General features: G+C 42.5%; 1 pseudogene; it reads right to left on the reverse strand.

Moving 5' to 3' along the window:
* Positions 1 to 19,652: 19,652 nt before the first annotated feature.
* On the reverse strand, positions 19,653 to 28,915 carry LOC100928271 (annotated as a pseudogene).
* Between the last annotated feature and the right edge of the window lie 43,174 nt (positions 28,916 to 72,089).

Below are 72,089 nucleotides of genomic sequence, written 5' to 3' on the forward strand. Positions count from 1 at the left end.
GTGGTTGTTTTGGGGCCAGGATCATGTATATCATAAAATCAAGAACACCATAAGTGTCTGAGGCAGGGTTTGAACCTGGTCCTCTGGGCCCTAGTGGAGACCCAGCATCTTCCTAGAGTCCTGGCTCCCTGAGGGAGAGGTGGCTCCCTACTGTGGCTCCTGCCTTGGGAGAGGGGTCCTGTCTCCCGCTGCCCGGTCTTCTTCACTGGCGCTGCCAGGTCTTCCTCTCGCCCACCCTGGTACAGGAGCCTGTGAAGCTTCTCAGGCAAGGATGCACTTCTAGTGGTCTCCAGCCTTCTTGTGCCCCCCTTCTCAGCTTCCCTCTTCTTCCTTCCTCCAGGTTGCTCTCACGGGGTGGTCTCCTCCCATCATTCCTCCAGGAGAGCGCCACTCGTTGGGAGGGAAAAGAGTCATTTCAGCCTCCCAAACATTTCTAATAAATATGGCGAGAGATGATTGAATTGACTCTGACTCCATGAAAAGTGCTGCATTTCCTTTTCCTAAGTTTAACCAGGACATCCCAAGCTACATTTAGATTTGGCAGAGTTATTTCTTAATTGCCCTGGATTTCAAGAAATGACAGAAGCTGCAGAGCAAAGCACAAAAGACTGGGAAAAGGAGATATTTCCTGACCCCAGTGATGTTACAAATACCAGAGCCAATTTTGGTTAAGAGAGAAGCAGGAAAGGTCATAGAGGATCATAATATACTCTAGCAGTGATCTCAAAAAAGAGTACGGGTCCAATAAAAATCAAGCAATCTAAACCTAAATCCAAATAAATAAATATAAAAATAAACAATATATAAATAAACAAGGGCCTTGACCTCACGAAAAAATAGCTATATACTAAGAGTGCATAAGGCAATATTCTTATAGAAAAGCCAGAATGAATTCAGGTGCCTGAGCTGGAAATAAAAAGTAGCATTCAGAACAGGGCAAGTCTGTCAGTCTCTGACTTTGCCTGTCTCTATCCCTCCCTCCCCTCTCCCTCAGTGTGTCTGCCTCTATCTGTCTCTGTCTCTCTCATTCTCAAGAAGTGGAAGGGGGAAGAAAGACTCCTGCGTTTGTAGGAAGATTAGGGTGGCCCGGTGGAGATGGCAGCCTCTGAAGTGCTCTGGAGAAATACAACCAACTTCACTAAGAATATCAGGAACATCGAAGCTTGTCTGATCTCTGAGAACAGACAGACCATGAAATGTGGAAGTCAACAGCATAAGCCCAGGGGCTGACCATCCAATATAAGAATGCAGGGGAGGGAAGAGCCGTTCCTTGCACAAAAATTCAAATCAAGGACAGAAGGCTTAAAAAGCGAAAACACCAAAAGAAATAGATACCAAACACTATAGAACTATTGTGGCTCAGGAGACATCTGGAAGATGAACCCCAAAGAAGAAAGGAACTCCAAAGCAACTCCAAGCAGAAAGTCAGAGGGGAAACCTGTCTTGGCCAAAGACTTCAGTAGTACTTGCGAGAAAAAACAAGAATGAAAAGGGAATCCTAAATGAAATAAGAGCTCTAGAGGAAAGTATTGGAAGAAGGATGCTCGGTTTGGAACTTGGTGTTGAAACATTTTACCTAAATAGCAGACTTGATGAAACTTAGAAATGATCAAATATAACTCAGCTATTATTTGAGAAAATGAGATATTAGAACAAAATCCAATGACTAAAAAATAAAGGAAAATATGAAATAGCAAAAAGAACCTCCCAAGAAAAAACATCAAGGAAAAACAGCTTAAGAATCATTGAATTTTCTGAAAACTGTAACTAAATGTCACTGTGGGTGCCATATTTCAAGGAAACATAAGTAGAAAGTACTCCCAATTTACTAGAAGCATAAGATAAGATGAAAAGAGAAAGAATCCACAAGGAACTTTCCAAAAGAAACCTCATAATGAGAGATCCAAAAAAAAAAATACAATAAGAAGCTTGAAGAAAAGAATTCAAGTTTCAAGAAATGACAATGAGGATAATGTAAGAACTGATAGCAAATATTATAAAAGGGAGAAAATCTTTGGATTAAATATTTCAAAAGGGAAGCAGACAAAGGCTTATAGTAAAGAAAGCTTTACCTTATAAGAACGAATGTAAGCATACACAAAAACAAAAATAGACTTTAGATAGAATGCTGCTTGTCTGCAAATACACCTGTGTCTCCTGCACTCTCCCAAAATTCCTTGATCTCAACATTCCTGTCAACTCTCCTGCCATATATTTTCTGAGTTTTGTGACTGGAGGTTTCGAGAAGACTTTCTACAATGGGTTCTTTCATTTTCTCTTGTCTTACTTTCCTCTTAACTCCTATGATCTCTTTTCTGATTATTTTCTTCACTAAAACTATTCTCTCCAAAGTTACCATTAATCTCTTAATTGTCAGATTCAATGGCTTTTTCTTAATCCTTGTTCTCTATGATGTTTCTAATTTTTGACACTGCTGATCACCTTTTCCTTGATAATCTTTTCTCTTAATGAGCAGACCCAAGAGAACATTGTCCACAATAACAAGAAGATTATGTAATGATTAACTGTGAAGGACTTGGCTTTTTTCAATAATGAGGTGATTCAAGGCAATTTCAATAGTCTTGTGATGCAAAGTGCCATTCACTTGCAGAGAGAGGATTATGGTGACTGAATGTCTCTCAAAGCATAGTGTTTTCATGTTGTTGTTGTTGTTGCTTATGTTTTTTTTTAAATTTATCTTGTTTTCCCCCTTTTAATGGGATTTTTCTTGTGCAGCATGACATTTATAGAAATATGTAGAAGAATTGCATATGTTTAACCTTTTTCAGATTGCTTTGCTGCCCTGGAAGGGGGGAGGAGAGAGAGGGAGAAAAATTTGTAATACAAGATTTTTCAAAGGTGAATATTGAAAACAATCTTTACATGTATCTGGACCAATGAAATACTACTAAAATGTTCAAAGATAATTTCTTCTATCCAGATTTTTGGGGCCCCTCTCTCCTGCTTTACCCCCTATAATCTGTTCTGTCTTCCTCAGTCCCTTTTGCTGGATTTTCATCCAATCATACCCACTAACCATGAGTGTCTCACAGGGCTTTATCTTCAGTCCTCTTCTCTTTTCAGTACGATTTCCCTTGGTGATATCAGATCCCATGTTTACCTTCCTATCCTGATGATTCTTGCTTGCTTAACTCTACTTGCCCAGACCCACGTTTTTTCTGACTTTCAATAATAAGCGTTTATTGGTTGGCTATATTGACTCCCCACTACCTCTTACTCTGCTTCCACGTCCAAGCTGGGCAGCTTGGTGACATGGTGGTCAGAGTGCCAAGCCCGGAGTCAGGAAGACCTGAATTCAAAGCTGACCTCAGAGACCTAAGTCACTTCATCCTGTTGGTCCTGGTTCCTCATCTGTGCAATGGGCTGGAGGAAGAAACGGGCGACCACTCCAGCATCTCTGCAGAGCCGGCCTGGGCTGTGACCAAGGACCATCCATTTCATGTTTGAAACATCTCTTAGGCATGTCCCCTTCTCTGCTTGGACCCTGTTGCCATCTTTCTTCAGAGACTACCTCTGATGCCCAGTCTGTTCTGGTGGACTCCCTGCCCTGAGGCTCTCCCCACTCCACGGCAGCCTTTATTCAGCTGCTAAAGGGATTTTCCCAAAACCCAGTCAAGCCACATCATCCCCTCCTCAATACACCCCAGTGACTGCCCCTCACCTTCAAGAGCCGCTGCAAAATGCTCTGCCATTCAGAGTCCTTCACAGGGTTCCCCTCTTCCACCTTTCCAGTTTTCTTTCGCCCCAAGATGTTCTCCTCCATCCAGTGACTGACTTCCTTGCCGTTACTCAAACAATGCAGCTTCTCACTCCAGGCACCTCCACTGGCTACCCCATTCATGGAGTGACCTTCCTCATCTTCACGCTGACTTCCTCCAAGTCCCACCTAAAATTCCGCCTTCAGTAGGACACCTCTCAGTCCCCAGGACTCCTCACACTTTCTCTATGTTGATTGTTTTCTATTCATCCTGTATATAGGCTGTTCATCCTTCATTGCTTGAATGTTTCCTCTTCCATTAGATTAGATCCTTGAGTGGGAACTGTCTTTTGCCTTTCTTTGTACCCCCACTGCTTGGTACTGTGTCTAGCACATAGTAGGTGTTTAATAAATGTTGGTTGACTTACCAGACTCACTGCCAAACATTTCTAAGGAAAAGGCCACATTTGAGTAAAAATTTTGAATTTCAAACAGAGAAGTCAAGAGAAAATTAGAAAGGTAATAACCTTGAGTAATTAGAAGGGATAAAGTTGCATATTATGAAACTACATAAATTCTAATAGATGGAGAAGATAAAAGTGTCCCTTCAAAATATGAGCAACTTCAAGGGTTCTGTGGAGGAGGGTGGGGATTACATAGTAGGAGAAGAAGAGAGAATAAAGAAAATTTGTTCTGTTTTGATGGTCTTAAGAGAGGTAAAACATGTGGGTGGAAGACATACACATCTCTTGGAGGTCATTATTGTTAATTATATTTTTTTCTTTTAACACCTTTTTTTTTTTTTTGCTAAAGAGAAGGTTGACAATATATATGCAGAATACATTAAATTTGATTTTGGAGGAAAGGAACTAACAACATGAGACACTGGGAAAGCGTCACTGTGGGAGTAAGATTTTGGCTAAGAACTGCAGAAAGTAGAGTTGAGGAGGTAGAACATTCTAAGATGTAGAGTAGACAATTAAAATGCATCTCATCAGGAAGTGGAGGACATGCAAGGAAGGCCCGGGAAGCCCTTGTCACTAGACTGAAAAGTGCTGTGGAGGAGAGTAAGATGTAAGAGGACTGGAAAGGTAGAAAACAATCAGGTTATAAAAAGGCTTTAAAAGCCAAACCATGAATTCTACATTTGATCCTGGAGATGATAGGGAGCCACTGGAGTTTATTTAGTAAGAAGCTGGAATGACACAGTCGGACTTGAACAATTTTTAAAAACCTAAAACAGACAAAATAAGAAAAAATACAGTAATAGAAACCCTAAAAATCAAAGATGATAACAACAATTCTTTTGTTTAAATGGACTCATATTAAAACTAGGTTTTTTAAATCAATAAAAGATAAAATGTTAGCTAATCTGAATAAGAAGTGAGGAAAACATAGTTATTAATGTCAAAATGAGTATTCACAACAAATAAAGAGGAAATGAAAGAATTCATTGGAAATGATTTGTCCAGTTATATGCCAATACAACTGATAACTTTTTATAGAAAGCTTTTTTATTTTCAAAGCACATGCATAGATCGATTTCAACATTTACCCTTGTAACCTTGTGTATAGTTTTTCTCCCTCCCTTCCCCTGACCCCCTCCCCAAGATGGCAAGTAATCCAATATATGTTAAATATGTGCAGTTTTCTGTACATATCTCCACAATTATCATGATGCACACACACACAAAAATCAGGTCTAAAAGGGAAAAAAATGAGAAAAAAAAAAACAAAATGCAAGCAAACAACAGTGACAACAACAAAGAATTGAAAATACTATATTGTGATCCACACTCAGTCTCTACAATCCATTCCCTGACTTCAGACTCAATCTCTACAATCCATTCCCTGCCTGCAAATGGCTCTCTCCATCACAACACCACTAGAATTCTCCTGAATCACCTCACTATTGAAACGAGTCAGGTCCATCGGAATTGATCAGTACATAATCTTGTTGCTGCTGTGTATAATGTTCTCTTGTTTCTATTCACTTCACTTAGAATTAGTTCCCATAAATATCTCCAGGCCTTTCTGAAATCATCCTGCTGATCATATAACTTAAATAAAATATATTTACAAATATACACAAAGATTATCAGAAAAAATAATAGAAATTCAAGTAGCTAAATCTCATACAAATAAAAAGTCATATTTGAATGCCCCCAAAAGGGGAAATACGAGGACTACAGAGATTTACAAATGAATTTTATTAATTTTTCAATTAATTATTTCCAAGAAAATTTATTCTAAAATCATATATACTACTAAAAATAGAAACAAAAGAAGGAAACCTACCAAATTTCTATAAAGCAAATGTGGTCTTGATATCTAATCCAGGGAGAGACAAAGTAGTGAAAGTAAATGGTAGAAAAATATCCTTAATAAATATTGATTTTAGAAATTGACTAAAATATGAGCCAAGATGTTATCTCAGCCTATAAAAATGCACTATTACCAGATTGCATATATATTAAGAATATAGGATCAGTTTGATATTAGGCAAGTAGAAACATAATAGGTCACATTAATAATAAAAACCGTAGAATCCCAAGATTATTTCAATAAATGTAGCAAAAGCTAGTGACCAAAAAACATACTTTTCTGTTAAAATATTAAAAGCCACAGTAATTTTTCCCTTTAACATGAAAAATAATATTTCCTTAAAACCAAGAGACAATGTTGCCTCTTAGCATAGTAGAGTTCTTTGCAGTAAGATTGAGGGTAAAAGAAATATGTCCAGTATTATCATTATTATTGATTTAGTTCCAGAAATAGTAGCTAGAGCATGAGGGCAAGGTAGGAGAATCTACAGAGATTTATTAGTTCCAGTTACTGACTTTAGCACTGAGGAGGAATGGCCCCTTTCCTCAAGAAACTTACCTTCAGATGGGGCAGATCACACATGAGATGGAGTTAAGCAGCAGGAGAGCCAGAAGATGGACATGTCTGGAGAGGCAGAAAGTCTATAAGAAAGATGGCGGGAAGAATAAGCATATAGAGAGTACCTACTGTGTGCAGGGCACTGTGCTAAGTACTTTGCATATATCATTTCATTTAATCCTTACAATAGCCCTATAAGGTAGATGCTTTTGTTTTTCTCATTTTGCAGTTGAGGAAACTGAGGCAGACTTGCCTGAGGTCACAAGACTAGAAAGTGTTCGAGTGCAGATTTGGATTCTGGCTTTCTCGATCCCGCTGTGTCCACTGCATCGCCTACCTGTCATAAGAAACGGCATGGGACACTGCTCCTCTTCCCAAAAGGAAGCTCCAGGAAGAACTCGCCACTGGGGAAAGGGGCTGGGCAGCTGAGGAGTCCTCCTGCTAGTAAGTACTTAAGACTAGATTTGCACTCAAGTTTTTCACTTAGCTGCCTCCTGATGCAAATACAGTTCCCATAAATCACCCTTCTTCCCAAATATCCAACAAAACACAGGAGGAAGAAATCGACGATTTCTGTTGGACATAACTACAGGATGGAGAATATTCTTGATGATTTCTGTTGGACATAACTACAGAATGGAGAATGTTCTTGAGAGTCTACCCACCAAACTACAAAGAGCAAGACCATGAATTGCCATCAAACATCCCATACAGAAATCAAAACAGACCTGAAGGGTTGGGGGTGCAGAGATTGCTCATGGCGAGAGCAGGGGGATGCAAGAAACCCGCCATTATCACCTGAGTGCATTTGCTTGTTCAGCTACCACAGAATTCTATTCTAGAACTCAGGAAAAGGCAAACTACTTTATGGGAAGGAAGTGAGCACTGAGAATGTCAATGGCTTTAAATCAATCAGGAGAGAAGGGGACTCAGCAGAAGCAGAGCTCCCAGGGGGCCACACAGCAGGGATGATCAGAATTAGGAAGCCCGAGTTCAAAAACGCCCACTTGGTGGGGAATGGATTAAGTAAGAGACCAGAAACAAGTGGGTCCCACCAGCCCCAAGACCCAGCTCCTGTGGTGAGGACTCAGCACTGAGAAGATCCCTCTGGTAATAATGTGGTTTAGAAAACCATCCCATACAGTAAACTCCCATTGGATAAATAATCTGGATGTTCAAGGTCCCATCAAAAGCAAGTCAAAAGAACAGAAAAGGCTCCATTGTTCATCATGATAGAGAAGGGAAGTATTCTCAAGCTTGCAGAAGACAGAAAGAAGCACAGAGAATCGGATGAACAGGTCTGAATACATAAACTAGAAGGGCTTTTGTACAAACAAGATAAATGCAGTTAAGATTAAAGAGGAAAATTGCTAACTGGGGAAAATATTTACTGCAAGCTTCTCTGATAAAGGTCTGATGTCCAAGATACAGAATAAATTAATGCAACTATAGAAGAACAAGGGTAATTCCCTAAAAAAAAGTCAGTTCTCAAGGGCAGAAGGGCAAGCTATCAATAATCATATGGAAGCAAATGTTTGAAACAACTAGTAATAATCACAGAAATGCTAATTAAAACAATTGTGGGGTTTTATTTCACATCTATCAAGTTGCCAAAGGTGATAAAAAAAAAAAGAAAATGCCAATTTAAAAGGGAATATTGGAGAACAGGCACAATCATGCATCATTGGTTGGGCTGTACGTTGGTGTGGCTATTCTGGAAAGCAGTTTGGAAGTACTCAAATGTTGAAATGAACCCATGGACCCACTAATGGCATTACTCGGCCTGTACACTACTGAGATCAAAAAAAGGGGGAAAGGCGTACATGTATAATAATTTTGTTGCAGCAAAGAGCTAGAAGCTCTGGGATTGCTTGTTGTTTGGATGTTGAGTGAAGAAATTGTGGCTTTTCCATGCAAAGGATCATTACCACAAGGTAAGAAATGATAGAAGGAATGGGTTAAAAAACCTGGAAAGGCTTATGTGAACCAAGGCAAAGTGAGGTGACCGTTACCTGGAGAGGGAGGTGATACAGAAAACCAGCATTATAAATAGGAATGCCTTGAGGGCCTGGAGGATCCTGGTCCATTCAATGATCATCCACAATTCCAGAGGCCCGAGGATGAATTTCCCTGCTCCCAGCTTCCCATCAGAGAGATGAGGGACTCAGGGTACAAAGTGAGATGCTCATTTCTGCAAGTGGACAATGTGAGGGTTTATATCCCTCGAATCTCCTAACTTGCTACAATGGAGAATTATTGATTTTTTTTTTTTGAAAAGGAGTGAAATGAAAATTTATGAGTTGGAGAGAGAAGGACTAGTTGCTAGATCTAGCACCAAAAAGGGAGGAAGAAAGGGACATCGGTGAAGCACTTAAAGAAAATGTCCACAGGAACAGGAAGAGGTCAGAGCACAAGATGGACAAAGGAGACCCATCCTTGGAGAGTGGCTGCATGGAGCATCGATGTTTAAGAGAAGCTGGAGGACTGAGATGCGCACTTTCAACATAGGAATGCTCATGTTGGAGGGTGTTTGGGAAGGCCAGAGCTACATTTCTTGTGACTGAAACAGTACAAGAAAGCCTGGGAGGTCTCCCTATTTGAGAATAGCATGGTTGCTAGCTCTTTTACGGCAGGAAGAGAGAGAAGATGACCTTTTGAGGTCTTCTCACAACACAGAATTTTACATACCCTCCGTTAAGAAGTCCCTTCCTCATAGCAAACCCTTGTCTGGTCCAAAATAAGCAGAAATCAGTACTTTCCCCTCCCCTTCTCTGACTCATTCACCCCTTTCCTGAATACTTCACGAATTTACACTTGCATTTAATTTGAAATATTAAAACAAATGCATCTGCCAGCCCCGAGGAGTCTATTTCCAAATGGAGTCGAATTGTCTTGTTTCCCTCAGATCTGGCACCTCCAAAACCTTGGCTCTCGATTTGATTTTATTATATTTTCCCTTATTGGTGGGGGCCGGGGGAGGGGAGTAGCAACAGCGGAAGGATTCTTCTTTTCCTGCCTGAGATGTCTTTGCTCTTGGGGAGGGTTTCTTTTGTGGCCCCATGCTGCCCATCGGTGAGATCTCCGTGCGTTTTCCCAGAGGATTGAATGTATTGGAATCAGCTCATTAGATTCCAGACTGGTGCTGAGCATAATGAGTCACTCCTAAATTAATATTGTCTGCCCCGAGCTGCTCCTGTCTAAATCACTGTAATCACGGGCACGGCTCGCACCCCTCCAAAGGCTTCAGCATTCCGAGGCATCCTGCCCCAGTTCGTTAGGTAATGATGTAATTTATGTGCCCTGGGTCAGCCAATGTTTTACTGCTTTAACTTGAAAGTTCCCTGACTGGGGCCGGCTAAGCAGGCACTTTGTATGCATTTACCATTCCTTAAGAGCCGGGGCAGAAGGAAAGGGACCATGAAGGCTGCACAGTGTGGAGGCTACGCTTGGAGCCTTAGCCTGCTTAATGATCTTCCCTCCAACCTCAATCCTTTGTTCCATCCACAGATCAGGTTGAACAAACATCTCTGTTTGTCGGAGAGAGCCAAGTGCCGAGCAGCTGTGTCCCAGACGGAGCCTCCAGCAGCAGGTTTTGGCCGAGGTGCTTTGGAGACGGACAAGTACCCAGATAAACCTCCTCAGAGTCCCCTGTGATGCTCTCTTTTTATCCCCAAAGCTTTTCTGGCAGGCCCTGAGGTTTGATGAGGACTCTGGGCTTTTAGGGACCCCAAGGGTTCCCAGCTGGACCAAGACCTCCCCAGCTGGGGAAGCTTCAGGGATGGTACATTCATGAACAGTGTACCTGTCCACCCAGGGCCCGCATGGCCTCCAAGTGTCCACTGTTCATCACCTAAGGTCTGGGGACCGTCTGAGAACTATCTCTGGCCAAAGCCTCTCATGGTGCCTTCAGCACTTATCCTGGTGGTCCCCATACTAATGAAAGTCCCAAAGTGTCCCTTGTCCTCTAAGCCACTGCAGTCTTTGAGCTCAGAGGAGCCTTCTCCAAATCCCAGGAGAGAACAAGATGATCCCGACCACAAGATCCCCAGAAGCAACAGCTTGAACCGCAGCTCGTCACTCAGACCCATGTTACCCAAACAATGACCCGCGTGCATCCCTGCACCAAGCCAGCACTTGTTCAGTTGTCTCTGGGATTCGCGACCCTTGGTCTGAGAAGTCTAACAAAGGAAGCAGACTGTTCCAAGGGCTCATCTCCTACTTTGCTACAGCCACATAAGGGCTGGACCGGACTACAAGTCTACAGAGTGAGCGGCCAGTGGCCACTATGTCTGAGGATGCAGAATTTGTCGTGGACACTACAGGTCATGGAGCCACAGGGGTTAGTGGCCTGAGTGCTCCTTTTGGAGGTTGTTGGGGATTGGGGGCAACTTTTAGATGATCCTCGTTCAAGGAACCTCTTCCCTTCTATGACATTTGGAATTGGAGCTTGGTTCTCACCTGCACAGACTCTGCTTCCACGGGGGTTCCTTAAAGGAAGAGTCGCCCTCCGTAAGCTGGCCACATCTTGACAGCATTTAGCCATGTGGAGGCTTCCCAGTGTAGGGAGTGGGAGGGGAGGAGGCCATGGGCTACGGGGAGAAGAAGGCCTGCTTGTCACTGAACCCTCAGCTTAGCTATTCTGGCACAGAGCTGTTCTCCTGGCCATCGAACCAAATCTGGCTGCTTCCTTACATCCCCAGAGCTGCAGGCAATCTCCCCAGGGCTGGAGGCAGAAGGTCTCTTGGAGATCCCAGCCAGCAGCCCAGACTGAGGAGAGATTAGTTACTGGCTAGGAAAGGCTGCTGGGTTGTCCTCTCACTTAAAAAGAGACATCTTGGATTAGGGAGGGAAGGAAGGAATTAAAAAACAGAATTTGGCATTTACTATGGACAAACCACTCTGCTAAGGGCAAGGGGCCACCAATGGAAAATCCACAAATGACCCTGACTACTTAATGTATCCTGGGTCAAAGACCCAGTGAGTGAGCTGAGCTCTAGGGAAGACAGAAGTTGCCTGAGGGAGCAGTGATGGAGCACAGGGCAACGTTTAGGGTCTTTGGGTGCATGACAGGTGAGGAGACAGTGCCCACAGTGCTAGAGGGCATAGAACTGGTGAGATGCTGGAGCCAGAAGCAGCAGCCTGGATTCCAAGTCCACTCAAGATGCTGATTGACCTTGGGATAGTGGAGGTCATAATCTTCCAGAAGTTTAGTTCCTCATCCTCCACAGGGGCTCACCATGTTCTCCTGCCATACATGGGCTTGGTGAATGGGAGCCAAGCGCTTTACCAGTCACACAGGGGGATGAAGGCCATTCGCTCACCAAGCCTACAGCGAATGCCCCCCAGGGGACACACAATCAGTCCCCCCCTCAAAACCTTTACCTCCCCCAGGCATCCACCTCTGTGATATATTTGTTAACAAACAGATGCAAAATCAATTTTAAAAAGTGAGAACTGAGAGAAGTGGGAACTCACTGAGGAGCTGAGCCTTGAAAGGAGTTGGAGACTAAGAAGTGGGCCTGGAAAGGGAGTACCATCCAAGTAGAGGGGAGAGCTTGTGAAAGGTCTGAGGGCGGGAAAGGCAATGGCACATCCAGGGAGCATAGGACAGACTGGGGGGCTGGGAAGGAAGGCCAGGAGAGAAGATGTAGCATTGAGAGATGGCTTCTCGTGCCCATGGGGGCTGGGGTCCTGGGCCACCTAAGCACGCTGTTTGGACCAGGTTCAATCCTGAAGGAGCCGGCCTCTAAGAGGAGGAGAAGAGGCTCCTTCCCACTCTATCTGTGACTTGTTCAATGCCAAACTTAGTGACACAGGAAAACTGATTAAGGTTTACATTATGGCCAAGTAAAAAATAAAAATACCCTCACTCTTTGATAGGAATCATTCATGAGAGGTCATTTATTCCTACACATAAAAGGAGTGCTAAGCACAAAACGCTCACTTACAAACACAAAACAAGATCTGATAACTTGGAAAAACGACTCCCAGCCTTCTGAGAGGCTGACATTGAATGCAGTTCACAACATTCTTCATTGGGTACATTTATTCTCCCAACTTTTCCAGTAAAACAGCCAAGCCCGCGCCAGGCCTCTTCTTCTTGGTTTGTCTTCTCCAGAGCAGAAGCTTCCCCTACATAAGACCCAAGGCTTCTTGACCTTGTCACTGCCAAAGCAGGACAGGCCATCGTGGGACTTCAGATGAGGAAATCATAAATACCAAAGGGACAGTTTCAGACCCAGGCTCCGACTTGCCTAGTCGGGGCATGTGCATTAAATGTCATGGACTTAGAACCACTTAGAGGTCATGTGAGACAGTCCCTCCTTCTTTCCCCTACACTACTCTCAGGGCATGGCTAGGAATAAATCTCTCAGGCTTTGCAGTCAGAGAGGAAGAAAGTGACCCAGGATACTTTGATCTCTGGCAGCCAATGAATCATTCAGCAACCAATTAGGAGACTCTTAATTTACTCCCAGAGCAAGTAGTCAGACAAAGCCCCCATGAAGTGGAGAAGAATAGCTTGTTACAGTAGGTTGGAGGTGAAGCGTGTGAAATGTCAAAGAGGCAGACCATATTTTCTCTTAAGGGAAATATGGATCTGCAGAAACCTCTTGAACAGGGCAATGATATATGACATTAGCCATATTAAGTTAATAGCTATGGGGAAGATGTATAAGGGAAGGAAGAGACTAGGTACAGAGAGATCAATAGTCCAGGTGAGAGGTGATGAGAGCCCGAATGAATGGGAGAGTCATGAGAGTAAAGAAAACAGGTCAGGTCCGAGAGCTTTGGGAAGCAGACTTTCCATGAACTGGCTCTAGCTGTACAGGGATGGAAAGGGGGGTAAGGGTACTAAACTAACCAACTAGGAACTTTTTTAACTGATGGCGCCCTACATGAGAGACAGTTGCCCAAATACAGATGGCTTTGTTACTTTGAAAATATGAAACAGTGACAATATTCTGAAATGAATGAAACTTGGGAATACATAAAGGAGCTGAACCAAATAGTGAGTAGGTTCTACCTGAAGAGAAAAATAAAGGAATTGATCGTGTGTTTTGCCGTGTGTCAAAAGACAATCCAAATCCCGTTTTGTGCATCTGTCAAATGAGAGGATAGGACCTTTAAGTTTTCTTCCACCTTCAAATCATATCATCTTAGCTTAAGAACTCAAAATGAGCATAAGTGAAAAAACCATCATGTGGGATGGTTAACTCACAGATTATAAGGAGATTGAAGAAGTGGAGAAAGTCATAAATAATTCAAGATGATTCTGCAGATCAACTCAACATTTACACTGTTGTTAAGTGGTTCCAATGTAAAAATAGTGAAAGGAGGTAATAGTTGATAAAATATGCTCCGATATTAAAAAACAAAGGAAGTCCAAGATTTGTTGAGAACTCGGAAGACTTCCTTATGAATACTTTCATCCAGAAAAGAATCAGAAAACACTAAGCATGACAAGTACCAAATCACATCCTAAAAATTTTTAACCATATTGTAAATGAAGAGAGGGCTATTTAATCATGATCAGAGCTAGCATTTATATAACCCCTTAAAGTTTGCAAAATGCATTACAAGTATTACCTCATACCCATAAAAACTCAAGAGGTAGATTTTATTATCAACCCCATAAGGAAACTGAGGTCAATAGATATCAAGTGACCCTCTCAGGGTCATAGAGTTAGTAAATGTCAGAGGCCAAATTTCAATCCAGATCACCCTGACTTAGGTCCAGTGCTCTATCCAATGAGGGAAGGGGACCTGAAGAGAAAAAGCATTTACATAGTGCTTACTATGAGGCATGGTGCTAAACACTTTTTACAAATATATCATTTGTTCTTCCCAGCCTTATGAAGAAGGTGCTAGTATTACTCCCATTTTACAACTGCATTTACTCAAGCAATCAGAGTTTAAATAACTTGCCCAGGATCACACAGCTATAAAATGTCTGAGTGCTTCAGAATTCAGGTGCTGCTGACTTGAAGCTCAGGACTCTATCCAATGACCCACCTCGCTGCTTCTTCTTAACAATAAATGAATCATGTCTTAATCATCTATTGGGGATATTCATAACCTCAGTAGTTAGCACAAAGGCTAACAATAATACCTAATTAGAAAGAAAGCTATAGATGAGAAGACACAAGAGAATTGTAATATCTTCAATATGATCTATTGATGCCAAATATGGGAAATGGAGAAAGGAACAGATACCAGCGATGGTCGGTATTACTTCCTATAGAAGTTTATCCTATGTCATCAATCAATAAACATTTATCGATTGCTTATGATATGTCAGGTACTGTGAAAAGGACTGAGGATACAAAAAGAGACAGGAAAAAATCTCTCTCCTCAGAGCACTTACAATCTAATCTAATAACCAGTATAACAAGAAAGCTCCAAGAGTCCAGAAATTGCCTTCACCTACAAATGATTCATGGAATTCAGTCAATCAGTGATTGGATGAACTTCCTCAGCCATGTAGTCCAACCTCTAAATGTCCCTGAAGTTTCTCCTCCTTTGTTCTAATTTGGATTCATAACCCAGATCTAATCTCTCTTTCACATGATAGCCCTTCACAGAGTGACAGCTGTCATGTCCCACCTATGTATTCTATTCTCCAATACAAGTATTCTTAGTTCCTTCAGCAGATATTCATTTTGTGTAGTTAAGGTCCTCACCATCTTGGTCTCTATATTCTAAATTGTCAATGTTTTTCCCCTAAGAAGCATTGCCCATAACTGATTGCAGGTGTGTTCTAACCAGAGCAAAGTATAGCAGGGCAAGGATCTCTTTGCCAAACAGAGAGATTCGGCAGCCAATGTTATCTCCAATTTGAACATAAAGCCATTTACAAAACACTACAGGAGAGGCTGGTGGAAAATTACGAGTAATGCTGTCTCATAAAACATCAAAGAGCAGTGGAAGCCAAAGCAAATCTTCAGATGGGTTGGCAGGAGGCCCAACGATGCCGGATCATCCCAAGAGCATTTAGGGATGAAGCTGCAAGGAATGTAACAAACAAAACAACAAGGCAAAATGGAGAAGAGGATATTTCTTAAGAAATCTGCTTTCTTTATTGATGACAGTTAAACCATTACATGTGGATGCTTTATCTCTGATGTTCTCTATAAGGAAATTGTTGGGGGGGGGTAGAGGGAGAGGGAGAGGGAGAGACAGAGAGACGCAGAGACAGAAAGACAGTGACAGAAAGGCAAAGAGACCCATGGGGAGGAAGGAAGGGAAGGAGAGACAGAGACATAGAGAAAGAGAGACAGAGACAGAGAGACACGCACAGGAGGGGGAGGGAAAGAGGGAAGAAAAGGGGGGAGAGAAACCGAGGGGGAGATGCTATGCACCTGTGATTTCATCATTGTGGTGGGGAACATAAAAAAATGAAAACCTGATGAAGTGAACTGAGTACAAACAAGAAAGGGTCATGCTGGAGGCAAAAAAAAATTCGAAATAATTTTGAGAGCATTTATCCATAGATAATGGATAAATGAAAATGTATCAAGCCACTGGGAAAAAATATCCCTGACAATATCATTATCAAATGAAGCCCATCAAAAGGACATCAGCAACCACCAACACATATCTGACAACTTCCTCTTCACTGACCTACATCTGTATTAAGATTACTCCATTAAAGTTTCAACAGAGCATCCTGCCAGTTTTTGTAAATGGTTTTCTGTCTTCCATGTTCTACGCCACTTAAGAATGTAATCTCTTTGAGGCTTCTCATTGTTTTTACCCCTCCTCACCTCTTCCCCATAGAATCTCTTACTTTCTTCAAGAATCAGCTCAATATTGACCTTCTACATGAAGCTTTTTCCTGATTCCCCCCACTCCTAGTGTTCTCCCTCCCAAAATTATATTATACCTGTTTTGTATATATTCTTTTGTGGGAGACATTATTTCCTCCTCTATTATTTCTGCCAATAGAATGTGAGTATCTGGAGAAGAAAGACTTCATTTTTGTCTTTGTATCCTTGGTACTCGGTAAAAAGCCTCTTCCATTATAAACAGGTAGCCAGTAAACACCTATCAATTGGTTGAGTTTTCTCTTTATAACCCCCATCATCAACTTGGTGCCTTGGCATGCACACAGTCTATTGAATTATCTTTGAAAATATTTTGATGACATACTTTGCAATGGTTTTTGTGACTGCTTTTCTTGATTTCTTGATAGACTGAAGTTTTTGGTCAGCTAGGTCTATTCTCCATTTCTTTTTTTTTAATTTAGCAAATAGATTTTTTTCATAATTATAACTTTTTATTGACAGAACCCATGCCTGGGTAATTTTTTACAACATTATCCCTTGCACTCACTTCTGTTCCAACTTTTCCCCTCTCTCCCTCCACCCCCTCCCCTAGATGGCAAGCAGTCCTATACATGTCCTAGATACACTATATGTGTGCAGAACCGGACAGTTCTCTTGTTGCACAGGAAGAATTGGATTCAGAAGGTAAAAATAACCCGGGAAGAAAAACAAAAATGCAAACAGTTTACATTCATTTCCTAGTGTTCTTTCTTTGGGTGTAGCTGGTTCTGTCCATCATTGATCAATTGAAACTGGGTTAGAGCTTCTCTTTGTCGAAGAAATCCACTTCCATCAGAATACATCCTCATACAGTATCATTGTTGAAGTATATAATGATCTCCTGGTTCTGCTCATTTCACTCAGCATCAGTTCATGTAAGTCTCTCCAAGCCTCTCTGTATTCATCCTGTTAGTCATTTCTTACAGAACAATAATATTCCATAACATTCATATACCACAATTTACCCAACCATTCTCCAATTGATTGTTCTCCATTTCTTGATCAATGGGTATTCACTTAGGTTGTAGTCTGTTTCATAAAGAGTTGGACACTTGTTTGTGTCATTAACTTTCTAGGTGTCTATGCCCAATAGTGGGGTAGCTGAGTATGAGTAGTTGTCACATTTTTGTATAATTCCACACCTGATACACAGAGAAGTGAGACCACTTCAGTTTCTTCAACAGTGCTTCTCACAAACTCTTAAACATGTATTCTTTCTTCCTTGTGCCATCTACATTAAGAGTTGGATATGAAGTTAAACCTCAGAGTTGCTTAAATTCACATTAATTTCATCCTTAAAATTTTGAAATATTTTTCCCTGGGATCATCAATGGTTTGCATAACTACTTTTAAAAACTATTTATTCAAAGGCAGAGCGAAAGTGGCAGAGAACATGTTGGGTCCCAGCTGAACTCTCCCCACACAGTTTTGGGTCACAGATCCAGGGCAAGAAGTAGTGCTAGTTCTTGTAGCTGCAGGTAAGCAGCAAACCTTGTCACAGTTCCAGGGCTAAAAGTGGAACCAGTACTTACAGCTGCAGGATGCCAGGAGCCTTTCCTGAGTAAAGACCAAAGCACAAAACAGGAGGACAGTGACCACTCTTCTCCCAGCATTACAACCTTAGAAGCACCAAAAACTTGCAGATCCTTAGAACTAGAAACCATGAATTTGAAAGCAGTACCTTCTTACTCCTAACTGAGCAGAGCTTTTCTTTAACATAAAGTTTAACATTGAGAAGTAAGCTAGAAAAAAATGAGCAAATAACAAAAAAGAACTTGACCAGAAAAATCTACAGTTCCAGGGAAGACCAAGACACAAATTCAGAAAAAGACAACAATGTAAAAGCAGCTATAAACAAAGACTCAAGGGAAAATGCTAGCAAGACCTAAGGCCAGCAAGAATCACTTCAGGAGTAAAAGAATGCGTTGAGTGGTAAAGAAAAAATTGGGAAAATAAAGGAAAGGTGAAAGAAAATTATGCAAAGAGAATTAACAACTTGGATAAAAGGGGTACAAAAATACTAAAGAAAATAATACCTAAACAAAAACAGTAACAGAATTGGATTAATTGTAAAAAAAAAAAAAAAAAAGGCACAAAAATCACTGAAGAAAAGAAGTTCTTAGAAAGAATATTGATAAATTGAAGGGCATCCAGAGAAGAGAAACCAGAATGATGAAGGGTGATTTGAAGATTGGATGAAGGATTTGGAGATATTGATCTTGGAGAAGAGAAGGCTTTGGGAAAGATGTGATCTATTTTCAGATATTTGAAGAGCCATTAATAGAAACTGGGATTAGGATTCTTCCAAATTGCTGAATGAATGATTTGATCCCTTGTTTTCCTGATCCAAGTTCAGGGGCCTATCTGCTATACCAACTTGCCTCTCATGATCAAGAAATTCCAGCTAAGCCCCTAATCTAGCTGGTGAGTGAGCCTCTCCCTCACCTCTTCCTTCCCATGGTGCTAGCCAGACACTCCTGCCTGGGAATTAGACCTGAGCTGACCAAAAACTTCAGTCTGTCAAATGGCTTCCTCTAAAAAACCTGTACTCCAGTGCTGTCAGCTTCCCACTTTTGCTGAAATTTTCCTTTCAGGATGTTGACCTTATATCCCTAACACTGAAAGACAATGTGATTCAATGGATAGCGTATAAGAAAAAAAAATAATTCCTTAAAAACATAATTGGTAAAATGAAAAACGATATAAAATGTATTTAAATGAACTTAAAAAACAGAATTGGGAAGTGGAAGCTTATGATTCCATGAGGCAGATAGAATCAATAAAATGAACTCAAAAGAATGAAAAAATAGAAGAAAATGTATAATATCTTATTGGAAAAACAACTAGCCTATAAAATATATTGAAGAGTGATAATTTAAGAATTATTGAACTACCTGAAAGCCATGATCAATAAAAGCCTATCATTTTTGTTTCTATTGTTTCTTATCACCAGTGAGTTATTTTTGAGAATCATTTAGCATGAAATTAGACAAATAAAATTTGTAAAAATACAAATCCACATAATATAGATGGTAAAGGACAAAGCCAAAACAGGAAAAATAAATTGACTGCTATATATAACAGGATACAATCGTATCATATACACAAAATCTTTTACAAAGTACTCCTCTTAGATCAATAAAAGAACACTCTCCTTTCGAGGTCCTCAGACTACAAAATACTGCAAGCTGCTCTAGCATCTGCACCTATTTTCTCCTTGTCCTTCTTTAATAGAGTTGGTAATTATCACCCCCTTGGGATGCTTTGTCATATGGGCTTTGCCGACTACTGTAGTCTCCACATCCCTGTCCACATCCATAGTTCCCATAGTTATACCCAGTATAATATCTGCCATAGCCACTAGAGTTTTGATCACCACGACAGGCACTATTTTAATCCCCATATCCTTGATCATAGTAGTTATTACATCCTTAGTTCCAGTTTTGGCGCTGACCTCAGCCAGGACTCCTCATCCCACCTCATGGGCCAGCAGTACTCTTCCCTTGTCTCTGTTGTTGCTGTTTCTGCCTGTATTTGGGCTGGACAACTTTGATTTCCCAGAACTTCCCAGAACCAATCCAGGGAATATCAGTGTTCTAATCATTTTGACTAGTCCTTCATCTATATATGTGATAAAAGCAAAATCTAATTTCATTTGTTTTGTGTCCATAAAAAGTTTAATAATTTCAGTCTCTCCAAATGCTCCAAAATATTATTTGATTTATTCTTCAGATGTGTCTGGGATCAATCCACCAACAAATGCTTTTTTGTGGAGGCTCCTTTCCTTTTAAAGTTTTAGCCCTTTTAGAGTCTATCAACCTGATCTTCAGCTTGTGTTCTTTCAGTCCCAAGACCTTACTGACACTGGCAGGATCTGTGAAAAGCCCCAATCTAAATCCCCTTGATCTTCCCCTGATGAGATCTGTTTTAATTGTGCTGACTATAATCTCTCCAAAATGAAACCGACATTCAATGAAACCTTTTTTTTTTTTGCTCACATCCCAGCTTAGCCCTCCAATAAACACTGTCCTGCTGGTTCTTGCTTGCATTGATTTTGGAGCACTAGGCAAATTCCTCCATATTACTGTTCTCCTTCACATCCTGCAGGGAAGTCAGCTAGGGGCAGGTAGCATGAAAAGGGAGTCACAATAGCTGCTCATTTTATGGATCTGGGATTTAAAATAGTGGTGGAAGAGTAGACATCATTTTCAAAAGACGTATTTAAAGAAAACTGGCACCAGAGAATAAAATGAAAGGAAAAGAAGTCACCAATCAGCTTCTGAAAGAGATCACAAAATGAAAACTCCCAGGAATCTTCTAGCCAAATTATAGAGCTTCCCAAGTCAAGGAGAAAATGTTGAAAGCAGTCAGAAAGAAACAATTCAAATATCATAGAGCTATAGACAGGATCACACAAAATCTAGTGGCTTCCATGTTAAAGGAACAGAGAGCTTGAAATATGATATTCAGTTCATAAAGGAACTAGTATTATGACCAAAAGTCATCTGCCCCACAAAACTGAGTGCAGTATTTTTCATTTTTTAAAAAATTTATTTTATTTTAAAAGTAGTTAAAAAAGAAAAATTGGAAAGGAATACAAAACAAAACAAAAGAGAACACTGTCATGTGTCCAGCAGAACACCAGAGAAGATTCAAAATATGTAACAACCAATTACCAATTTAAGGAGAATGTGTGTGTGTGTGTATGTATTAATAGAAGAGATTATATTTACAAGAGTTCATCTTTTACTTATTTCTTGTAAATTGGTCTTTTGTTTTCTGCTGTGCACTTTTTTTACTTTCTTCTTTTTCCCAGTTTTATCCCCCTACCAACTCCAAGCAAGCTATAGTTAAGAAAGTATATATTTATATACATATATATATATACATATGTAGTTATATGCATACACATACATCCTACCCTCCCATACACATACACCTATTTTTCCTATACCTGCTGACTCTTTGCTTTAATTCTCCTCCTTAACTTGCTTTGCTATTACTTAACTTCCCCCTACCCGTGAATCCTTCCCGTCTTCTTCCCTCACCCTTTACTTCCCATCCACCTATCCCTCCTCCCCCTATTTCTGTATAGATTTTGGAGGATGCTATACCCTTCATGGTATATATGTAATGTTGCCTACTTAACCCATTCCTGTTATGAGTAGGTTTTCAGAAATGAAACCTCCTCCAATGCCTCTGTGTCTATTCTTCCTCTGCACCTCATTTGTATGACATCATCACTATTTTTACCTTAACTCTGCCCCAATCTTTTTTTGAGCTACTGTATTGTTGATGTCAGTCTTAAACATATGGTATACATTTCCTATGTTAAAAAAACATAAACAATTTGTTCATGTTGAGGTCCTTGAAATTGAGCTTTGATATTAGCTCTTATATGTTAAATTTTCTATTAAGTTCTGATTTAGTTGATAGAAAGTCCTGAAAATCTGCAAGTCCATTTTTTCTCATTCAATAGTATAGCTAATTTTGCTAGATATGATTTTTTGGCTACAGACCTAGTTCTTTTGATTGTCAGTAAAGATGATTCCAGACCTGAGGTCTTTTTATTATAGCTGTTGATAAGGCTTGTACAATTCTAAATGTAGCTCCAGCATGTTTGAATTGCTTTTTCTTATTTCTTGCAAAATTTTCTCTTTGATCTGGGGACTTCAAAATTTGGCAATAATATTCCTATGTGTTTTGCACAAAGGATCTCATTGAGGTGGTGATCGGTTTTTTTCTATTTCTATTTTCCACTTATGTTCAATCACTCCAGGACAATTTTCTTGGATTTTTTCTTGCATTACTGTGTTAAGGTCCTTTTTTGGGTCACAACTTTCAGGCAATCCAATTATTCTTATATTGTCTCTTCTTGGTCTGTTCTCCAGATCTCTCATTTTCCTTATGTTTCACGTCCTGTTCTATTTTTTTTTTTCATTTTTCATGATGTTTTGTTAATTCTTGGTCTCTCATAGCTTTTCTGACTTCCCTTTGCCCAATTCTAATTTTTAAAGAATTATTTTCATCTTTGAGACTCTATCTCCTTTCCAGTTTTTTCATACTCTTCTTGTTTTTCTCGATAGTTTTTATTATTTTTTTAAGTTTTTTCCTCAATCTCATTTAATTTTAATTTTTTTTAGTTCTTCTATAAATTCTCTCTGGGCAGGGAGCCATTTCAGTTACTCTTTGGGATAGAAGAAGCTCTTTTTACTTCAGTGTTCTCTGAAGATGAACTTCAGTCTTCCCTGTTCCCATAGTAAGTTTCTTTGGTGGGAATCCTTTTTTTTTTTTTTTTGTTGGTTCATTTTTTTAAATAAGAGGTATTAGTGTAAGCATCTCTAATCCTGGGGTGGGAAATGGGGCCTCTAACTTCCCTTGAGCTCTCCCCATGACCCAGAACCCCAAACCAAGACCTCCACCCTCCTGTGAGTGCCCACAGTCAGAGTACTCGGCCCCACTTCCCTAGCACTCATGGGGGTGTTGGTTCCTTCTCACCCAGGGCCACATCTGTGCATCCCGGCTGGGCCTGGCATGTTCCCTCCATCTTCCCAGAACAGACCCCGACTCCACAAACAGGCAGGAGGTGAAAGTCTCTGTGGTTCCTGCTGAGGTCCCAGCTCCACCCATCTCATCCTAGGGCTCCCCACTTGGTGTTTCTATGGAGCTAGGCTGAGGTGTTTGCACTTCACACAGATTAATCCCCAGCCTGGGGTTTTTCTAAGATCTTCTTGGTTGTGGCAGGAAAACCCCTGCTGCACCCCAAGTCCTCTTGATTTTTCACCAGTCTATGTTCCCCATGAGGGCAAGTTTGTTCTATTTGTGGGAAATCTGGAGAGCTTGAAATTTTCCATCCTACTCTGCCATCTTCCCAGAATCCTTTCTTGAATGAAATCTTTCGGGGAGAAATGGATATTAAATGAAATAGAAGACCTCCAAACATTCCTGATGAAAAGACCAGAACTAACCCTCCCCCCAAAAAAAGCATTCAGATGTGGTGCAGCCAGGTGGAGCAGTGGATAAAGCACCAGCCCTGAAGTCAGGAGGACCCGAGTTCAAATCGGATCTCAGACACTTAATGCTGCCTAGCTGTGTGACCTTGGGCAAGTCACTTAACTCTAACTGCCTCAGCAAAAAATTTTTAAAAATGGCATTCAGAAACAAGACTCAAGAGAAGTATGACATGGTCTAAAAGGTCCCCTTAGGGGCTCAATGAAGTTAAACTGCTTACTATGTGAGAAGATGATCCATGTAACTTCTAAGAACTTTGTCAGTATTGTGGCAGTTAGAAGTAGACTGTATAGACAGAGGGCACAGGTGTGAATTGATTATATGTTGCTATTACCTTCACATAAAAATGTAGGGTGAAAAAGAGGGATGTACTGGGAGATGGGGAAGGGAGAGATAGGATGGGGAAATTTTTCATACATAACAAGAGCTGTAAGGAAGGAACAAACACACTCATACACTCAGTTGGGCATAGACATTTATCTTAAATATTAGAGAAATAGGGGGGTAAAAGTACAAGAGACATCGGGGAGGGTGAATAAAAGTTGAGTACCAATTAAGGAAGGCAGAACTCAGGAACAAAACAGACTTTTTAAAGAAGACAGGATAAAAAGAGAGTACAATGAAGGGAAGGACACAGTAATAATACCTGGGACTGTGAATGGAATTAAGAAATCAAAGCTATTCGTAGTCATATAAAAATGCTCTAAGTCATTTACATTAGACAACTGCAAATTAAAACAACTCCAAAGTACCCCATAATATCTCTCAGATTGGTGAGTGTGACAGACAAGGAAAATGATAAATGTTGGAGAGGATGTAGAAAAATTGGGGCACTAATGCATTGTTAGTAGAGTTGTGAATCGATCCAGCCACTCTGGAGAATAATTTGGAATTATGTCCAAAGGACAATCAAATTGTGTGAACCTTTTGATCCAGCAATACCATTTCTAAATCTCAAAGATCTCAAAGAGATCATGAAAAAGATAAAAGATCTGCATGTACAGAAATATTTATAGCAGCTCTGACAAAATATCAGGAATTGAGGGGAGGCCTATCAGTTGGGTTAAAAAAGGTGTGATGTAGGCATGGAATGGAATGCTATTGCACAAAAAGAAATGATATGAATGGTTCTTTAAGAAAACTATTCATCTCCTTTGACCCTTCACCTCCTGGAAATGGCTCTTAATGTGTATTAAGCGTGTGTTTTAATATGTATCTAGATGTAATTGTAAAGGCAATTGTAAAAGGCAAATAGTGAGCCTCTGAACTCCAGCATAAGAGGCAGAACTTGGCCAGTCCCACCAACCACAGTGGGAAAGCCTGCAGCAGCAGCAGCAGCCCCAGCACAGCATGAAATCCCTGTTTCCCAAAGAGAAGAAGCTTGGGACAATCTCCCCTTTGCCCCAGGAGCAGACCTCAACTTTTAAAAATGAGCAAAAAAGCAAAAAAGAGCTCTGCCCAAAGATAGGGAAGATAGACAGGGTTCTCAAACCCTGAGAACACTAAAGGCAAAATACCTCCAAATGAAACCTCAAAGGCGGATATGAACTAGTCTCCAACTCAAAAGACTCTTGAAAGAATTCAAAAAGGATCTTAAAAGAGAGTTAGAAGAAACATGGGAAAAAGAAACAAGAGCTTTGCAGGACACTTTGAAAAAGGAAACACAGAAATTGAAGAAAATAACTCCTTAAAAGATGTATTTGCTGAAATGGAAAAGAATGCTGAAGAAAACTTCTTAAAAAATAGAATTGGGAAATAGAAAAAATCCAATAAACAAAACAACTCCTTTGAAAGTAAAAAAGCTAAATGAAGAAAAAAATTCACTAAAAATTAAAGTTGGAAAATGGTTGAATGACTCAATGAGACATCAACAATCAGTCAAACAAAACAAAAAATGAAAAAAAAAAATAAAAGAATTCAGAGAAGAGAGAGAAGACTTATGAAAAACGATTCAATGATGAAAGAAAAATAAAAAAGAATAACAATATCCATGATTTGAGACTGTCCCCTGACATGAGGGAGTCCTCATGGGAAAGCTAAAGTTTTCCCTGTTGACCCTTGTTTTCTTCTTCCCCAGTACAGGTGTGGCTTCCAATAGGTTAAGTCTTTGTCTGGCAACCCAGTTAATGTGAGCATCAATATCTATGGCCTGTGAGCCAGGCAGAGACACGAGGGGAAAGATGGGGATGGGGAACAATCCTTAATGAGTTCAGATGTTGAGAATCACATGTAAAATGATGGAAGCCAGGTCAATGCAAAGGTGTATTGCAAGCAATGGGGGAGAGGGGAGAGGAGAGAGGAAAAAGCAACCCAATGTACTGGGTTTATCAATTTTTTAGTCTTCTCAAAATACACATAGGGATCTCACTGTGTTTGGGGAGTACAGCAACCAGATTCCTGTCAGCAGAAAGATCAAAGAGTACTGCAGGAGTAAGGGGGTACCCCAAAGTACCCTTCTGAGAGTTTGGTTATTTTATATTTGGTTATTTTATATTTGTGTAGAAATCCTTTCCCTTTATTTGAAATCTTATGCTTATTGACAGCCTTTATATAATAGGGTCTGATAGCCCTCTTGATTTTCTCTCTGTTGTGAATTCACCTTGTTTATTTTTGTGCTTAGTTATTTGATTTTACTCTCTATTTTCTTGATCAGATTAAGTAATAGTTTGTCAGTTTTTTAGTCTTCTCAATCTTACTTTTGTTTACAAGCTCTACAATCTCATTTTCAAATTCTATTTTTCATTTTCATTTTCAAATTCTATTTTTTTAATTTTCAAGATTAGCAATTTTCAATTGCTAATTTTATATTGGAGTCTTTATATAATTTATTCAATTCAAGGGTCTTTTCTATTTGGACTGTATTAGTCTATATTCCATAAGATATATTATCTCATTTTTATCATTTTTCTTAACTGAATTATTGATTATTTCTATAAATGGTTCTTTTCCACCCACTATGTAGTATGTCATTACTCAGTGTCCATCTATTTTGGTCTGTGTATTTTATTCTGTTAATTATTTCCTTTCTATCCTGTCTATAGCTTTGTTTTGTACATATCTGTTTGCATATTGTCTCCCCCATTAGACTGTAGGCTTCTTGAGGGCAGGAACTGTCTTTTGCATCCTTTTGTATCCCCAGCACTTGGTAAAGTGTCTGAAACATAGATGGCACTTAATAAATGTTTATTGTTGGATGGAACTCCCATCGACTTCTCCAATTGCTAGTTTAATTATATTATGTTCCTTTAAGAATTTTTTTTTAATTTTTCCCATTTTATTTTGATTTTTTAAAAATTCTTAGAACATAATATTTTTATAAAGGTAAGGGAGGATACTAAAAAATTTTTCTTTACTATTTTCCTTTACTATTTCCTTTTGGAGTTTGTGATAACATTCAAGTCTAATGTTTTGAATAGTCTGTTCAACTTGATACTTTTCTTCTTATTCATTTTTCTCTTTGAGTTATCCATATTAGAAGGGGAAATCTTAATGTTTCTGAATATTATTTCATAATGCCCAGTATCATTTTTACACTTATCTCGTTTTTCTCTTAAAAACACAAACAATATGCCTTTTGTGCACACATATTCCACAATTCTACTTTTTTATTGTCTCTGGTTTCTTAATCGTAATGTGCTTTTACCCTTTTGATATGATTGATATTTATTTGCCGCCTTCTCTAAAGCCATGTCTGCATCACCTCTTTCCTTGGAATACCACGAATGATGACCTACCTTGTTGAGTCCTTTCATTGTCTCTGATTCTATTTGTATGGTTTAGATTTATTCCAATCATTTATTTAACAAATATATCATTCCATTCTCTTCCTTTTTTCTAGGGAAATCACTTCATCCCTATTTTGAATTCTAATTGCTAAGTTTATCATTTCTTCCATTAATATGTAGTTAAATATATGCATATATACACATGTACCCCCCCCAGGCATTCTTCTGCCTCCTAAGTCACCCCCTCCCTGTCAGGAGGCAGCTCACAGGTTTTATTCTCAGTCTTCGGGGGATGGCGCTGGCCCATCAGATTCGAGCACCTGTCCAGGTTGTTGGTCTTTACAACATGATTGTTTCTTTTATATGGTTTTCTCCTGGCTCGGCTCATGTCCTTCTTCATCAGTTTCTGCTCTTCCTCTTCCCCCTCTTTCTCTCTTCCTTCACTGCTTCCTCTTACTCCTGCTCCTCCATTTCCCCCCTTCTCCCCTCCTCCTCTGTTTCCTTTTACTCCTGCTCTTCCATTCCCCCCTCTTTTTCTTATCCTCTTCCTCCTCTCCTTCCTCTTACTCCCACTCTTCCTCTTCCTCCTCCCTTCTTCCTCCTCTTCCTCCCCACCTCCACCTCTTCTTCCTCCTGCTCTCTTTCTCCTCCTCCTCCTCCCCCCACCTTCGGCCGCCCCTCGGTACCTCTGTGCAGAGCAGCTTTGTGAGAAATATCTGGAGTGATCTTTTCGCCGTTTCCTTGACAATTGGGACCCGTTCTCAGCCCTCCAGAGGGAGTCAAGCCCGGGTTGTCTTCTCCCAGCCCCCTCCCGGTGGTGCCAGAGCTTCCCCTGAGAGCTTGCGGAGGGAGAGGAGAAATTGCTGGGGGAGGGGAGGGGCTCTTTCTCCGCCATCCCCATTAGTGGCGTGGTTTAAATCTGAGCGCCAGCATTCATAGAATCAATCTTATAATTTTCTCCTTTGGCAGATTTTCAAAGTTTCCAAACTACGGCTGGTTTTCTAATTTCAGTCCCACAGCTGGGGCACCAAGTCAATTTCCTAATTTCTTCCCAGGGATGCCAATCTGCATAATCAGCCTGGGTACCAGTCATCCGCGAAGCTCGTCCTGCCAGCGGCTGCTCCGGTGGCTCGGCTCGCCAGGCCAGCCGTGGGCCCCGAGGAGGCCAGGCCAGGCCCCGAGGAGGCCAGGCCAGGCCCAGAAGAGACCAGGCCCACCACGGGCCCCAAGGAGGCCAGGCCAGGCCCCGAGGAGGCCAGGCCAGGCCCAGAAGAGGCCAGGCCAGGCCCAGAGGAGGCCAGGCCCACCACGGGCCCCAAGGAGGCCAGGCCAGGCCCAGAGGAGGCCAGGCCAGGCCAGGCCCAGAGGAAGCCAGAGGAGGCCAGGCCCACCACGGGCCCCAAGGAGGCCAGGCCAGGCCCAGAGGAAGCCAGGCCAGGCCCAGAGGAGGCCAGGCCAGGCCCAGAGGAGGCCAGGCCAGGCCCAGAGGAGGCCAGGCCAGGCCCAGAGGAAGCCAGAGGAGGCCAGGCCCACCATGGGCCCAGAGGAGGCCAGGCCAGGCCCAGAGGAGGCCAGGCCAGGCCCAGAGGAAGCCAGAGGAGGCCAGGCCCACCATGGGCCCAGAGGAGGCCAGGCCCGGCCCAGAGGAGGCCAGGCCCGCCACGGGTCCCAAGGAGATCAGGCCCAGCTCTGGGTTTCAACAGCAGATGGGCAGCATGGCGGCTGCTGCGAGGGGTACGGCTCTGATCCCGCATCCTGGAGGGGAGCAAAGGTTCCACACCAACTGCCCAGTTCTGTGGGGATTTCTCTGTGTGTCCCCTGGGAACACAAGCATGGAATACAAGCGACCTGTGGGCAGGGACTAGGCCCACCCGGTCCCTGGAGGCCATTCAGAGAAAGGAAATGAGGCTGCTGGTCGGTTCCCAGGGCCACCCCACAGGAAACATCCCTGGCAGACATTCAGCCCTCCCTCGGAGGACCCTGCACCTGTGTGTGTGGCAGGATGTCAGCAGAAAGTGCTTCAATTCTCAGCAACATTTTTATTAAAATTATTATTTGTTATGTCTTCATAGATTGGATTTAACATGTTTAGCATGTATGGGACTACCTGCCATCGGGGGGGCGGGGGGGGAGGCGGGGAGAAGTTGGAACAGAAGGTTTTGCAAGGGTCAGTGTGGAAAAATCACCCAGGCACATGTTCTGTCAATAAAAAGCTAAAATAATAAAAATATTATTTGTAATTATTATTTGTATTAAAAACACCCTTTGGAGAATTTCATGGGCTCATTGGCCTTGCACCCAAAGGTCAGGACACATAAAGAGGTGAAGGGCCCAGCCTGGTCCAGGCTCCTTATTTTCCACAGAAGGAATCGGAGACATAGGGAAGTCCCAGTTCACCGGGGTTTGAGCTGGAGGTTAAAGCTGTTATCTAGCCCCGATAGCAGGACTCCACGAGACATTCAAAGCCCCAGACACTGGCCCCAGCGTGACTCTGGTGACGTCCTAACAATTCGCTTTCACGATCCCCCAGGTCCTTGCGACCCCATCTCTATTTTCCTCTAAGGCTCAGGCCAAATCTCATCTCATCTTTGAATCATTTTCCCACCTGTGCACGGCCCCTCTTCCCCCACTGACCATGAGCTTCTTCAGGACAGGGCTGTTTTCATCTTGCCTTTGCATCTCTAGCACTTAGCGTGACTACGTGCCTAGCACACAGTGGGGGGGGGACCCCGAGCACCAAGGGCAAGGGACAGATTGGGGGGGGGGAGCCTCCTTTAGAATTATTTTTCATTTTGCACACAATGATTGTGCAAATGCTTAATTAAAAACTCCACTTGAAGATCTTTCTTTACAAAGATGTTATTTCAAATGATTCCTGAGGTATTAGCTTAATTGCACTAAATAATTGAACTGTTTTGCATATACAAATAGCATTTTATTATTTGGAAGCTGAGCAGTCTCTGTCCTTTAAAAAACAATTCCATTATGAGTCAAACGCAGCAGAGACCAGATAAATCAGGACTAGTTACAGATGCTAAGAAGCTTCCCTGCCATTAATTGCTGGGAAAGCCATGGTGGGTGCTGGGCCTCCCCCCCACTTGCCTTTCAAATGCTCTTTCAGTTGGGGGATCGAGGGTCCCATTTCCTCCCCAGGCCTTGCTCCCAACATGCTGTGGGCAGTTCCCAATCAGGGAAGGTTTGGCAGGGCTGCCATAGCCATAGCTCTTTCTTTTCCACAGGGCGTTAAGGTCATCCCCCCAATTCAAGGTAACGGGAGGGTTCGGGAAATCAAAGAGTGATAATAGAACGAGCCAAATCCAGGGCTAGCTTTGAAGTCTCTGAGCCACTAGTTGGAGGGCAGTTCGTGACTGGGCTCGGTCTTTCCTGGGCAAAAACCTGATGGAGGAGAGGGGTGTGCAGGGAAGGGGGAGGAAACCTGGCTCCCAGAGGCCCTGGCTGCTCACAGGGAAAGGGGTGCAGGCTGTAAGCAGGGTCACCCTAACAACTCCTGACACCCCGGGAGCTCTCAGGAAGTGCTCCTCTTGATGCGCCGGGGAGATCCAAGGCTGGCCCCCGGAGCAGGCCCAGAGAGCAGTCAGCGGTGAAGGTGGCTCTCCGGGTCGCTCCTCAGGAATCCGGTCAGTCCGGGCCGGTGAACATCATTACGGACCTAAATAAGGGCCCAGGTGATTAGATCATCCCGTCCGGGGACAAGGCAAAGGTGGCGGCAACAGTGCCTAAAGGATCACATCTAGGCAAGAGAAATGCTATGGGGACAAAGTCCAGCAAAGCCTCCTGTGGTCAACTGCCCACGTGCAGGATGCAGGGCGTGGAGTTTGTCCTAAAGCAAAAGGGGTCACGGTGGACCGGCTGTGGTCTGACACCCGGCTTCTTAACTGTGCTTTGTGATCCCCCATGGGCTCTTGGAACTAAATGGGAGGGCCATGAAATTGGGATTTATTTTCATTAAATTTTGATTTTTATACACACACACACATGTGTGTGTGAATGTGTATGTGTGTGATGTGTGTGAATGAGTGTGTGTGTGGGGGGGTGAGTGTGAGTGTGTGTGAATATGTGTGAGTGTGTGTGTGAGTGAGTGTGTGTGTGTGAGTGTGTGTGTGTGTGAATGTGTGTGTGTGTGTGTGTGTGCTCTTGAGGGCTCCTGAGTGACCAAAGTTTAAGAAGCCCCAGACCAGATAGAACAGGGCGCTGGGGCAGCCTCGAGGGGGAAGGTGCTTTCAGGGTGTCTCAGTAGGCACAGTGTCTAGTGGGACACCCCCCTCCCTGCCCTCGTCTGACTCCGTCAATGTATTTTGGGGAGAGCTAAGCAGCCCATCTTAGGAAGGGAGTTAACAGAGTATCACGGACCCAGAAGAGAGTGACCGGTCTGTGAGGAGCCACCCGGGGCTGAGGAAGCTCATCTGCAGATGCACAAGGGCAGCAGGCTTGCACGAGGGTCTGAGAGGGTCCCTGACAGGTGGAAGGCCTGCTCAGCTCCTGGGAGGGAGGTGTGAGGGGCAGGACTGGAACACGGGCCTCTGACTGAGACGGGCCCTAGAGCTGCTCTTCCTCCCTCCTCAGTGACAGAGGAAAGGGAGAGGAAGCAGCCCTACCCTCAAACACCCTCAGCAAGGAGAGTGACTGCTCCCTGTGGCTGAGACCCACCCCTAGCGTGGCTGGTCAAAGCAGACCTAGCATTTATCAAGCCTCCCCAGAGAAATGTTGTCTCTCATCATTTGAGTTCTCTAACTCTCTGGGTGACTCTGACTCTCTGTGTCTCTCTCTGTGTCTCTGTGTCTCTGTCTCTTTCTCTCTCTGTCTCTCTGTCTCTCTCTCTCTGTCTCTATCTCTGTCTCTGTCTCTTTGTCTCTGTCTCTCTCTCTCTCTGTCTCTCTCTCTCTCCTCTCTCTCTCTCTCTTGTTCCTTTCTGTGCCTCCTTTTCCTTCTCCCTCTCCTTTTCTTTGTGTCTTTCTGTGTCTTTTACTCTGTCTCTCTCTACGAACCCCACAAGGAATTCCTTGAGGATCTGATCTGAAAGCGAAAGGAGAAGATAAACATGAAGAGACATATCCCAGGAACTCCACGTATCTCAAATGCCTTTTAAGCTCTGCTTCCCAGACCTAAGATGGAGCTTGCCCGGAAATTTCCCATCATCCCCCTCCAATTCTGAGCTTTTCAAAAAAAAAAAAAAAACCAAATGTTTGCAATATCTTAAAAAAACATCCCAAGGATAGTCCTTCCCTCTTCTTCAGGTTATCCCTCTGCCTTCCTACTTGATCCGGAGTAACTCTCGGCTCCTTGCAATATTCCAGATCAGTGAGAAGGAAACGCTGGACATCAAACTGTCTGTGGGAAGCTGCTGGGCTGCGGGAGTGAAGGGTAGGCAGAAGACGCCTGTGTTGGAGCAGAAGAAAAATCTTACAGACAAATGGGGAGGGATGAAGGGGGGACAGAGAGAGACAGAGACAGACACAGAGACAGAGACGGGGGGGGGGGACAGAGAACCCCAGCCTGGAGCTCCCAGAAGTGCCCACCTCTGGTTTGTCTCCTGACCCTTCACCTCTTCCACTTCCAGCCGTGATCTGCTGGACACTACTGCCAACGTCTCTCTGGTTTTCCCAGGAGCCTCTGCCCTCTGTCTCTGGGCACTTCTGGCTGCCTCTTTTCCCCTTTCCTTTTCTCTCAATCTTGGGTGTTTGAACCCTCTTGGGGTTCCCTGCCTCCTAAAAAGCTTATTCTCAGGCTCAGTGGAGCCGGTACATCAGAAAGGGCATTTTCCCATAAGGTCCCCTGTGAGTAAGGGGGCCACCATTGCCCCGGGGGGGCCGGTCTCCCAGCCTCCTTCTGGCCTCAGGAAGGGCCATCTGAGCCAAGCAGAGCCGGGGATTTTGGGAGCTGGAGCAGGGAGGGATCTGTGATCCTGCTCTGCCATTTGCAGGCTCCCATGGAGCCTCCCTCGCTTCTCCCTCTCAGAAAGCCAGATTCAATGAACTCCTGAGCCCCCAAAGCCCCGTCCGGCTTCTCTCTCACCCTCTCCAGGCTGCCAGACACCCCAGGTTCTGCTGCTGCCATTTTTCCATGATTTGTCTGGATACAAACGCAGATCGTTCTTGTGCCAAATGATCATTCCGCCTAATATTTCCCAGTTAATGTGTCCAGGAACATCATTTTTGATTTGAGCAATCTGCATATGCATGGTCTCATTATCCTAACACAATACTGCTGGGGAAGACTGATTCCTAAGTAGAAGATGGGAACACAATTACCCTGATGAGGCTCGGGCTTAATTTTCAGAAAACTTTCAAAATGAGTTTACATTCTGCTTTGTATAAATTAATCATTAAAAGAGGAATTAAGGATGGAGCAGAAAGATTGGATTGCTCCTCAAAAAGGCTGTTTGGATCCATTTCTACGCGGATGTCGAAGCTCCTGCTGTCGGCCGAGCGGCTGGGCCCACAAGGCCGAGGGAGCCGGGCTGTGGGGCCGAAGGCCAGGTCCAGCAAGGCCGAGGGGGCCAGGCCCAGCAAGGCCGAGGGGGCCAGAACATTGGGCCAAAGGCCGGGTCTTCCTGTCCAGTCACTGACAGAGTCTGACGGAGGCTGAAAATTCAGATGTGGATCCGTGGGAGAAGAAGAAGCTAATAAATAACCTGGCATTCATAAAACCAAGAACATCAAGGGCTGAGCAAAGAAGTCCCCGAGTGAGGAGACTGCGGGAAAACTGGGAAGCAGCCGGCTGGAAACAAGGCCGAGACCAAGCCCCCCACTATTCCACGGCATGCTCCAGGTCCATTCTTGTGGCTCAGGCGTTTCAGTGACTCTCCGTGACCCCATTCGGGGTTCTCTTGGCAGAGATACTGGAGGGCTTTGCCATTGCCTGCTCCAGCTCGTTTTACAGATAAGGAAACTGAGGTAAACAGGGTGCCGTGGCTTATTCAAGGGCACATAGTTAATATGTTCGTGAGAGGCCCAATTTGAACTCAGCCCTAGCTCTCTCCTAGCTGCCTCTAAACTAATATATGACCTCAGTGTTAGAAATCATATTATTTGAAAAAAACCTGGAAGAGGAACAGTTCCCATACCTTTCATAGCTCTAGGTAGGAGATGAAATCATGACAATTAGACAGTAGAAAAAAATTAGAGATAACTTTGAAAAGCTTCTGTAGAGGCAAAATTAATGCAACTAGGACAAAAAGGGGTGATCAAAAGGGAAAGAAAAACTTAACTTTTTATTAATTTTTCTGTTTGGTGTTTTAAAATAAACTTCTTTAAAAGATTAAAACTACATTAAAACTTTGGAGCTCCTGAATAAACAGGTAATGGAGATGGAGGCAGAGACAGAGACAGAGAGAGCTCCAGCGCTGGAGAGCCACTGCCACCCCCAGACCATCCATTCCACTTGCGATTACTGTGGTTATTGGGCAAAGTGCTCCTTTGCCCAGTCCCTCACCCAGAACCCCAGAAATCTCACAGGTGGGGGGGCCCTCAGAGCACTATCTCCCCAAGTCACCTCCGGACAAGCCGCCCTTATCACCATCCCAGCTGTGCAGGAAGACAGACTCCTGGGGGTTCAGTAATGCATTCGCTACCAGACAGCTTGCTGGCAGAAAATTCCACTTTGGGATGACGCTGACGCAATTGGATGGCCAGGAGGTGAGTAGTGATTGATTGATCAGATCTTCCCTTTTGACACGGTTCAATTTGTTTTTATGCAGCATTGCCCAATTCCCCCTGCTTGGACCTCAACGGACCCCTCCATCCCTTGCAGGAAGTGCTCCCGTCTGCTCTGGGCCTCCCTGTGCACTCCGGGCATCCCCGGGTGCCTCGGTCCTGCTCAGCTCCCATTACACAGTCTTCCCTGGCATCACCCTGGAGAACCCAGGACATCCCAGACGCAGGAGACCCTGGGGCTCAATAACTCCCGTGTTTGCCGGTGAGACAGCCGGGGTCCTGGGAGTTAAGGGACAGCCTTTCAGTGGCAGGACCAGGCCGGGATCTGGGCACCCTGACTGCTTTGTGGCAGTTACAGCTCCTGGGTCACGGGCAGTTGCTTCATTTTCCAAGGAGACTATCATTGTCAGATCCTGGAGGGGTAGCCTGGGTGCTCATTCTCCCCAGGACAGTCAATAAGCACTTATTAAGCACCTGCTGTGTGCCAGACAGTTAGAAGGAGGCTGCCCACTCTTCTGCCTGGGTTGTATTTCACATCTCAAAGGACTGACTCAATGCTGGATCTCAGCAAACACTGGGAACGTTGGGTGGGCAGCTCCGGGTCAAGTCCACCTGGCCTGGACACAGGCTACTTCCCTGGTCCCAGGCTCCCAGCCATGACCGTTAAGCCCATGACCATCTGCTGTGGCAGCCAGAGCCCAGAGACCCTTTCTCCTCCCGGGGCTTTATAGATGCGAGGGGCTTCAGGAGCACGACCTGAGCCAGATTTTTGGAACCGCACACACACACACAACTGCACGTACACTTAAACAGACGACAGGTGTGTGTGCTCGTGTGTGTGTATGGGCGTCTGTGGCTATTTTAACCCCTTCAGAATAAAGAAAAGTGGCCGTGGCCCTGAGCATTTCCAGTGACTATTGACTCAAAGGTACCATTCCCAGAGGTGGGAGCCCTGAACTCTGAGGAGCTGAGTAATTCCATTATCTTTGTATCTGAGATAATAGGTTCCTGTCGCCTTTTATTTCCTCATTACGGCTGTTCTCAGAGGAGGCAGGGACATTTGAATGCCTGGCTTGTTCTGAGCATTGTAACGGCGGTGCTGGGAAGGTTGACCTTTGCAGAAACCTGGTGGGGCCGAGCAGTCCCTTCTGCCATGTCCTCAGACTCACGGAGAGTGTTGTCATCCTGCCATCCGCGGCGAGCGTCGGCAAATTAAATGGGCGCTTGGAGGTTGCTCTTTTTGAAAATAGTATTTTATTTTTCCAAATACATGTAGAGATAGTCTTCAACATTCATTTCTGTAAAACTCTGTGTTCTGATCTTTTCTCCCTCCCTTCTCCTCGCCCCCCCAAGACAGCAAACAATCTAACATAGGTTAAGCATGTGCAGTCCTCTTAAACCTATTTCCATTTTTGTTATGTTGTGCAGGAAAAATCAGATCAAAATAAAAAAAAAAAAACACGATGAGAGAGAAACAAAAGAATTAAAAAGGTGAAAATAATATGTTTGGATCCATATGGAGTCTCCATACTTCTCCCTCCGGATGTAACTGGCATTTTCCTCTTGTTCTTGCTCTAGTCACTGCCTGGTTGAACAGCACCAGGCCCATTCCAGCTGATCATCCCATGATCTTGCTCTTACTGGGCACAGGGCTCTCCTGGCTCTGCTCACTTCACTCAGCATCAGTTCATGTCAGTCTCTCTGGGCTTTTCTGAAATCAGCAGCTCATCATTTCTTATAGAACAATAATATCCCATTGCCTTCACTCCCCAATAATCAGCATCTGCTCACTGGGCCATCCTTTTACCTTTTTATTATCCTTTTTGAGATACAGACCCAGACTCAGTGAGATCAAAGGGTATATAGAGTTTTATAGTTTTGGGGGCATAGTGTCAAATTGCTCTCCAGAGTTGTATCATTTCACCACTCCACCAAGAATGTATTAGTGACCCAGTCTTCCCACATCTTCTCCAACATTCATCATTATCTTTTCCTGTCACCTTAGCCAGTCTGAGAGGTGAGAGCTGGAACCTCAAGGTTGTCTTAATTTGCATTTCTCTAAGCAATAGTGATTTTTCTTTAGAGTATAGAGGACTTTAATTTCTTCATCTAAAAATTGTGTGTGCATGTCTCTTGATCATTTTAGCAACTGAAGAATGACTTTTATTCTTTTAAGTTTGAATCAGTTTGCAATGTATTTAAGAAATAAGGCTTTTATCAGAAACATTGGCTGTAAAACAATTTTTCCCAGTTTTTTGCTTCTCTTCTAATCATGGCTGTATTGGTTTTGTTTGTGCAAAAACTTTTCAATTTAACGTAATCAAAATTATGCATTTTGCATTTCATAATGTTCTGTAGTTCTCCTTTGGCCATAAACGCCTCCCTTCTCCACTGATCTGACAGGCAGGTTATCCCTAATTTGCTTTATATGTAAATCATGAACCCATTTTGGGTTCTTGGTACAAGGTGTGAGATGTGGGTCAGTGCCTACTTTCTGCCATCCCGTTTTCCAGTTTTCTCTGCAATTTTTGTCAAATAGTGAGTTCTTATCCCAGAGCTGGGTCTTGGGGTTTGTCTCACACTGGATTGCTCTAGTCATTGACTTGGGACCCTGCCCCATTCCTCCGATCCACCGCTCTGTTTCTTAGCCAGGAACAGTGGCTTTGGTGACATCTCATGGCTTTCAGGAAGCGTAAGCAAAGGGGACTCTGGCACTGACCTCTGCTTGATCCATTGTCCAGCCTGATACGAGGTGAAAGTACCTGGCTAGGAAATCAAGGGAAGGCAGCCTGTCAGAAAGGAGAGACATAGAGACACACACACACAGGCAGAGAGACAGAGACAGAGTCAGAGAAAGAGACAGAGAGTCCAGTTAAGGGAGTCCTGGATTCAAATTCTCCCGGTCCCACTGGAGAGCTGTGAGACTCTGGACTAGATGATCTTCAAGGCCGAAGGTACTTCCATGGACACAGTCTGTGTACAAAAGGAGCCCTTAGGACGGGCCAAAAGGATGCAAATCCAGCTCATTATCCATGCCTGGGCTCTAAGGAATTCAGGCTGGATATGGAGGAAATCGGCCCCAAAGCTTCTTGAGAACCAGGGGAGGCTAAGGAGCCTTTGTTTTCTTCTCACTGTAATGGCATTTCCTCCAGATTCCCCAGATTACTGCGGGTTTCGGAGTCCACACTGGCTCTTGTGTCATCTCAGAGAGACCTGAACCCTCAGTCCTCAGCTCTAAAATGGGACGGTGGGACTAGAACTCGAGGTCTTCGTCCAGCTACGATATTGCTGTTCCCAAAGGGAATAATGATGAGCTGAGGCTTAGTGACTTGGTCTAAGAAATGGCACAGGGGAGGGTTTCAAAGAGACCTGGAAAGACTTGTATGAGCTGAAGGAGGAGGACAATCCAAGTCTGAAATAAATGGAAAGTGTTATTCCTTAGAGATCCTGGGACATCTCACCCTCAGGAGACAAAGGAGTGAAGCTCTGGCTTGGCCATGACCGATTTTAAAAATGATTGAGGATCTGAAAGAGTGTTTGTAAAGTGTGTTGAATCTATAGATATTTATAATATTAAATATTAAAAAGATAACATTTTAAATATTAATTTAAAGTAGCACTTACCAACATTAAATAAGCATCAATTAATTTGAAATAAGAAAAGCAGATTTAAATTTGGAATTTGAGACTGAGGAACATAGGAACTGAGCTGGGCTGTCAGCTTTGTCTCTTTCCCCTCCCAGAGTGTAAGGGGATACCAGCCAGGATTCTAGCCCCCATGTGTATGGGTATGTTCATTGTTATACCTTTGAGGTAAATAGTCCTTTGCAAAAGCCAGTCGGATTCTTAAGTTATGGAAGCCAACCCTAATTTGACCCCAATCAGCTTCCTCTGTAGGCTCTGGAGCCAGTGACAGAGAGATCATTATCCCCCCCCACACACACCACTCCCTAAGGGTACCAAAGAAACTAGGGGGGCGGGGAGATGTGACACACCTGGGCTGGGGAGCAAGGGGAGCAGGGCAGTTAGGGTGATACCCACCCTCCATTTTCTCTTTTCTTAAGCACAATCTGTATGCTTATGGAGTCTGAGGGAAAGTCTGCATGAGGAGAGAGCTCAGAAACCTTTGGCACTCGGTGAAGCATTTTAAAAGGAGGATGAGTTCTATGTATGTGTGCATGTAAAACCACATATGCATATATGTGCACGTAGGTATCCATGGAAATGCACATGCATACATGTGTCCACAATGGGGCCAAATAGAGCAGATGTAAGACTTTGTAAGTGTGAGGGACCATGAGGTTGAGAATGAATCTTTTTTCCCCTTTTGTATATTTTTATTTTCCCAGTTACATGTAAAACATTTTTTATATTTGTGTTTAAAATTTTGAGTTCCAGATTTCCCTTTTCCTCCCCAAATCCCACATCGAGAAGGCCCGTATGAAATCGTGCGAAACATTTCCATAAAAGCCACGTTACAAAAGAAAACACAGATCTCTCCCCAAAACCCAAATCCTCAAGGAAAAGGAGGTTTCAGTCTGTATTCAGTTCTTTCCCTGGGCCCGGGTGGTATTTTGCATCCTAAGTCCTTCAGAGAAGTCTGGGATTATTGTATTGATGAGAACAGCAAAGTCGTTCCCAGCCGACTGTTCCAGAACGTAGCTGTTGCTTTGTGTATAGAACATTTCACTTTGTTTGAGCTCTCCGACGACTTTCTAGGTTTTTCTGCGTGCATCCTGCTCATCATTTCTTACCCAACAGTAATAGGGCATGAAACTCCTGGTTGCCTTCAGAACAATCCTGTGCAAAGTCTCAAAGCCATGAGGAGCAAAAAGTGTGTCTTCTGTAATGGAAAGGCTCCCTGACTCTCTGTCCCCCAGGGGGAGGCCCCAGAGTCAGGGGACCCTCCCTCACTACTCCCTTCCCAGCCCCTTCTCCAAGCCCCAGGCGGTTGACTCCTTTCCTTTCCTTGGTACAGAGAGAGAGGTCCGGTCACTAAACTATCTTTACAATCTCCCCCATCATCTCTTCATATAATGTAACTAAACCTTTCTCAGCCTCCTCAGCCTGGAGTTAAATCATCCCAATTCCCTTGAATCTTTCTGCATTGACCTCATTTTCCATCTACCTTTTGCATCCAATTTGTCCAGCATTCTCTAAGATAAAACGCATCTTCTCCTCCTTTTTCCTCCCTCCCCAGGACTTTTATTGGGTATTTTTAGAGCATGTCAAAGATAAAAACAAGAATGCAAGATCCACTGGGAAAAGGGGGTGTGATGAGGACTTCATAAGCACTTGGCATTTTTCCATACTCTGGATCTGAGACAAAAGCCCAGAGCCTGCTTTAGGATGTTTTAGGCTCTGCTCGTTTTTGTTTTTAACAAAAGCTAAACACATCCCAATGACATTCAAAACTCTCAGCCACTAATGAGTGTCCCCTCCTTCCACTGCAGAGAAAAATGATGGCAATTCAGGCCACGCCACTCTGCCAGCCGATGGCAGGTAGCCCTTTGCCAGTGTCCTCATCAGTTCCGAGCTGTGGAGACCAGGCAGGCTTGGGGGGGCGTACCCTCAGAGTCACCACCCAGCCCTTTGCATGGGGTTTTCTTGACTTCTGGTGCCCCTTGTGCACCCACAAAGAGACTCTTCTGAAAGCCCTATTTTCTTCCTAGAAGGAAGAAACTGATCAAATAATTCACACAAAATATTAGTGATTTAACTAGTAAGAAGCCCTGTGGGATAATTGAGACATTATTCTTTGAATCAGGAAAACTGCCTCAGAACCTTAGGACCTGTGTGGTCCTGGACAAATCCCTTAACATTCCTGAACCATTTTCCCCATCTATTAAATTTAGTGGTTGAACTTGCCGACCACTAAGGTCCCTTCCCACTCAGGGTCTTTGGCTCTGAGCTCTGCTCTCAGAGAACTGGACACTAAATATTCCTGAATATCTGTTCTTTTTCTCTGAGGTTAATGCCCCATGAAAATGTAATGGCCATGTCCTCCATTTGTCATTGACAAAAGTGTTGACTACAAGAGGCTGGGAATTGTCTTAAATTTGAATGAGCCACTAAGAAGCTTCCCTTCCAATAAATCATTGATCAATCCCCATCAATTAAGTGTCACGTTATTTTTATCTACTCAGAATATAGTGTGTAGGTTCCTAGTCATTACCATGTTGCCTTCCCTTGCCCCCATTTGGATGTTAGCCTCTTGAAGACAGGAGCCATGTTTTTATTTTTCTTTGCATCCCCAGAACTTGTCACAGTTTTTTTTGTCATTTCTGACTCTTGCCATTGTCACAGTTTGTCACTTGGTCATTTCTGACTCTTGTGATCCCATGTACCATGGCACACCAGGACAACCCTCCACTGTCTCCCAAAGTCTGTCCAAGGTTAGACTCATTGCTTCCATGGCACCATCTCTTCAGCTCATCCTCTGCCATCCCCTTTTCCTTTTGCTTTCAATCTTTCCCAACATCAAGGTCTTTGCTAATGCACCTTGTCTTTTTATTATATGACCATATTAAGCTTCAGGTCCAGCATTTGACCTTTCAGTAGATAATCTGAATTAATTTCTTTTAGCATTGACTGCTTTGACCTCCCTGCCGTACAGAGGACTCTCAAGCTCCACGATTTTGAAGCATCAATTCCGAGACACTCAGTTTTCCTTATAGTTCAACTCTCTCACAATCGTACATCACTCCTGGAAAAACCATAGCTTTGCCTATAGAAAAGCCTTAGCTTTGACAGCAAGGTGATGTCTCTGCTTTTCAGTATGCTGCCCAGATTTGCCACAGCTTTTCTTCCAAGAAACAAACATCTTTTAATTTTGTAGCTGCAGTCACCATTTGCAGTGCTCTTTGAGCCCAACAACATAAAATCTGACACTGCTTCTATTTCTTCTTCCTCTATTTTCCAGTAAATGATGGAACTAGTTGTCAAGAACTTAGTTTTTTTCTTTTAATGTTACGCTTTAAGCCAGCTTTTACACTCTCCTTTTTTACCCTCATCAAAAGGCTTTTAAAATTCTTCTTCACTTTCCACCAGCAGTGATATCACTTGAATATCTGAAAATGTTGATATTTCTCCCAGCAATCTTAATTCAAACCTTTGATTCATTGAGCCTGACATTTCACATGATATACTCTTCATATAGTTAAATGAAAAAGTGACAATGAACAGCCTTGTTATACTCGTTTCCCAATCTTAAACCAATCAATTGTTTTGTGTTTGGTCGTAAATGTGGTTTCTTGATCTATATACAAGTTCTTTAGGAGACAAATGAGAATCATCTGATACTCTCAGCTCTTTGACAATTTGCCACTTTTTGTTGTTATCCACACAGTCAAAAGCTTTAGTGCAATCAATGAAGCAGAAGTAATATCTTTCTGCAACTCCCCGGCTTTCTTGATTATCCGGTGAATGTTGGCAATTTGGTCTCTAGTTCCTCCACCTCTCTGAAAACCAAACTGCTTTTCGGGTAATTCTCTGTTCACATTTTGCTGAAGCTACCTTTGCAGAATCTTAAATGTTGGTGTGTGAAATGAGCACAGTTGTTTGGGGTACAAATTTGTCTGTTCTTTGATATTGCCCTTCTTTAGGACAGTTTTGGTTGTAAACTAATCTTTTCCTATGCAGAGGTCACTACTAGGCTTTCCAAATTTTCTGGCACATTTTTTTTACAGCAATACCTTTTAGGATTTTAAATAGCTCAGTTAGAATTCCATCACCTTCATTAGTATTATTGCTAGCGATGCTTTCTAAGCCTATGACTTCATTCTTCAGGATGTCTGGCTCTTAATCAATAACCACACCATAGAGGTTTTTGGCAACCTGTTTCTTTTATATCTCTTCTCTCTATTTTGCCACTTCTTATTCTCTTTTACTTCTGTTGAGTCTCTACCATTTTAATTTTTGATCATGTCTATTTTTGCATAAACAATTGTCTTGATAGTTTTAATTTTCTTGAAGAGAACTCTTGCCTTTTCCATTCTATTGTTTTTTTTTCTTTCTTTGCATTGACGATTTATGAAAATCTCTCTTTGCTATTCTCTAGAATTCCACATTCAATTAGACAAATCTTTACCTTTCCTTTGCCTTGTCAGCTATTTGTAAAGCCTCATCAGGTAGTCTTTTTGTTTTCTTGTTCTTTTTCTTTGGAATTTTTTTTGTTGCTACCTCTATTAACATTGTAAACCTCTGTCCACAGTTCTTCAAGCACTCTATAAGTTTTAATTCTTTAAATCTATTCAGAGGAATGTAGAAAGATTTATATGAAATGATAGGAAATAAATAAGCATAAGCAAAAAGTTAACTACAATTATTATAATTTAGATAAAATAGCAAAAAATTAAGTTAGAAGTCAGATAATTCTAGTGTTCAAGGTTGTACCTGAAGAAGACATGAGAGATATACCTCTTTTCTTCTTTACGGAGGTGGGAGACTATGAGCATGGAACATTGCATACAGTCCGATGCTTGGTTGATATTTTGGTTAGTTTTGCTGAACTGATTTTCCTTCTTTCCTTCTTTCATTCTCTTATCACCTCCTCTTCCTCTCTCTCTTCATCCTTTACTATCTTCACCTCCTTCAATTCTTCTTCCTCCACACCTCCTCTTCTTCCTTTATTTCCTCTTCCTCTTCCACCTCCCTTCCTCCTCCTCTTCAAATACCTCCATTGTATGCATCATATATTTCAAGTATTTTATTTTTCTCTTAACTTTTAAAAAAAAAATTTGAGTTCCAAATTCTATCTTTCCTTCTTCTCTCCCACTCCTGAGTCGATAAGCAATCTGATATAGATTACACATGTACAATCATGTTAAACATTTCCATATTAGTAATTTTGTGGGAGAAAGCTCAAAACAAAAAAAAAAAAGGAAAGGAAGAAATAAATGGAAAAACAGTATGATTTTTTATGTATCCAAACAACATCATTTCTTTCTCTGGAGGTGGACACCTCACTAAGAATCCTTGGGGCTTGTCTTGGATCACTGCTAAGTCATTCACAATTCATCATGCAATATTTCTGTTACTGTGTACAGTGTTCTCCTGGTTCTTACTTCACTTGCTATCAGTTCATATGTATCTTTCCAGGTTTTTTTCTGAAATCATTCTGCTCATCATTTCTTATAACATCATACTATTCCACCACAATCATATCCCCAGATGATGAACATCCCCAAATTTCCAATTCATAGACACCACAAAAAAGAGCTGCTATAAATTTTTTTGTAAATAGATCCTTTCTTCTTGTTAAAAAAATCTCTTTGGGATACAGACCTCAGAGTGACATTATTGGATGAAAGGGTAGTATGCATCATTTCTTAAGTCAGTCATATTTTATTATGCTTGTGTACCACAACTTGTTGAGCCATCCTCTCTCAGGGAGCACCTGCTTTCCTTCCATCTCTTTGATGAGATAGATGTGTGTGAAACCTTCTTTTCTCCTGTTGTTCTGCCTGGGGTACATTTCTATCAGTGCAATACAAACCCACTTTAGAGGTCAGAATCTTCATTACTAATGGGAGTACTCTTGGTGAACAAATCTGGGTCCTTGAAAGTATCCAATCCTTAATAAAACAGCATGAGATATTTGTGAAAGGATTCACTGAAATAAAATAAAAAGACATATTGGCATGAAAGTTGAGTACCACATTCTCCGACAAATGAAAGTGGTCAGTAGCCCACAGGGTTTTGGAAAGAGGCATTTTGGGTGCAAGTCAGATGTACCACATTGACCACAATGCCCTACAAACAAGAAGTGACATAAGTGATGCCATGAACTAAATGCCTGCTTGGAAGAGATAGGGACTCATGTCCAGAGATGAACAGCCCAGGGGTTCCCTCAGTCCTCCCAAGAAGTGTGCTCCCTAGAAAATGGCTTTCTCAAAGGTTGTTGGTGGAAAAAAACTGCACCTTCTTCCTTGAGGGGAAAAGGGTGGAAACGATTCTCAGACTGTCTCCACTCACTAAAATCCAATTTCAGGCTCTTGTCTTTTGAGTTGGAAGTGAGACCAAAGAGCCTATTCTTCCAGGCTTTCTGCTGATTGGGAGCTCCATAGTCATTATTTTTTCTTTTGGCCTACACTAAGTGCATAGTTCCCTGTGGCTTTTCTTGTCTGCAAAATCAGAATGTTTCCAATTCAGATTATTAATAAAATTTATAATACCCTAAGTCCAATTGTGATTCTTTTTTATCACCAGATAAGAAAGGATGCTACTCAGTCATTAGAATTTGGTTTAAACAATTATCCATAGGCTTCCCTCCCTCTTTATCACAGTCTTTGTAACAAAGCACCAGCTCAGGATGCTACTGAAATAATCTTATCTTTGAGCAGAACACTATCATTAAAAACACAAATAACTAGAAAGTGGCATTTAAAATAGCAGAGAAACATTTAGTAATGAGTCTTGCCACCCACTGCTAGAAGCCATAAAGCAGAAGAAGCGACAGTGGTGGAGGTCAGTGGAGGGAATTCACCAGAGGTTCAATGCTTTCTCAGAGTTATATACATGCTCTTGCATCCTAGAATTAGCTGAGCTGTTGATGAGAGAAGGGAAAAGGCTCCGGTCACTGTCAGTCTGACTCCTCCTGAAAAGGGTTTTTCAGTGCCTGCTGCTGGTGTGACCCTAGTCTTCTTCCCTGTCCTTTTCCATCAGTAAACAATTAAACAAAATTAACATGCCAGTGACCTCATTTGCCAAAATCATTTCAGTTCTATAGCAAATCTCACCTCTCTTTTTAAATTCTTCTTCCTTAGTTTACAGAAGTCCTCAAAATTGTTCATTTAAAAAAATAATATTGATATTATGTCATATGATGAAGTGGTCATACACCCTTAACAATACTAGCCCCTTTATCTGCCTGGGTAATCCCAAAGTATCCCTTCTCTTCCAACAGACTTCCCTTCTATCATCCCAGTTTCTCTTATCTTTAATTTCTCCCTATCTACTGCCTACAAATATGCCCTATCATAAAACATCCCTCACTTAGTCCTTGCATCTCCCCTATCCCCTTTGTACCTAAACTCCATTGGGAATGCCATCTACAGCAGGGACCTTTGATCTTTCTTCATCCTTTTCAATCCAGCTTCCAACCGCATCATCCCATTGAAACCTCTCTCCCCAAAGTTACCAGTGATTGCTTAATAGTCAAATCCAATGGCCTTTTCTCAGCCCTCATTCTTCTTGCTCTCTCTGCTCACCTTCTCCTCCATTATATTCCATTCTCTCTCTACCTATTGTCCTTCTACCTAACTGCTTCTCAGTCTCCTTTGCTTTTCCTCCTTCAGATCACAACTTTTAATAAAGGCTTTTCTCAGAGTTCTCTTCTCCCTCTAAACTGTTTCATTCTTTCTTTCTCTCACTTTCTTTTCTAAATCTCTCTTTTTCCCCCTCTGACCCAGTACCAAATTGTTTTGAGAATTACGACTTTATTGCACACTTGAGATTTGTCACTTAGTTCCCCTCATTCCCACTTTTCATTATTTCACCTGAACTTTTGGACCTTTTTTCTAATGAATTTCATTAATACTTTTTCTGGCTTTAGAAAGTAATCCTTTGATGTGTCATTCAATAAATACATTAACATGTAGTATTGCCATTGTGACTACACTGATTTGGACTACCTATTGGTACTTAATGTTTTCTCGATGATTTAGGCTGACTTTTGTTACTATAAACAGTGTTTTTTATTTGTACTTGTATGGTTCCTGTTTGTGTCTTGGTAAGTATACTTCCAAACATTTCACATATCTTACTATAAAATTAAGTGGAATTTCCCCATTATTTTCTGCCAGGTTTTGTTGGAATTATATAGAAATGCTGAAGAATTGTTGTGATTTATTGTATATCCTGAAAGTTTGGCACTTACTTATAATTTTGGTTGCTTTTTTAAATTGATTCTTAGGTTTATTAAGTATTCTATTATATCATCTACTAAAAGTAATCATTTTGTTTTTTTCTTTGCCTGTGATATTTAATCAATTTATATTTTATTTTATTGCTATACTTAGCATTTCTAGTACCAAATCAAATAGAAGTGGTGGCAATGCAAATCTTTGTTTCACTCGTGAACTTATTGGAAAGCATTATAATTTATCTCCATTATGTATTATGATTTAGTAGTTCACTCATTTTTTAGTCATATATGATTCTTCATGACTCCATTTAGGGTTTTCTTGACAAACTAATTGTTAGACATATTCTTCTCTATTTCATTTTATAGATAAAGAAACTGAGGCCAACAGGGCTAAGTGATTTGCCTAAAACCCAGTGAGCTTATTAAGGCTGGATTTGACCCACATTGTTACTGACTCTAAATCTGCATTCTGTCCACCGAGCATCGAGCTGCTCCTGAGCCACACACACACACACACACACACACACACATACAAGCCCATCACAGTTAAGTCTGGAGGGTCTTTCCCTGACAGGTGACCTTCAGATCACATCATCGTGGGAGCTGACTTTGATTCTGTTTGTCCTCAGTGAAAGTGTTTGAAAACATCAGGCTAAAAAGTGTGGGAGTGAACCCACGGGCTGCTTCCCACCCCTGGTGTCCACCTGACCCACCTAACTCTCACCTATGGCTCCAAGGAACACACACCTGGCTGCAGCCCAGTAAACCGTTCCAGCAGAGGGGCTAAACCAGGCTGAGGCAAACCTGTGGTGAGTTAGGGGTGTCTACCCTGAGCATGTAAAGGCTTCCCTGGTGGAATGGGTGGATGAGAATGTAGAAGGTCAGGAGGTAAGAGTCCATTCCAGGTCTTAAATCTTACAGTAACTTGGCTCACCAAAACTCCCTGGTCCTATTAAAATAGCAGAGACTGCTTGTCAATATGATAAATTAATAATCTAGCCACTGAAGCAAAATGCAAACACTACTTTTTGGATTAAAGGCAACCTTTGAACTTAGGACAGGAAATAGAGCCCATGATAGAGACTAAAGGCATTTGGGAGAAAGATACTGGAGACAATGTATGAAAAACTTTACTCTGATATATACCTCAGCTATTTGCATCTCTTGCATCTCTGTCTAATTAACCTAGATCTGGGGCTTATTCATTTATATCTATATCTATATCTATATCTATATAGATATAGATATATTTGTCTCTCTGATCAATAAACTTTGAAGAGTCCATGATCCAGACTTCTCTGCCTGGCCCCCATATGTTTTCACCCTCCTACTTCACTACAGAAGATGGATTCCAATATGAGAATAGTTTGCTCCAATGGCCATGAAGGCAAACAAAGCAGGTGCTTCGGAGTGCTTAGTGCTTGGTAAGACATGGAAGATCCCAAAGGTCATCCACTGCATCTTGGGCCATCACCATTCATCTTGACCCTGCCCTGCCACTGGACACTGGAAGCAGAGAGTGAGGCTGATGGTCTCATGCAGCTCTGCCTCACTTAAATCCAACTACTCATGAATCAAAAGACATGACAGAACCATTTTACCATTTCTCCCAATCTCAAAGCCCTGTGGCAGTGGGCGAGGGATGAAGCAGCAGGTGCCAGTTCATGGGGAGCTGTAGTCACAACCCTGCATACAGGTGGCCCAGGCCATTGAATCATCATGGAATTCGGCAGCTCCCTGGTGTCTGAGCAGCCTTTTAGGACCTCATTGCTCACCTCCATGTGTGAAAAAGGGCTAGAAAAGGTGCCCTAGAAATCGTCTGCTCACTCAATCCTGGCCTGGTGGCAGGTGGGGATCTGACCTTATGGCCGAGACACTAAAAAAATCTACAAAAAACCTTTGAAAAGCTGGTTTTGCTCACCATCAGTACATGGAATGTGTACACACTTATAGACAGAACATGGAATCCAATAGATCTGAAAGAGGAACAGCTTTTGTTGCAAGAGAGCTCAACAGGTATCGCATCCAAATAGCAGCCCTGAGTGAAGCAAGGCTGACAAGTGAAGGCCAGTCCACTGTTGTAGGGGATGGATACGATTTCTGGAGGGGCCTCAGGGAAAGGGAGCACCGTGAAGCTGGTGTAGGTTGTGCAATCAGAACTGATCTAGCACACAAGCTCACATGCCGTCCAAAAGGAGTGAATGACAGGTTCATGACAATGCGATTGCCCCTTGCAGGAAAACGCCCTGCTACCATTAGCGCCTATGCCCCCACCATGGGGAACCCTGATGAAGTAAAAAAAGAAACATTATGAAGACTTGGAGACTCTCATCATCCATGTGCCAAAAGCGGACATGCTTATAATCTGGGTGACTAATGCTGGAGGACGCTCAGACCCACAAGCACACACATGTGTATGTATAGTACATACAATGTTAGCATCAACATCATTATGGAAATTAGCCAATAGTTAGTTTTCTTTTTCTGTTTTAATGCTCCCTGGTTTATATATCATGACCATGTCTCTGTTCTAGAAGAAATCTGGTAGAAGTTATTCTTTGGCTATATTTGCAAATAATTTATGCAATATTGAATGGATTTCTCTTTGAATGTTTGATAAAAATTTACTTATGAATCCACCTGGTTCTAGAGTTTCTCAATCATGCCCTTTTGGAAGTTGATTAACAACTTGTTCAATTTCTTCCTTGAATATTGGATTAGGTAAATTCTCTATTCCTTGTTCTGATAATTTGGAGATTTCATTTAAGTATGTTCTTTTATTTTATTGGCATGTAGTTGGGCAAAAGAATTTCTAACAATATCTTCTATTTCTTTTCATTTTTTCATGAATTTTCCTTTTTTGTTTTTTAATACAGGTAATTCAGTTTTCCTCTATTTTATTCTTTATCAAATTACTTAATATTTTATTTCATTGTTTTTACCTTTAAAAATCTGTTAGTTTTATTAATTCAGTAATTTTTAAATCATTTTTTATTTTTAGGATTTTTACTTCAGTGTTTCATTCATTTTTAAAATGTATCCATTTACTAGTATTTTAATTGCATTCCCCATTCATTGTTCTTTTCTTTTAATAATTGATTAGAGAGACAAATTTCTACCAAAGACTCCTTTGGATCCATCCCCCAAATTTTGATGGTCTCACTGTTATAATGTTAGTAATAGTGTGTATCATTTCTATGATTTTCATTAACTTTAGTTATTTAGAATTATCTTATTTAGTCTCAAATTGAGTTTTTGAAGTGGTTCTTTCAAAAATATAATTTTTTTGCATTTTAGTCAATATGTGATAGAATACTTATGCTTTTAAGTATATTTTTAAAAGATTTTTGTCATAGACATGATCAGTTTTTGTAAAGGTGCCATAAATAGCTTACAAATACATATTTTTTTCTGTTTCTATTCAATGACTAGAAGATCTCATATCTACTTTTTTAAATAAAAGTCTGCATGGGTGCTTAACTTTTCTCTTACTGTTTTTAAAAATTAGATTTAGCTAGTAGTTACAGGATAAATTCAGATCACCAACTATTATAACCTAAATGCACATGTTTCCTTCATTGCATTAGGCTATTCTTTAAGTATTTAGAAGTTATGCCATTTGGTGCATATATGTTATGTGTTGAAATCAAGCCATAATCTATGTTAGTTTCCAGTGTAATGTAGTTTTTTTTCTTTCTTCATCTCTCTTAATTAGATTTATTTTTGCCCTTTCCTTGTCTGAAATCAGAATTTCTACTTTTACTTTTTTGTGTTCAGCCAAAGTATAATAGATGTTGCTCCTCCTGCTCCTTACTTTAACTCTGTGAGTCTTGTTGTTTCAGGTGTATCTTGTAAACAATACATTGTTGGATTTTTTAAAAAAATCTACTCTACTAATCTCTTCCATTTTATGGGTGACTTGATTCTATCAACATACACAATTATGATAGTTAATTATTTCCCTCCATTCTATTTTCTTATACTTAAAAAAAAATAATTCTCTGTACTTCCTCTGTATTTCAAAGTAAAACCCTTTTCACTTTTTCTTCACTATTCCTTTCCCATGTTTAGGGCCTGTTTTGCTTATGACTAATATCTCCCTGACCTATCCTTCCCCTTAGACTATCCTTCCATTCTTCTTGTTCTTATCTGCATCTATAATGAATAGAATATTTTCCTTTTTCTATGTGTTCTGTTTTCTTTTAACCAGTTTACATAAAAGCAAAATTGAAGTGGCTCCTGTTTCTTCTCCTTCCCCCATGTTTAAAGATAATTCTACTTGAACGGTCTGCTTATGTGGGTTAACAAGTTCCTTTTTATCTCCTCAAATTTTCCCCCATGTATTCTTTTCTCCATCTATTTCCTTTTTATTATAGCATGTTCAAACTATAAATAAACTGTATATCCGTTTTCTGTTTCAATTGACTACCTCTATGAAGCCTTGTGATATCAAGATTCTGAAAAAAAATCTGTTTGACATTTTCTCTCCACTAAAATCTAAATCATTTATCTTTATGAGATTTATTCTATTTGTTCACCTGTATATACTTTTTAAAAAACAATTTTCCCCTTGACTCCCATAATTGTATTTTAAAGTTCCCTTTCAATTCTGGGTGGTAATTGTTGTTGCTGCTGTTTATTTTTTAATTTAGAATATTTGGAAGTCCTCCATTTCCTTGAAGGTACTTTTTTTTTTTTAACCACTTGTGGGATTATATTGTATTTTCTTGGTCAGATTATTCTTGACTGAAGATCTTTATCTTCATCCTTTTGAGATATTTCATCCCGTGTTTTCTTATCTTTTAGGACAACAGCTGCTAAATTTTGTGTGATCCTGATTGTGCCTCCTCAATATTTGGTTTATTTCTTTCTGGCTGTTTGCAGTAAACTTTGGATTTTGGTTAATGGCATACCTGCTAATTTTAACTCGGAAGTTTCTTTGAGGAGGTGATTTAGGGATTCAATCTATTTTAACATTGACTTATTGTTCTAATATGTCTGGGAAACATCATTGAATGGTTTCTTAAAATTTCCTATCAAGAGATGTTTTTAGGTCATGGATTTAGGAATTTCTATGATTCTTAAGTTGTCTTTCCTTGATCTGTTTTCCAGGACACTTTTTAAATATGTTACCTTATATTTTCCTTAATTTCTATTCAGTTGACTCTATTTAAAAATTCTTTTGGAGCCATAAATTTATTTTATCCAATGTGATTCAGGGAGAGTTTATGACAAGGAAAATAATTTATACCTTTTCTATTAAGCTTGTTATCCTTCCCCCAAATCTCTCTTCCATAATTCTAATTTCTTTTATTCTCCTTTAAAATTTTGCAACATTTCTTTGAAGCACCATATTTTTTTGTTTTCCTTGAGGTTTTGATTGTAATTGTTTTTTAATTCATTTTCTTCTTCCAAAGTTGTGTCCTGTGCGAATACATTGTTGGTGAAGTTGTGAACTGATCCAACCTTTCTGGAAAGCAATTTGAAATTATACTCACAGAACTATCAAACGTGCATCTCCTTTGATCCAACGTGTCTCTACTGGGCTTCTATCCCAAAGAGATCTTAAAGGAGGAAAAGGGACCTACATGTGCACAAATGTTTGCGGTAGTCCTTTTTGTAGTGACAAGAAATTGGAAAATGAGTGGCTGCCCATCAGTTGGGGAATGGCTGAATAAGTCATGGTATATGAATGTTATGGAATATTATTGTTCTGTAAGAAATGACCAGCAGGATGATTTCAGAAAGGTCTGGAGAGACTTATGTGAACTGATGCTAAGTGAAATGAGCAGAACCAGGAGATCCTTGTACACGGCAACAAGAAGATTCTATGATATCAAGTGTGATGGATGTGGCTCTTTTCATCAATGAGATGATTCAGGCCAGTTGCAATGGTCTTGTGATGGAGAGAGCCATCTGCACCCAGAGAGAGAACTGTGAGAACTGAGTGTGGATCACAGCATCATATTTTCACCTTTTATTGTTGTTGTTGTTATTTGCTTGCTTTGTTTTTCTTTCTCATTTTTTTATTTATGATCAGATTGTTCTTGGGCAGCATGATAAATGTGGAAATATGCATAGAAGAATTGCATATGTTTAACATATTGGATGACTTGCTATCTAAGGGTGGGGAAGGGGAAAGGCAAGGAAAAACATTTGGAACACAAGATTTTACAAAGGTGAATGTTGAAAATTATGCATATATTTTGAAAATAAACAGCTTTAATAAAAAAGGAATCAACTTAAAAAAACAAAGTTTGGTCTTCTGGTCTTCTTGTCTTCTCTGAAATAATAAAAATCTTCTTTTCATTGTTTCTCTCTCTCTCTCTCTCTTTTTCTCTCTCTCTCCCTTTGTCAGAGTTCTAAATTTTTCTTTTACAATATAAAATTTTAGCACTCCAATTCCACAATCAAATAGCTTCATCACTTCCTTAGCTTGGAAGAACTACAGCTCCCAGAATCTTGACCAAATTAGCTCTCCTCATAAGATAGCCAGTCCAAGTATAGCTAGAATAATTGTCTCATAAACTAGCTAGGAAAACTCTCCAGCATGTTGAACAGGTTTTCTGTGGAGGAACCAATTTGCACAAGATAATAAGACATGGGTGGGTTGTGATATCACTAGTGGAGGGAGTGTCCACATAGATCTACTGATGCTTTGAGCAAAATTGAAGTCATTCATCTTGATCTTCCCATCTAGTATTCCTATAAGTGAAGGGAAGAAAAATAATTTGGAACGATTTGTTTTTAGGGAGGCCATGCTACATCATGGTGACTGCTGTTTCTCTTTTCGCAGACCAGCAGATATGTATTAAAGAATATGCTGGATTTATTTAGCTGGGTCTGAAGAAGTCATTGGTGTGTAGTCTCCAAAATCTTATTTTCCCTCATGAAGCCCAGAACAGTCTCCCTTTCTCCATAGTCTTCCCCAAATTACCAGTCTGACATCCCTATGTATTCACACAGTACCCAGGATGCTGCTCATCTTGGTCTGGAGACATGAGTTGATGCACATGGTCTATATTTTCTGCCAGTGTCTGAACCAATTCCGGGTCCCCAACTCCTAGTTTTATAGAGGAGGTGAGGTAACTGACTCAAGCTCACACAACAAGATCATCGATGTCCCTGGCAAGAGGCTAGGCTGTCCTCTGCAGATACAGAACAAATGACAACCAATCAGCATTTACTAAGCACCCACTTTGTATTTCCCAGACACTGTTTTGAGTACTGGGGATATGAAAAGAGGCAAAAGACAGTTTCTGCTTTCAAGGAACTTACAATCTAATGGGAGAGACAACATACAAACAAAGACAATCAAAGCAAGTTATATGTAGAATAAATAGAAACAAAACAAAAGGAAGATGTTGTCATTAGGAGGGGTTAGGCAAGGCTTCCTCTAGGAGGTCGGATTTTAGTTGGATTAAAAAGAAGTCAGAGCAGAGAGGGAGATTGTTTCAGGCACTGGAGACAGTCAGAGAAAATTCCTGGAGTCACAAAATGGAGCCTCTTGTTCCTGGAGACCCATGACACTGGATCAGAGACTGCGTGCAAAGAGTGGGTGGTAGGAAGACAGAAAGCACGTAGGCTATCATGGTATTCAAATGCCAACAGAACATTTTAATTTTGCTCCATCCAAGGGGAAACATTTTTAGGAGGGGCTGACATTGCCATTGTGTTGTTTTACCTTTCCTAGAAAAATCCATGAAATTGGTTTTAAGGAGCATAGAATCCATAACAAGCATTAAATAAGAGTTACATGGCATTTTCTAAACCTAAGTCAAGTATTTGTCTAGAAGAGTGGATGTCAAGCTGGTACCAGGCAGAGGCAAAGCAGGGAGTTGTTCTTGGGCTGGGACCCTCCTGTTGTTTTTTATGTGGCTGCCCCTGATTACATGTGATGATACCGTATCAACCCAGAGGTTAAATATGAGAGGAGATTTCAGCTCACCTTTGTCAGGAACAAGCTTTTTAATCACTGTGCCTGAGCCGATGGGAGCCAAGATAGGCAGCTAATGGCCCTGAAGAGAGGATGCTCAGAAACTGAACTAATTAAGTCATGTTGATCGGGGATGATATGATCAGTGGAAAATTGAGAATATCAGATAACACCATGATGATGTCACCGGAGGCCTGTAGTGTGAGAACAATGAGTGGTTGGGGTATGCTCAGGTGGCAGGTAGATTCAGCGTTCATATGCTTGGGTTTTTCTGTGTGTGTGCCCTCCCTCACTACTGAGGCAGGGGCGGGGGGTCTCCCCTTCCATACAAAAGGAGCTCAGCACTTTGCTACTCTATTCGCCATTTTCCTATGATGTTTCATTAGATGGGTTTGATTATTATCAAAAACATATCATTGATGTTTTTGAACCAATTGATCCTGAACTGCTTTGCTAATAAATTAAATATACAAGTAGGGGCTTATAAACTATGGTTTAAAATGGATGCTGCCCCATGAAGAAGATTAAAACTTAAATAGCTTTTCCGGGAATCTACACACAAGGAAAAATACTCCCAATTTTACATGTGGATCAATCAGTTGGGGAAATTATAGGGAATGTTAAAGTTCCTGGTTTTGTCATTTCTAATCTATTGTTAATGTGTGTGTGTGTGTGTGTGTGTGTGTGTGTGTGTGTGTGTGTGTGTGAAGGGATGGTGGCAACCTTACCCTTGAAATTAGAAAAGCAGGATATGGAATATTGTTCCATTCTAAGTTATTAGTGGAAATCACATGGAATTGGATGACCCTGAAACAAAGTATTTGATTTTCAGGATTTCTAAGAATATCTCTTTTGAAGAGAATGGAGTGATGCTCATCGGTTCTCTCTCAGTCTCTGTCTCTCTGTGTGTCTCTCTTTGTCTCTCTGTCTTTCTGTCTGTCTTTCTCTCTCTCTCTGGTGTGTGTGTGTGTGTGTTTCTACAGCTCAGAAGTCAGGAATCACAGTCATTGCCCAAATGTGGGCAGGAAGGTTTCTCAGTGCCAGCCCCCTCCTTGGAAGTGAGCTATTGAAGTGACAATCAAAGCCCCCCCCCTCCTCGGAGGAAGGCTTCCCTAATGCCTTTATATTCTGAAATGTAAATTATGGTTTGCTTGGGCTTCAGCTCCCGTCTCTAAGATGTCCTCCTCCCTTTGTTCAGATGAGGTTTTTAGTGCAGCTAAGGTTGCTTCCAACAGGCAAATACACACGTTAGGAGGGCAGAATGTTGGGCATCTTCAGAGCTAAATATAGAGACATCAGTCTTGGCTGCATCTGAGTTCCTCATGTGTTCTGGGAGCCATGTACACTCACCATGATACAATGAAGTCTGAGCTGAGGTCACCAGATTCATGTGAATGATTTCTCCTGGAAACCACGTAATCATAGGCAGACGTGGGATGCTGTCTATTGGAGAGCATCAACTCCTGGATGGCTCGATGACTGCTTAAAGGTGGCAATCATCGAAGGTCCTCCTGAAAACCAAAAGAAGACTTGACTGAAAACTTTCCCCCAGAGCAGGGGGAAAGAAATTCTCAGTTTGTACACACAGAAATCATGGGGAAACAAAAGCCCATGCAGACACTTCTAAATATTCTGTGGTAAGGTGATCATCTGGAAGATGAAGGGGGGATGAGATTTGATGGGAATTCTTCACTGCAGGAGCCTGAGGAAATGTTTTCTTGATGAGATAGCAAATGATGGGCACCAATATCTTTGGCATTTGTATTTTGTATTTTGCTTTTGATAAAACCAAAAAGTTTGACAAAAAAACAAGACAGAAGAATTAAGGCATAAATGCAAAATCTTCTAGAGGTTCCAGTGGGTCTTCCAGGTTCTTCTCCCTGAGGAAGATGAAGAATGTCTTTATCTTCCCAGGCAAGAGACAGCAAAAAAAAATCTCCCTAGACTTATTAAAATGGGTAAATGCTGTCCAAGTGTAATTTCATGTGTAGATACAAATGGGACAGTAGTAATCTAGAAATCATCATCATCATCATCATCATCATCATCATCATGGCACAAGCTTTCAAGGAACAATTTTTACTATTTTAGATTATTCTAACCTAAGCATTTTTGCTTAGAAAGAGATAGGTTCAAAAATAGAAAGAAGTTCCTCTGAGCTCTGATAATTTCTCATATTTCAAACAATAGGCATAATTCTATGATGAAATAAAATGTTCTTATATAGCTCAGGGTCAAGCCCATTTAGGGTTAGGGTTATTTTGCTTCATCAAACAGAACAAGTTAACTTTCGGGGAATCCCATAGATTCATTTCCCTAAAAGTGGTCCTTTGACCACTCTCTTGAAAGATTCTTCTTTCTACCTGGTCAAAGATGACCTGACAAGATATCCCCCATTAACTGAAATAATCAAAGCATCTTCACTGTCTTAGTGTTATCATTTACCTATTTTGACTATGGAATTGGGAAGGAGGATTCAATTATTAGATCAGTCAAGGACCTCTCCTAACCCTTGTCTTGTCACTGACCTAAAAATTTCTTTCCTGAGATGAGCAGAAGAGAAGGACCTGGGGTGGGTTAGAAACTGCTTAGGCTTTTGCTATGAATTATGGAGAACAATTTTGAATACTTGACATTGTTTCAGAATTGCTAGTTATAAAACAAAGAAATGAACTTCTGGGAGCCAAGATGGTGGAGTAAGCAGTAAATCCCCATAACTCTCCCATGTTTACCTCCAAAAAACCATAAAACATGTCCCTAAACAAATCCTGGCACAATAGAACCAGTAAAAAGATGAGGTGAAAGGATCTTTTAGTCCAAGAAACTTGATCACCCCAAAAGATCTGTCTTATTTGGATCAAAGGGAAGCATAGGGCAGGACAGGAATCTTCCCAGAAAGCCAGCAGCAAGCCCTACCTCAACGAACCAGAGGGAGATCCTGAGCTCCAATGCAATGGAACAGGCAAAAGCCAACACCAGGACCCCCACACACTCCAGCATAGCCAGAGGAATGGCCAGATTCTAGCTCCCATGTGCTTCAGCCTAAGCCCTGGCAAACCCCACAGGAGCCTAAGCCAACAGATAGCCACTAGCACTCTGCAAATAGGCAGCCAGACTTCCACAAGCTTCAGTGTAGCCTTCAGTGTAAACATAGAAATGTCCCTCTGGTCTCAGCACATGGCCAAGTAAGCTGCTCTGCTTCTAGCAGAACCAGCCACCCCTCAGACCACCCTCTCAGCACAGCACTAGACACTGAGGGTCCCTTGTGGACCTCGGGGAAATATTGGGGCTGCAGCCCATGTTACAAGAGGCCCAAAGCAGAGACTTTTCCACCAGGTAGCAGAATTCAAATTGAAAAGAAATGGAAAAAGCAAAACAAACAAACAAACAAAAGAACAAAATACAACAAAAAAGGTTTCTGACTATATAGAAAGTTATTATGGTGGCAGGAAAGATCAAGACACAAACTCAGAAGAACACAACAATGTCAAAACACCTACCTGACAAAACTCCAAAGAAAAATAGGAAGTGGTCTCAAGCCCAGAATAAACTCATGAAAGAGGTCAAAAGGGAGCTGAAAAATCATATATGAAAGGAAATATAAAAATTGGGAAAATAAATGGGAGTGATGCAAAAGACTATGAAGAAAAAGTGTCAACAGCTTGGAAAAAGAAAACAACTGCTTAAAAATTTGACCTACTGGAAAAGTAAGTACAAAAGATAATAGAGGAAGACAACTCTTCAAAAATTAAAATTGGATAAATGGAAGCTAATGGCTCTGTGGGACATCAAAAATCAATCAAATTCAGAAGAATGAAAAAATAGAAGAAAATGTAAAATACCTTAGGGGAAAAATCCAGAAAATACTCAGGAGATACAAAGTTAGAATCATTGGCACTATGTGGAGTACCTGGATAGCACCTTTCAAGAAATTATTAAGGAAAACTTCCCTGATATCCTGGAACCAGAGGGCAAAATAATCGTTGAAAGAATCCACTGATCACTTCAGGAAAGAGATCCTCAAAGAAAAACTCCAAGGAACATTATTGTCAAATTACAAAACTGTCATGGCAAAGAAAAACTACTACAAATGACCAGAAAGAAACAATTCAAGTAATGGGGAGCCATAATCAGGATTACTCAGAACTTAATAGTTGCAATATTAAAGGACTGGAAGTCATGAAACATGTTCTTTCAAAAAGCAAAGGACTGGGGACTAAACCAAGAATCACCTACCCAGAGAAATTAAGCATAATACTTCAAGGGGAAAAATGATCATTTAACAAAATAGAATTATTTCAATCTTTCATAAGGAGAAGACCAGAACTGAAGAAAAAAATTGATCTCCAATATCAAACCTCAAGAGAAGTATAGACAGGTAAAAAGGCAAAAGAAAACTTAAGGGATGCAATAGAACTGAACACTTTACATTCCTAAAGAGGAAGATAATAATAAGATGGTATTTGTTTTTTAAAAATTGTATTGCAAATAGAGAGTATGAATATAAAGTGAATTTGAGGAAAAATGATGTAAAAACTAGCTAAGAAATGAGAAAGAGAAGTACCCTGGGTGTGGAAGGAAGGGAGAGGTAGAAAGGAGTAAGTGATTTCATATAAAGAGGCATAAAAAGCCTAATGGAGTGGAGCAAAAGATGGGAGGGAGGGCAATGGACACTGCTTGAACTTAATTCTTCAATATTGACTCAAAGAGGAAATAATACACACAATCAATTCAATAGAGAAATGTATATTACCAAACAGGAAATTTATATTACTAGACATATTATATAGACCAGACCAGAAAGGGAGGATATTAAGTTAAGGGAGGAGAGGAATTGATAGGAAGAAAAGCAAATCAGGGAGGAGGTAGACAGAAGCAAAACACTGATGAGGAGGGAAAGGGTGAAAAGAAAGAGAGGACAAATGGGAGGAAAAATAGGAGAGGGACATACTGATGAATCCAACTGCTGTTTCGTGAAAAAAATGATCCTATGACCTCAGGCTCTTGTGTGCAGCATTGTGGCTGCAGGTCTCAGCATATTTGTTCCTGTTACTTTGTCACTTGCCTATTACAAGACATTCAGACAAGTAGAAATGGTAAAATGATATTGGTTATATCTTTTGACCCATGTATACATTGGGTTTAAATTAGGCAGACTTGAATAAAGTTGTTGGTCTCACTCTCTCTTCTAGAATCATCACTGTCCAGTGATGGGACAGAGTCAAGATGTCTAACCAAGCTCTAAGTATTTCACAATGCCCATCTCAGTTGCTTTCATGGCTGTTGGAACAAACTGTTTTTCACCTGATTATTTCACCATCAATTAGTGCTGAAGTCATTGATCATTTTAGGTTGAGGAAAATCCCTCACCAGCTGAAGTTCAACTGAAGAAGAAATCTTGAGTGCCAGTGGGCTCCTTTCATGTGGCAAAGAACTTGTGCTGATTCTATTCCAGCTGCGATTTACAAGGTCAGGGGGCTTTCATAACTCATCCAAAATCCGACAGAAATGTTCCAGGTTATATGGAAAAGGAGTTATCCCCAGGACTTCAAAGACACCTCCAATGTCCATCACTGTAAAGGTAAATGGGATAAATTAACCTGTGACGATAAGAGGTCTCTCTCTCTTAGTCATTTCTATTAAGATTCTTGCCAGACTCTCCTGTGATAGGCTGATGCTTCACCTGGAAAACAGACTTCTACCTGATAACTGATGTGGCTTCAGAAAGGTCGAGGAATGATTGGTAATGGAGTTTGCTGCCCAACAACTTCAGGAAAAATGCCAGGAACAAAACTGAGGACTGTTCACAATGTTCGTAAATCTGACTGAGGAATTTAATACTGTCAGGTGTGAGGGCTTATGGAAAATCACACCAAAATTTGGTTGCCCAGAAAAGTTCACCATTATCAATTTCACTGTAGAATGTATGCCTGAGTTTTGGATAATGGACAATGCTCTCGTGCTTTCCCTCCCATTCACCAATGGAGTGAAACAAGGCTGGGTGCTTGCTCCCGTGGTTTTAAGGAGGGGGACTGTAAGTACTTGGGGGAAGGGTCTGTACCTGGTGTGGGACCTGGAGGGGAAGGAACATGAGGATGTTTTCAGCCATGTGGTCAAACACCTTCAATGAGGATGAACACACATGATCATCAGCCATACCACATATAGTGAAGTCTTCAATATGAATAGCTATAAGCCACAACTCAAAGGATGGAGTGTTGGTGCAGGAATTTTTGTTTGCAGATGGTTTTACACTGAAGGCAGCCTCTGAAGGTGGATAAATTCTCTGCTACTTATGCTAATTTAGGGGTAGCAACAATAAGAAAAACCAGGTGCTCCATCAGTCAGCACCACACCATCCATATGTGGAACCATCCCTTAAAGCAAATGAAGAACTTTTGAATGCTGTTGATAAGACTACTTACCTTGGCAGAATACTTCCCAGGGCTGTGCCCATTAAAAATGAGATTGGCACACGCATTGTCTCAGTTGCAGATGAAACTGAAGCTCTACAGAGCCATTTTGTGGACCTTCTTGTTATATGCCTGGGAAACCCGGACAGTCTGCCAATGTTATGCCAGGAAACTGAATTGTTTCCATTTACATTATCTTAGGAAGATCCCAAAGATCATCTGATAGGATAAGGTAGCTGACCCTGAGGTCCTTTCTCAAACTCTACTGCCCAGAGCTCAGCTCAGTTAGCTGGCCAACATTGTCCAAATGCCAAATGTATGCTTGCCAAGAAGGCCATTTTGTGAAGAACTCCCACTGGGCAAGTGGTCACATCATGGGCAAAAAAAAAAAAAAATACAAGGACACTCCCAAAAATCTCTTTTAAGGACTTCAGAATTGCTTGTGCAATGTGGGAGACCCTGGCACCAGCCCGCCCAGCATGGCGTGCCCTCATCTGCTGTAATCTACAAGCAAAGCAGAATTGAGGAACCTCCAAAGAAAGGTGAAATGTGTAAATTAAAGAATCCACCCCAAAGGCTCACTTGTGCTGAGCATTCTGAGCTCATATTAGTTTGAACAACTGCAGTTGGACACACTCTTACTTGATGCTAACAACGATGTCATTTTGGTCCTCCTAGAGAACAAAGGAGAACAACTGATGTGAATGTAATGGAATTCGATGGTGTGATAAGAAAGGATGAACAGGAAGATTTCAAGCAAACTTGAAAAGACTTTTGTGAACTGATGCAAAATGAATTGAGAAAATACGTACACAGTATCAGCAACATTGCCTGGTGGTCAATTATAAATGACTCATTGCTTCCTAGCAACACGATGATCCAAGACAAAGACAAAGGACTCAGGAGGGGAAATGCTATATCCATCACCAGTTGAAGAACTAATGGACTCTAAATGCACATTAAAGCTTACTTTTTTCACTTTATTCTTTTTTTCTTTTGTTCAGTTTCTTCTTTTATTATTGCAACTAATATGGAAATATCATCTATTTAATAGCACATGTATAATTTATGCCAAATTGCCTACCATTTTAAGAACAGGGGAAGGGATAGAGAGAGGAAGAAATATTGGAACTTAAAAGTCTTGTAAAAATTAATGCTAAAATTGTCTTGGCATGTAATTGGGGGGAAAGATTATGCTATTAAAAAACAATAACAGCAAAGAAAGAGAAAACTCTTCTGGTTTTTCTTTCACCTTAACCCAAAGACTTTGAATCAGGATAATCCTTAGTAAAGGTTGATTTTCCATCTACTATGTGTCAGGCACTATGTTAAACATTAGGGATACCAATATGAAACATTGGTCCTTTCCTCAAGGAGCTTCCAATCAAGTGGGAAGACTATAAGTAAAAGGGAGGGGAAAGGTAGAGGGTGATGGCAAGGAAAGGGGCAGGGACTTGCAGGCAAAGTCTGAGGAAAAGGGGAATGAAAAGAGCACTTTGCTTAAGGAACTTTTACTCCATTCATCTACCCTAAGGGCTCCAGAGACTACTGAAAGAACAGGAAGATTTGGTCAAAAGACTGATGATGGGACCCAGGTGGTGTTTTCATTCCTGCCTACAACCAAAACCCAGAAATATATGCTGATTGTCTTACACACACACATACACACACATAGACACATGCACATACATGTATGTACACACATCCACATGCACATACACACATCCACCTGTGTGGCTACACATACACATTCCCAGAAAAGAGACTCCAAGAAAGCTCATAGTAATACAATCCACATCTTGAAATATTCACATACAAAGGTCCAATGGGTATCCTTGCTCAAGACTAGCAGGAATCCTCCCTCCAGGAACACATTTTTTGATTGTAATGCTCATAATCCCAATTCTCTTTTCTTTTATAAACTAAGATACAGGATTATACTGAGCATTTCAGAGGGGGACTAAGGACTTAGGAGGAAGGGTCTGTATCTGGTGTGGAACTACAAGGGAAGGAACTTGAGGCTGGCATGTACCGGCTCCCTTGATTTGCCCTTGAGCAACTATTTCTTCTGGACCCAGAATATTCTGCTCAAACATAAGCCTTCTGTATACAGTTTGAGAAATCTGACCTACCAAGTATTTAGCCAGCACTTTCCACATACAATGCCCAGTGGCTGGAGATTCAGAGGCAAAAAGAAAAACAAAGCAAAACAAAATTTAAGAAAATTTGCCATTCTCTGATCTCAAGGAGTTTATAATCTGGTTATATCCTTCCCCTGCTCACCAAACTATAGTGGCTTCTTATTGCCTTTAGGATTCCCTTTCATGGACCCTATGTTCCATTTCAACTGGTCAGCTTGTTCTGTGTCTTCAGAGTCCTAGAAAGCCTTCTTTCCCCACTGCTCCTTGCAAGGTTAAGTTCAGTTCTACCTCTTCCAAAAAATCATCTTTGATCCCGTCTTGCTGGTACTCTGTAACCTCCTCCCCTTCGGAGTTCCTCTGTATTTGCTAATTATTGTGAATATTGCCTCCCCCATTTGCACACAGTAGGATGTAAAGTCCTTAAAGGCATGGGTCATTTTTATTCTTTTAATTTCCATCCCCAGGGTTTAACGCTGAGCTGGGCATTCATTTCTTGTTGACTAGATGGGATGGGATGGGATGGGATGGGATGGGATGGGATGGGATGGGATGGGATGGGATAACTTGTCACGGTTTGAGATAGGCTAAAATGAGATAGTTTGAGAAGGTTTGGCATGGAATGGGATAAGTTGGGATGGAATGGTATGAGATGAGACAGTGTGGGATGATTAAAGATGGGATGGAAAGTTTAGAATGGCAAGGAGTCTTCCTGGGGAAACTAAAGGAACAGTGATGCCCCAGAAACCAGAAACAGAAAGGGCCCCGTGGCCACACTGTTGATGGAGTGGCCCTGGATTGGCCCTGCAAGAGGAGGTTGACCAGTCAACTTTCTTCTCCCCGGGGAAGATCTTGCTCCCTTGAAGGATGGGGAGAGAGACCCCTGCTCTCTGGGGTCACAGGTAACTCTCATTCTTGCTCCTTTTCTGACTAGCCACATCCTAAGCTTCCTCCGCAGGCAGGGACCAACGGTCTCCTGAACACAAGCAGAGGTTGAAAGGACCCTGGGGGTACCATCACTGAGGGCAGGTCGGGGCTGGCAGGCCCCGTGTGCTCCCAGGGAGGATTTCTTCTTGTTTGTGGAATGGGGACCTTCTCCAGGGTCCCAGAGCCTGGTCCAGAGGGCACAAGCACAAGCCCCCTGATCCCCAGACTCAGAACCAGCATCCTCGGCTAATCAGCCGCAGGGCTTCCCAAGGTGAGAGCAGCTTTTCTCCAGGGAGCAGTAAGAAAGTTGTCAACTGACTCCAGGAACCAAAGGGGAGGGTGAGGGGAGGAGAAATGCAAGCCTGGCGTCAGGGACTTGCAGAGCCTGTTGCCATGGCGACAGAATTTCCAGGCAGCCCTCAGAATTCTGGGGCTGAGCAATGATGCTCAGGTCACCTGGGCAGCCCACTGAGAGCCCCCGCTCGCACCTCCCACTGCTGCACCCTCCCAGGCCCTGGAAGGGACCACCAGACAGCCCTGAGCAGAAGTCGGGGTGGTCTGGGATGTCAGATCTCCCAAGAAAAGGCAGGAGGCTGGGCCCGCAGGTGGGGCTGTCAGTCGCAGGGAGTCTGCACCCAGGCTTCTGGGCAAGCTCCAGGCCTCGATTTCCTTCTCTTTAAATGAGGGAATTAGAATGTTGTCCAAAAGACCATGATTCTCTGTAGTTTCCCTGCCCGGGCGCCTGTCCACATGCAGGCCCCGCTGTCCCGTGCAGGCGGGTTTGGTCCCATTGCTGGGCCCTCCTCGCTGGGCCCGGGGGGTCACATCAGCGCTGCCTTGTAAATAACCATCATTCCCACCCTTGCACCCAGATCCCGGAACATTCCCAGCCGTGTCCCCATGTCAGACGAGCAGGGACTGCCCTGTGTCTCTGCATCCCCGGCTCCCTGTACTGCGCCTGGCACATAGAGGGCATTTAGTAAATGAGCGACTCATGGTGTCGGGCAACCTGTGGCCACTTCTACTAAGTTTGTCCAGAGGTTCAGACAGTTGGTTCGGGGTGCCCGGGCCCTCTGGGGAAGTCGGACCATTGTTCTTGTTCTGTGTTTCTGGCGGAATGGAGAGAGAGCGGCGATGGGCCTTCAAAAATGGATCCGTTCCCTGGGCATCCTGGGGCTGTCTCTAGCCTCCAGAGAGCAGGGGTCTCTCTCCCTGGGCCCCGGCCCCCACGCTTGCCCTGGTCCCCAACTTCTGGGACCGGAGGCTCACGGGGAGCCCCATTCCACCTGCTAGCCCCACACTTCCCTCAAGCCAGCAATCCCACTTGCTGGCCTCCCTTTCTCCAGGCTAAATAGCCGCGGGTCTTCGGCCTTTGAGTGGCTTTGAGTGAGCCCACCCCGGGCTGCGGGGGGCTCCCAAACCAAGCAATGCTGAGGTGATCTCCCCGACCCCCGACTTCCAGAAGTGAGAAAGGCCTGGCTCTGTGGGCTGCCAGGGGAGCGGCCTGGAGGAGGGGGGGAGGCAGCAAAAGAGACAGAGACAGTCAGAGAGAGAAGAGAAATAGAGACAGAGACAGACAGAGAGGTGGGAGGTAGGGGAGGGGCAGAGGTACATTCTGATGCTTCTTTGCTTATTCTAATTCTATTCTAATGCTAAAAAATGGGACTAGAAGACTGGGAGAAGGTGTTTTCTAAGGGAAGAGTGACCTTGGGGAAAGAAAGTTGATTTGGGGAACCTGGTTTCAATATCCACTGGAAACAGGAAATATAATTTAGGAGAGCAGGACCCATCTCCGTGTATTCCTATTGCCTAGCATAGTATCTGGTATCTAATAGGCAATTATTTACTGATTGTTGATTGACTGTTTTTTCCATGTAAAATCAGTGGTGGAAAACAATTATTATAGGCAGGCAGTTAACAGGACTTAGACAGTCAAACAAGAATCCCTTAAACTTCCTTCCAAGGGAGGAGATATGATAGCCAAGGACTTCCATGGTTTGGAATATAAATGTGTTTCTGGAAATTTATGGAACAGCTTGAGAAGATTGTGAGCAGTAACACTTTATATAATGGCAAGAAACAACAGATAGGAGAAATGAATTGATGGAATGCTTGGTTTGGGACTCAAAAAGGTGAGGCATTTCAAGCATTTTAGAGGATTTAAAGACAAGACTGGAAGGGGGCCACAGCGGGAAGAATAATGGAAAAGATTGGTTAAGAATTCAATAACAATTGTTTTCCATCAATGCAATTTGGATTCTATCAGTCTATGATACCCTAGATAGAGCAGTAAAAATTGTATTAAGGAAACAGAGATAGAATAAGAAACTAATCCATGTCGGGGGAAACACAATGAGGAGAGTATTGGGACATCAAATTGGGAGACATACAAAAAGAAGGAAAGGTACCGGATAGCTTTATAGATCCTATTGTTAAGGAAAAAAGACAATCCAAGAGATACTAGCAATCACCAGCTCATCTCCCTACATTTCCATTTCTCCTAAATATATTCAAAAATAATTTCCATACATATAGTTTGTCCTTAACAAAAATAGATAAGGGACAACACAAGTTTTTTTCTAAATAGTAGGTAACAGCAGACCGTATCGTTATATTCACATAAATACTTGAAAGGTACAGAAATGATCAAAAATGTCAGTGGGATTGTGTTGATTTGTTCATTCTAAAAATAATAATTTGAAAAAAATCGCCCCTTCAAATCTTCTCCATCAAGAGCTCTCCCATGCATATGTTAAAGTCATGCAAGATTCCTTAATATGAGCAACAACAAATTTAATGTTTGATGTGATTGATTGACAAATCTCTGATTATGAATGTCAAACAAGGCATGAGAAAGGCAGGATAAAACATGCCAGCCAAATGTGCCAGATACTGCACTGAGCACGGGGGATACAAAGACAGAAAAGGGCTAAGATCTTCTCTCACAGAGCTTCCATTCTAACACCTCCTTTAGGTCTTTTGACATTTAGTGGGGATCAGGTTGGCAATCCAGCTCTCCGTGTGCCAGGCTTTATTGGTACTGTGTCACAGGTCTACCTCCTTTCCCAAGTGTTGGTTTCTTGGCCCAAATCTCTCCAGACACCTCTCCAAACTTCCTCCACAAGAGTTATTGCTGGTATAGGAGGAAGCCTGATTAAAACTTTTGTGCACTGAAGGTGCAGGGGAGCTATCATCATCATCATCATCACCATCACCATAATTATCACCATCACCATAATCACCATCATCACCATCACCTCATCACTATCATCATCACCATCACCATCAATACACCATTGTCACCACCATCATCACCATCATCACCATCACCATCACCTCATCACCATCAACACCATCACCATCTACACACCATCACCATCATCACCATCACCACCACCATAATTATCACCATCACCATCACCTCATCACCATCAACATAATCACCATCATCACCATCAACACCGTCATCACCATTAACACCATCATCATAATCATCATCATGACCATAATTATCACCATCAGCAGCAGCACCATCGTCATCACCATCACCGCCTCCATCACATGTGCCCCCATGCACACTCATCACAATCTTGCAAGTCTTTTGTTTTTTTAAACAATAACTCTGCCTGGCAAGAAGAACAATCCAAATGGTTTCCATCTTCCAGATAAGGAGGGAATTGGGGTTCTCCCTGGGCTCAGCCACAAAGCTGGTCCATGCTGAGCTTCGGGTCCCACAAGTCTCCATGTGGAACACTTCAGGTAAGGAGCACCAAGAACTTGGGCCTCCAGAGCTGTTGGTGGGATGCTGTTCATTTCCCTGCTGTGATGCTGCCGTGTGGGACAGAGTCCTTGCCTATCAGCTGGCACGGTTCCAAGAGTCCCAACTCTATCTGGCCACAAGGTTCCAAGTGCTAAGGAAGACAATCCCCTTCCAGGGGAGTCACTCGCCCTCTTTTTGCTCACCTCCTGCCAGGCTGAGGAGAGAATGGACCTGATCGATGAATCATGAGTCCAAGTAACCCGAAGGCAATCCTGTCTAGGGCATGTCCCTGCCTTCTTGAGATCGACTCCCTAGGAAAACAGCTCTGCCCTGCCTGCCCGAGCCCCTTGGCACTTAAGCTGGCAAGCCACCTGCCGCCAATGCCGTGAGAGGTCTAGCCATTGGTCCCACTGGCAGGACAAGGGAGTAGCTCTGGTAGAAAGTCGTGTGACCATCACCCCCCCTCCCACTCCTGCCTCCTTTGTGAAAGCACTCGCAGGTACAAAAATTGTTCTCATATAAAGCTGGGAAAGGTGGACCTAAGAGCGAGGGCTCCTTCCAGGCTGCCTTTTGAAAGCCATGTAAACAACGTGATTTTATCACCTCCCCTTTCTCACCTCCTGCTGATGATCCTTCCATAGCCTGATCTGGATCAGTGAAGCTGTTGGTTTGTCTTTTTAAGAAAGGAACAACTTTGACTGGCAGATCGTTTTCCAGAAAACCCAAGACTTTGCTCCGCTGCCAGGTACACGCCGAAGATCGCGGATGGGAAATGGGGATGAAGCCCCAGCCTGTTTTTGATATTCTAACAGGTGCATCTGCCTTTGGCTTTTGCTCTTTGCTTTTGAAGCTTTACGGTTTTGGAAAGGCTGCTAAAGCTGTAGGTGAAATAATTGCTGTAAATGATGTGATGTGTAGAGGAAGAAGATTTAAGTCAGGATGGCTGTTTCACCCTAAAACTAATCAAATTCAAGATGAAAGAAGGAGCTCAGACTCACCTGATCCTGCCTTGGACACCTATTAGCTGGTTGACCCTGAACAAATCATTAACTTCCCTTTGCCCACTTCCCTCATCTGTAAAATGGGAATAAAGACAGTCTGCCTGCCAAGGGTTTTGTGAGGATTGAATGAAATAATATCTTCAAAGCACTTCCCGAACCTTAAAGCACAACATAAATGCTAGTTGTCATTACCTTTAAATCTTGGAGGCTAAAGGTAATGTCTGGAACTGGTTTGGGCCCAAATCAAATAGTGAATCTCAGCAATAACCAAATATCCAGATTGGCATCAAAATAGCCCAGAGGGAAGTCTTACTTCTGGATGCTGGAGCCACCAGGGAAGTCTTACTTCTGGATGCTGGAGTCACCGGGAAAGTCTTACTTCTGGATGCTGGAGCCACCGGGGAAGTCTTACTTCTATGCTGGAGCCGCCGGGGAAGTCTTACTTCTGGATGCTGGAGCCACCGGGGAAATCTTACTTCGATGCTGGAGCCGCCAGGGAAGTCTTACTTCTGGATGCTGGAGCCACCGGGGAAGTCTTACTTCGATGCTGGAGCCGCCGGGGAAGTCTTACTTCTGGATGCTGGAGCCACCGGGGAAGTCTTACTTCGATGCTGGAGCCGCTGGGGAAGTCTTACTTCTCGATTGCTGGAGCCACCGGGGAAGTCTTACTTCTGGATGCTGGAGCCACCGGGGAAGTCTTACTTCTGGATGCTGGAGCCCTCAGGGAAATCTTACTTCTGGATGCTGGAGCCCTCAGGGAAGTCTTACTTCTGGATGCTGGAGCCCCCAGCCGCGCTCTCCAACCAATCCTGCAGCTGCTGAGCCACATCCAATAGCTGTCACCTCTTATGAATGCACAGGTGCCCGCAGATATGTTGATACAAAAATTACCTCCTTCCAGAAATGTCCATAATCCAAAGCACACCTGGAGCCGCCTGACTCTTTAGACTCTTGTGTCTGCCCTGGATTGCTCCCAAGCTCCTCACTTAAGTCAGAAATTCTGCCTGCTTAGGGCTCTAGGTTTCTGAAGGTAGGATTGGGGGGGTGGGGTGGGGAAAGCAGGGAAATCTTAATGGAATCCTGAAATCTCAAGGAATTCTTTTAACCCTTTGAGGTTTCCTTGTCTCCAAACCAGTACAGTCACACCCGCGGCACCCGGCTCACAAGGCTGTTCTGGGGATCCCAGGAGATGAGCTGAGCCAAGAACTCGCCAACCCTTGGAGTGCTGGACAAGTCACATCACTCATTTCACCCATTTGCCTCAGTGAAATCATCTGTAGAATCGGCTGGAGAAGGAAACCACTGCAGGATCTTCCCCAAGAAAATCCCAAATGGGGTCGGAGAGGGTCAGATACCCCTGAAATGAGTGAACAGTGATATATACTTTAGGGATATGGCGTGTGTATGTGTATGTGAGTGTGTGTGTGTGGGGGGGGGGGGGGTCAAGTAGGGGAGGCAGCCTGTCTGGGAGTCAGCACAATATGGCTACAAGTCCCTCCTGGGCTCCAGGCCCAGTACCTCTCAGGGCCTCAGAGCCCCTTCCTTCCCCCCTCCCCCAAGTAGGACCACTGGTCCCATTTCTACAGGTCTTGTGCCCAGGAAATCGTGGCCTCAGTCCCGTCCCTTCTCCCAAAAATCCTGCTCCTTCAACCCAGGGTTCTGTGAAGGGGAGGAGAGCCCAGTGGGCAGTTACCTACCCTTGCTTCCCTGGGCTGACCAGCCTAAGGGGCTTCCATAGTTGTGGCCCCGGGGCCGATACCTTCGGTGGAGACCAGGACTTTCTGGGATGAACCTCGAGACCCGGAGAACTCTGATTGCAGCAGGGATGCCCGAAGGGGAGGCTCAGGGCCCTGCGGCCCACTGTGGGCCAACCATAGGCGGGCCAAGAGTCCCGTGGCTTGACCAGGAAGGGGGAAGGGGTCAGTTCTTCCCTCTTCCCTCCCACCCCCTCGGAACTCGGCTTTCTCACTGGCCACGTTTGGGATCTATGCGAGGCTATGCTTGGCCACGTCCTGCCCGGCAGCTGTCCAGGGTACCTGTGCTCAGGGCCCTCCTCCAGCTGCAGCCCTGGAGTCCATCTGTAGGAGGTGAGGGTTGGGGGACGGAGGAGTAGTTTCTCCTCCCATCCTATTCTGCTTTCACCTCCCAAGTTAAAGAGTTGTTTTAGTCACTCAGTCTGGGGGCCCAGGAAAGCCAGAGAAGTCTGGTCTCCCGCTTCCTTCCCGCCCCCTCCAATGATCCTACCCTTGGGCCCCATTCAGCCTCTGGGCCGGCTAGCTGCTAATCCTTTAATTGCCACCCTGGGGCTGCCAATTAAAGAGTTCCTGTGTAACTGGAGACCTCGGGACCCCATCCGGATTTGCATCTGAATGGGAGACTGGGAATAAGAGCTTGTCAAGCCCCAAGGAATTAAATCTAGAAACTGGAATGCTGGGGGTGGGGTGGGGAGAAGGGCCAAATTCGGTCATTTGGGGGGGGGGGGCTGCTGCCTTTGTCTTCTCTGGGCCCACTGTGGCAGAGAGCTGCCGGCGGAGTCCCCAGGTCCGCATCCCAAGCTGCCCCTTCAGCCCGGCCCTCCCTGCCCTTGGACGTTTGCCGGCTTACATTCGCCTTCCCCAAGCTCGCCCTGCTTGAGGTTCTGCGGGCTTCTGAGCTGCGGCCGGGGTGGGAAGGCCCAGAGCTGGCCGGGCACCCGCCTCCTCTGCAGCCGGAAGGAGCGCGCTTGCCGGGCGGCGCTGAGGTGGCCAGGGCCAAAGTAGGGGGCCGGGTAAGGCTCCAATGGGAGGAGGAAAGGGAAAGGAACACTCTTGGCTGGACCCGCCCGTTCTACCCGGAGCTGGCAAAATCCCCAATGCTGCCGCTCACTCACCGCCCAGACACATCCTTCTGTCGGGTCAAATGTCACAGAGCGCTTTAATCCGAACAATTCTGTGCAAGTCTCTGGACTGGCCCTCGGTGCCATTTTTACTATTGTCTCCTCACTCAGCTTTTCATGTGCCTTTTCGGTCTCCTAATTAGAAGGGTTTTGAGGGCAGGGAGAGAGAGACTGCTGGGAAAATCGGAAAGCAGCCTCAGAAATTAGATCTAGAGCAATTTCAAACGCTGTATATGAGAGAAACTCCAAATCGGTACATCCCAACAAGGAAGACATTTCTTTTCTAGGGTGATATGAATGGGGAGTAATTCATGTCCAAAAAAGAGACAAAGACAATCA

Source organism: Sarcophilus harrisii, chromosome 1, assembly GCF_902635505.1.
Source record: "Sarcophilus harrisii chromosome 1, mSarHar1.11, whole genome shotgun sequence".
In the NCBI taxonomy this organism is placed as follows: Eukaryota; Metazoa; Chordata; class Mammalia; order Dasyuromorphia; family Dasyuridae; genus Sarcophilus; species Sarcophilus harrisii.